This window comes from Theropithecus gelada, chromosome 1 (genome assembly GCF_003255815.1).
Source record: "Theropithecus gelada isolate Dixy chromosome 1, Tgel_1.0, whole genome shotgun sequence".
NCBI classification, from domain to species: Eukaryota; Metazoa; Chordata; class Mammalia; order Primates; family Cercopithecidae; genus Theropithecus; species Theropithecus gelada.
Genome location: NC_037668.1, coordinates 48,130,239 through 48,201,437, shown reverse-complemented (window position 1 = coordinate 48,201,437; position 71,199 = coordinate 48,130,239). Strand labels below are relative to the sequence as shown.

At 47.2% G+C, this 71,199-nt stretch overlaps 1 protein-coding gene and 1 pseudogene across 3 annotated transcripts; both read right to left on the bottom strand.

The window, feature by feature from the left end:
• Positions 1 to 16,505: 16,505 nt before the first annotated feature.
• Positions 16,506 to 45,605, bottom strand: CDA (cytidine deaminase). 3 transcript variants are annotated; one of them, XM_025394888.1, is made up of 5 exons: positions 45,270 to 45,605; positions 41,228 to 41,350; positions 29,557 to 29,668; positions 22,793 to 22,850; positions 16,511 to 16,964 (listed from the first exon to the last, which is right to left on the bottom strand). In XM_025394888.1, exons 1-5 carry the CDS (start codon positions 45,421 to 45,423, stop codon positions 16,848 to 16,850), a joined length of 564 nt encoding a protein of 187 aa, XP_025250673.1. In that variant the 5' UTR covers positions 45,424 to 45,605; the 3' UTR covers positions 16,511 to 16,847. The 3 variants fall into 3 exon arrangements, with proteins under 3 accessions (XP_025250681.1, XP_025250673.1, XP_025250665.1); XM_025394880.1 differs by having other exon boundaries at positions 45,264 to 45,490; XM_025394896.1 differs by lacking the exon at positions 41,228 to 41,350 and having other exon boundaries at positions 16,506 to 16,964; positions 45,270 to 45,602.
• Positions 45,606 to 57,114: 11,509 nt separating this feature from the next.
• LOC112624217 lies at positions 57,115 to 66,524 on the bottom strand (annotated as a pseudogene).
• Between the last annotated feature and the right edge of the window lie 4,675 nt (positions 66,525 to 71,199).

Sequence of the window (71,199 nt, the reverse complement as noted above, 5' to 3'; positions counted from 1 at the left end):
TCCGCCCGTCTCGGCCTCCCAAAGTGCTGGGATTACAGGCTTGACCCACCGCGCCCGGCCACCTCAGGGAATTTTTAATTATAATTTTAAATGCTCCACTGAAGTTGTCATTTGAAGAATGATAAGGGAAAGAAAGTTGGAGAAATCTCACACTCCAGTAACCACAGGCTCACTCATGGAAACTTAGTTGGGGCACAGATGAGTGGAATTTAAAGTTGAAATCCACTCGTCTGAAGCCAGGTTTGCAGTGATTCACTCCAGCACTTGGGGAGGCTGAGGCGGGAGGATTGTTGAGGCCAGGAGTTCAAGACCAGCCTGGGCAACATAGGGAGACCCCGTCATTACAGATAGTAATAATTTAAAAGACCCCAGCAAGGCATGGTGGCATGTGCCTGAGGTCCCAGCTACTTGGGAGTCTGAGGCAGGAGGATTGCTTGAGTCCAGGAGGTTGAGGATGCAGTGGGCTGTGATTGTGCTACTCCACTCTCCGCTCCAGTCTGGGTGACAGAGTGAGACTCTGTCTTAAAAATAAAATAAAATAAATCTCATCTGCTGTGTCTCATTACTGTAAACCAAAAATAAGGTCCTAAGCTCCCCAACGGACTAAATGGACCCCCTCTGGGCCAGAGAAAACCTAAAACTAAATTTCAGGCCATGACAGGAAGGGAGGTTGGACACGCCTCCTTATACCCACTCCCTTTTGGAGTTTAGCCACAACTGACCAGCATTAATATTCTTTTTTTTTTTTTTTTGAGACGGAGTCTCGCTCTGTTGCCCAGGCTGGAGTGCAGTGGCCGGATCTCAGCTCACTGCAAGCTCCGCCTCCCGGGTTTACGCCATTCTCCTGCCTCAGCCTCCCGAGTAGCTGGGACTACAGGCGCCCACCACCTCGCCCGGCTAGTTTTTTGTATTTTTTGTAGTAGAGATGGGGTTTCACCATGTTAGCCAGGATGGTCTCGATCTCCTGACCTTGTGATCCGCCCGTCTCGGCCTCCCAAAGTGCTGGGATTACAGGCTTGAGCCACCGCGCCCGGCTGACCAGCATTAATATTCAATAGTGCACATAAGACTGACAAAACAGACTCTCTAGCAATAAGATACCAAATTCCAACCTGACGCTGGTATTGTAACTGTCCATTGGGGTCTCCTTGTTTGTTGCCTGGACAGAGCTGATTTATCAAGACAGGGGAATTGCAATAGAGAATGGGTTTAATTCTTGCAGAGCCAGCTGTATGGGAAACCAGAGTTTTATTATTACTCAAATCAGTTTCCCTGAAAACTCAAGGATGGTGGTTTTTATGGATAATTCGGTGAGTAGGGGGTCAGAAAGTGGGGAGCGCTGATTGGTTGGGTCAGAGATGAAATCATAGGGAGTTGAAGCCGTCTTCTTGTGCTGAGTCAGCACAAAAACCTTGGCTTCTGCAACCCACCTTATCTTAACTCAAACATTTCTTTCTACTGAGTTCAATTCTTCAGATAAAGTTTAACTCTTTCAACCAACTGCCAGTCAGAAAATCTTTGACTCCATCTAGAACCTATGAGCATCCACTGCTTTGAGATGTTCCACCTTTCCAGGCTGAACCAATGTATACCTTCCATGTATTGATTTATATTTCTGCCTGTCACTTCTGTCTCTCTAAAATGTATAAAACCAAGCTGTAACCCGGCCACCTTGGGCATCCTTTCTCAGGACGTCTTGAGACTGTACTCTGAGCCATGATTGCTCATACTGGCTCAGAATAAACCTCTTTAAATATTTTACACAATTTGGCTTTTTTTTTTTTTTTGTCAGCGTTACCATTATAGCTCCTCTCTTTAATGTTTATAGAGAAGAAACAAGAGGTTCTCTGAGATATTTAATGTTTCAACTACAAGGATTTTCTTTAATCTCCCAGGAATATAACCTTTTAGTATAAGGCTTATGATGACCACACAGCTTATAAGACATTGTATGGGTTGTCTTGAGTTAAAGAGTGCATTTGTCTTAAGCCTTTGCATTTGTTCCCCTGAGCTGCAAATGAACTCACTGGACCTGCGATACGTAATCCATCAGCTGGAAATGAAATCTCCAGACTAATGTTAATTAACCTTCCATTGTAGGCTGGACTTACTCACTTCTGCATCTGCAGAAAAATCTAAGTTGCTTCCGACAGGTCTGAATCAAGCACAGCATGAAGCTTGATTCTTTGGCAGACATCTGTATGGAATGGACAAGTAAGTGGATTTTGGAAGAGAGAGGCTTCCAGCAGGGATTGCAGGGGTTCCACATTCTCACCTCTCAGGTCAGAGATATAGACTTACTGTGGCAGGGGCACAGGCATGCGTTTCCCAGGGATAATGGTCCTGACTCCATTCATCCCTGTCTATCCTTCTAAGACAGAAAAATTCTTTTTATGGTGATGCCATGGATATCAGGTCTCAAGGAATCATCTTGAGATTCTCCCATAACATCTCCCATTTATTTATTTATTTATTTATTTATTTATGAGACAGGGTCTTGCTCTGTCCCCCAGGCTAGAGTGCAGTGGTACGATCATGAGTCATTGCAGTCTTGAATTCATGGGCTCAAGCAACCTTCCTGCCCCAGCTTTCCGAATAGCTGGGACTACAGCTCACACCACCAGGTCCAGCTAATTTAAAAAATGTTTTGCTGGGCACGGTGACTCATGCCTGTAATCCCAGCACTTTGGGAGGCCGAGGCGGTTGGATCACCTGAGGTCGGGAGTTCAAGACCAGCCTGACCAACATGGAGAAACCTCGTGTCTACTAAAAATACAAAAATTAGCCGGGCATGGTGGCACATGCCTGTAAATCCCAGCTACTTGAGAGGCTAAGGCAGGAGAATCACTTGAACCCAGGAGGCGGAGGTTGCAGTGAGCTGATATCGCGCCATTGCACTCCAGCCTGGGCAAAAAGAGCGAAACTCCATCTCAAAAAAAAAAAAAAAAAAAAGTTTTGTAGAAATGGGGTCTTGCTATATTGCCCAGGCTGGTCTCGAACTCTTGACCTCAGGTGATCCTCCCACCACAGCTCTGGGGTTACAGGAATGAGCCACTGCACCTGGCCTCTCATCTCTTTAATGGTATCCCAAAAAGGTTAAATTAGATATATGATTGATATGTTTTGGCTCTGTGTCCCCACCCAAATCTGGTCTTGAATTGTACTCCCATAATTCCCACATGTTGTGGGAGGGACCCAGTGGGAGATCATTTGAATCATGGGGGCAGTTTCCCCTATAATATTCTTGTGGTAGTGAATAAGTCTCATGAGATCTGATGGTTTTATCAGGGGTTTCCACTTTTGCATCTTCCTCATTTTCTCTTGCCGCCACCATGTAAGAAGTGCCTTTTCCCTCCCGCCATGATTCTGAGGCCTCCCCAGCCATGTGGAACTGTAAGTCCAATTAAACCTATTTTTCTTACCAGTCTCAGGTATGTCTTTATCAGCAGCATGAAAACGGACTAATACAATGATAAATCGTTTTTGTTTGGTTGGTTTTTTGTTTTTGTTTTTTTTCTGAGATGGAGTTTCACTCTTGCCCAGGCTGGAGTGCAATGGCACGATCTTGGCTCACCGCAACCTCTGCCTCCTGGGTTCAAGCGATTCTCCTGCCTCAACGTCCCGAGTAGCTGGGATTACAGGCATGTGCCACCACACCTGGCTAATTTTTTGTATTTTTAGTAGAGACGGGGTTTCTCCATGTTGGTCAGGCTGGTCTTGAACTCCCAATCTCAGGTGATCTGCCTACCTCACCCTCCCAAAGTGCTGGGATTACAAGCATGAGCCATTGCACCTGGCCATGTTTGGTTGGTTTTTAAAAAATTTTTTATGAGTACATAGTATTTGTATATATTTATGGGGTATATGATGGAATATGGTTTTCTGCTGAATATCTGTTTCTATTGCAGATTTAATATTCTATATGAAAGTCTCATTCATTCACAGAACATCAACTCTTCACCAGGTAGGCTTTGATATGCTCAGCCACAGAATTAGAGGAGAATGGAGTGGAGGACTTGTTGGAGCACCCACATGATTTTTTTTTTTTGGTCTACATTCTGTTCCATAGGCATCCTTGTATCTTCTGTCAATGAAAAGAGTCAAACTCTGTAAAATATTTGAAGAGGTTTATTCTGAGCCAAATATGAGTGACCCAATGGCCTGTGACATGGCCCTCAGGAGATTCTGAGAAGAGGTGCCCAACGTGGTCAGACTACAACTTGGTTTTATACATTTTAGGGAGACATAAGACATCAATCAATACATGTAAGATGTACATTGGTTTGGTCCAGAAAGGTGGGACAACTGAAATTGAGGGCTTCCAGGTCATAGGTGGATTCAGAGAGTTTCTGATTGGTAATTTGTTGAAAGAGTTATTGTCTAAAGACATGGCATCAGTAGAAAGAATGTCTGATTAGATAAGGGGCTGTGGAGACCATGGTTTTATCATGCAGATGAAGCCTCCAGGTAGCAGGCTTCAGAGATAATAGGTTGTAAATGTTTCTCATCAGACTTACAGCCTGTCAGTCTTAAGGTCTGTATTGATGTTAATGCTGGTCAGCTGGGCCCGAATTTCAAAAGGAAGGAGGGAATAATGAGGCATATCTGAATCCCCCTTCCTATCATGGCCTGAACTAGTTTTTCAGGTTAAGTTTGGAATGCCCTTGGCTGAGAGGGGGAGTCCATTCAGATGGTTGTGGGGTTTAGAATTTTATTTTTGGTTTATATTTCACTGTACCCTTTCCCTCCTGGTGGGCAAGGACTGTGGAGTTTTAGGAAAGTACATGATATTCTTAAGAAACATTATTTAACCTTCCCCCCAGCCAAAGGACATGGGGTTGGGGAAGCTGATTTGAATGTAAAAATGGAAGAAGGCAAGACTTCAACAAAGAGAATGTCGAGGGCTGTTTGACCTTCCCTTTCTGGACAGCATCTTTTGGCATGGTTTCAGTGCTCTTTGTCTCCTGCTGGCAGGAGGCAGACACATTTTCCCAGAGCAGCAACATCCTTTATCCACAGACCATTTCAGAAGTGCTATCTCTAAATTGCATGCAGAGGTGGAAGGAGGTTTTGCTAAAACTGTTGACAGAGCAAAGCTGCAGCCAGATCAAAATCCTGCTACTTGAAACTCCTGGGCTGTAGTTTTTGGAGGTTAGAAGACCAGAGTGGGCAGAAAGTGAGATTTCACTGGAAGGAAGCATCCGTATGTTGTCTGGGCAAGATGGATGAAAACATAGTGATGGTGGATCAGGGAGAGATTGCTCTGTTAAGAAACTCAGGCAATCTGTGGTTCCTTCATCCAATATATTTGCTGTCCTGCAGTGACTGTTCAAATTACAAATATGGCCATGTCACCTACTGTGGATAAAACCTTCATAAGCTCTGGACCCTTGCCCACTGCCCTTGGGATAAAGCCCAGACTCCTTAACCTGGCACACAACATTCCTCACTATTTAGTCCCAGCATCCTTCTTACTGTCCCCCACCCTGCCTTTTATGGTCCAGCATCACTCAATTACTTCCAGTTGTCTCAACCATCATGGTGACTCCTCTGGGTTGATTTACTGCTCTGAAAGAATCCCCATTCATACTTGAGGTCACCTCCTCCAGAAAGCCTTCTTTGACCTTCTCTGGACTGTACTAGATGTCCCTTCTTTGTCTCTCCCACTAAAATGTGAGTTCTGTAAGGACAGGGATTGTGATGTTTAAATCTCATATCCCTCAGCACCTAGCATGGGGCCTGCTGGGTCCCCAGCCCTTGTTTGAGAGACAACTGGGAATTCAGTCCCTCAGTGGGCAGCCTCATGCCCAAGGGGAAGGTGAGAGGAAGGGACTGGGTGACACTTTGAAACTCCCCAATCATGAGTCACTCTTCCTTCCAAGCAGGAGTGAGGGGAGGGGTAGAGAAAGGCTGGAAGGAAACAGGAGTATTAAGCACTCACACCCTCACCCCAACAGAATCAACTACTGCCTTTATGCTTTAGAATGTACACCACATCATTGCCAAATGAATTTCCTTTCCATGGTTTCCTTTTTATCCACTTTCTATCTTTTTGTTTGTTCATTTGTTTTGTTTTTAAGAGCTGGGGTCTCACTATGTTGCTCAGGCTGATCTTGAACTCGTGGGCTCAAGCAATCCGCCTGCCTCGGCCTCCCAAAGTGCTGGGATTACAGGTGTGAGCTCTGCTCTTGTTGTTGTTTTTTAAATTAAGAATTATTTTATTTTATTTTATTTTATTTTATTTTTATTTATTTTTTTTTTTTTGAGACGGAGTCTCGCTCTGTCACCCAGGCTGGAGTACAGTGGCCGGATCTCAGCTCACTGCAAGCTCTGTCTCCCAGGTTTTTATGCCATTCTCCTGCCTCAGCCTCCCGAGTAGCTGGGACTACAGGCGCCCGCCACCTCGCCTGGCTAGTTTTTTTGTATTTTTAGTAGAGACGGGGTTTCACCGTGTTAGCCAGGATGGTCTCGATCTCCTGACCTCGTGATCCGCCCGTCTCGGCCTCCCAAAGTGCTGGGATTACAGGCTTGAGCCACCGCGCCCGGCCAAGAATTATTTTAAATAAAAGCAATATAAATACATGGTTTAAAAAATACTAAGAGTTTATGTAGATCGGCTTATAATGAAAAGCAACAATCTTCTGTCCCAACTCTTTGTAAACCTAATGCCCCAGTCTAGAGACAATGATTTTTTACCTTTTTAGCTATTTTTTTCTGATAGTTTTCTTCATACCTCTACTTTTGCTTCCTCCATCCCTCCCTCCCTCTCTCCCTCCTTCCCTCCCTCCCTCTCTTCCTCCCTTTCTCCCTTCCTCCCTTTCTCACTTTCTTTCTTCCTTCCTTCCTCCTTTCCTTTCTTTCTTCCTCCCTTCCTTTCTTCCTTCCTTCCTCCCTTCCTTTCTTCCTTCCTTTCTTCCTTCCTTCCTTCTTTTCTTCCTTTCTTTCTTCCTTCCTTCCTGCCTTCCCTCCTTCCTCCCTTCCTTCCTTCCTTCCTGCCTTCCTTTTCTTCCAAGACAAAGTCTTGCTTTGTTGCCCAGGCTGGAGTGCAATGGCGAGATCATAGCTCACAGCCTCCAACTCCTGGGTTCAAGCACTCGTCCTGCCTCAGCCTCCCAGGTAGCTAGGACATAAGTGTGAACCACTGAAACCACCTTTGCAAAACTTATAGCAGTGAGAAAATTATGGCAGTGGGAGAGATCTGATATAGCCAACCTCCACACTCTTGCCTTTAGCTTTCAAGTTGCCTTAATTATTCCTGGGCTTAGGCTGAGCTAACTCTGAAAGACATTTAGTTTATGGTTTAAATGATAATAGCCCTTCCCCAAACTCAACTGCCTTTGCAAGGCTAATGAAAGGCCCCCCAGGCTGAGGGAAGAGGAGCCTGAACTCTGCTAAGGTATAGACATAAAATTGTCAGCCATTTTTCTGGAGGTTACAAGATATGCAACTTCCCCAATTCCTCGTGTGAATAACATCACTATTGTAGACTGGCCTTTTGAGATACCTTTTCAAGTTTTTTGCATGTCGGACACCCATGGCTCCACCTGGAGCCCCCAGTCAATAGCTCCACTGCTCCTGTGACCCCACACAGGAGCAACCCAGTGCAAGAAGAGGCTTCAACTCCTTGTGATTTCATCTCTGACCCAACCAATCAGCAGCAAGCACCCATTACCTAGTCAGCCTCAGCCCTTTCCCCAAACTGCCTTTGAAAAACTCCTAACCCAGGAGCTTTTGATGAGATTGACTTGAGTAATGACTTTGCCTCCCAAGTGGCATGGCTGGCCTCATGTCTATTAAACTCTTTCTTCACTGCAATGCCAGGATTTTTGTTTGTGCAGTGGGCAGGAAGAACCCATTGGTGGTTACACCACCACATCCAGCTAATTAAATTTTTTGTAGAGACAGGGTCTCGCCACATTGCCCAGGATGATTTCAAACTCCTGGCCTCAAGCGATCCTCCTGCCTCAGCCTCCCAAAATGCTGGGGTTACAGGTATGAGCCATTGTGCCCAGCCTCTACTATTTCTTGATTTAGCAAACTGAGATATTTAAGGTACACAGCTGACCACATGACCCCCACCTGAAACTGACGGCTGCCCTTTGGAATAAAGTCAGACTCCTTAACAGGGCTAACCAGGCCCGCATCTTATGACCCTTCCACCATGCTTATCTACTTTTTAATTTTATTTTGTTTTCCTTGTTCATGTACATTGTGAATTTTTACATCTTTAGAACACCCACCTCCTGGCATGTGTGCCATATATATTATCCCCTCCTCTGGATTGCGGCTGGATGTGAATGACTTGCTTCTATGGACTAGATTTGTCAAAAGTGATGGAATGTCACTTTCATGACATTCCAAAGACTCTGGTTTCTGTCTTGCTTGCTTGTTCTAAGAGAAGTGAGCTGCCAGGTTGTAGATTGCCCTGTGGAGAGGCCCACATAGCAAGGAATTGAATAGTAACAGCAACAGCCCATAGTGAACTGAATCCTGCCAGAAACTGTAAGTGAGCTTTGAAGTAGATCCACCCCCAGTCAAATCTTTGGATGAGACTGCAGCCCTTCCTGACACATTCATTGCCACTTTGTAAGAGACCTTGAGCCACAGCACCTGGCTCAGCCCAGATTCCTGCCCCACAGAGACTGTGAGATGATAAATATTTGTTGTCCTCAGCCACTAAATGGAGTAATTTGCTATATAGCAATAGATAACTAATGTCACTGTTATGCCATATAGTTTTCTATTCAGTCATAGAGTATTCCTTTTTTTTTTTTTTTTTTTTTGAGATGGAGTCTCACTCTGTCACCCAGACTGGAGTGCAGTGGTGCGATCTCGGTTCACTGCAACTTCCGCCTCCCAGGTTCAAGTGATTCTCCAGTCTCAGCCTCCTGAGTAGCTGGGATTACAGGCGTGTGCCACCACACCCGGCTAATTTTTGTACTTTTTAGTAGAGACGGGGTTTTGCCATGTTGGCCAGGCTGGTCTTGGACTCCTGACTTCAGGTGATCAGTCTGCCTCGGCCTCCTGGAGTATTGGTATTACAGGCATGAGCCACCATGCCCAACCTAAACATTTAATCTTCTTAATGCCTTTTTCCTGTACCCATAAAAAACTGTGTTTACAGATTGGGCATTCCTTCCACATCTGTTCCTGTGCTCATATCACCATATACAAAATATTAAACACAGGCCAGGCATGGTGGCTCACACCTGTAATCCCAGGACTTTGGGAGGCTGAGTCAGGTGGATCATGAGGTCAGGAGATCCAGATCATGCTGGTTAACACGGTGAAACCCTGTCTCTACTAAAAAATACAAACAATTAGCCAGGCGTGGTGGTGGGCACCTGTAGTCCCAGCTACTTGGGAGGCTGAGGCAGGAGAATGGTGTGAACCCAGAAGGAGGAGCCTGCAGTAAGCCGAGATTGCGCCACTGCACTCCAGCCTGGGTGACAGAGCAAGACTCCGTCTCAAAAAAAAAAAAAAAAGGCCGGACGCGGTGGTTCAAGCCTGTAATCCCAGCACTTTGGGAGGCCGAGACGGGCGGATCACAAGGTCAGGAGATCGAGACCATCCTGGCTAACATGGTGAAACCCCGTCTCTACTAAAAATACAAAAAACTAGCTGGGCGAGGTGGCGGGCGCCTGTAGTCCCAGCTACTCGGGAGGCTGAGGCAGGAGAATGGCGTAAACCCGGGAGGCGGAGCTTGCAGTGAGCTGAGATCCAGCCACTGCACTCCAGCCTGGGCGACAGAGCGAGACTCCGTCTCAAAAAAAAAAAAATACATGAGAGACTTATTAGGCCATTCCATTATTTATTTATTTATTTATTTATTTTTCCATTATTTATTCTTGAACAGTGTTCTCTGGCTTGATTTCAGACACAGAGATCCAAAGTACCCCGAATGTCTGTCAATTATAGCTATGCTCTCCTCCCTGCCGAAAGGAAACCCTGAAGAGTCACATGGTTTACATGAGCAATTAGCAGCAGCTGGCCAGAGCAGCAGAAATATACATGCTTCTAATAATTTCCATGGGAATCTGGGACTGTGCTTTAGGGTCCTAAAAAACACAGACAGCGCTGGACAATAGAACACACGCTTGGCTGGGTGCGGTGGCTCATGTCTGTAATCCCAGCACTTTGGGAGGCTGAGGTGGGCAGATCACCTGAGGTTCGGAGTTTGAGATCAGCCTGACCAACATGGAGAAACCCCATCTCTACTAAAAGTACAAAATTAGCCGGGCGTGGTGGCACATGCCTGTAATCCCAGCTACTAGAGAGGCTGAGGCAGGAGAATCTCTTGAACCTGGGAGGCGGAGGTTGCGGTGAGCCAAGATCAGCCATTGCACCCTAGCCTGGGCAACAAGAGCAAAACTCTGTCTCAAAAAACAAACAAACAAACAAAACACATGTGCTCTGAAAACACATGTCCTCAGCACTGCCCTCTGCACAATGGAACTGCAAAGTGAAAATGCTTTTATTGCCTTTCTACAGGCAAATGAGTATTGTTCTTCCAAGAGGCCATTGTTGAAGAATCTCTAGAATTCTTTGAGAATCGCCTTCCATAGACTGTTTCCACAAAGTATAAGGGCACTGGGCTTAGTTCTTTGGTCAGTCTCATATTTTACCCTTCTCCAAACCCCATTCCCTTACTGGATGACACTTCTCTGCTCTGTCTAAAACATCCTCTACTCCAGGTGGTCTTGCATGAAGGCAAGTTTTACTTTTTGTTTTTTCTCTCTTTCTTTTTTTTTTTTTGTTTGAGACAGGGTCTGGCTCTGTCATCCAGACTGGAGTATAGTGGTGCGATCTCGGATCACTGCAACCTTCACCTCACAGGCTGAAGCAATCGTCCCATGTCAGTCTCCTGAGAAGCTGGGATTACACGTGCCTGCCACCACACCCTGCTAATTTTTCTAATTTTTTTTTTGGAGACAGTCTTGCCTTGTCGCTCAGGCTGGACTAGAGTGGCGTGATCTCGGCTCACTGCAACCTCAGCCTCCTAGGTTCAAACGATTCTTTTGCCTCAGCCTCCTGAGTAGCTGGGATTACAAGGCAAGCGCCACCACGCCCGGCTAATTTTTGTAGTTTTAGTAGAGATGGCATTTCACCATGTTGGTCAGGATAGTCTCGCACTCCCGACCTCGTGACCCACCCGCCTCGGCCTCCCAAAGTTCTGGGATTACCGGCGTGAGCCACCATGGCCAGCCTAATTTTTAAAATTTTTTGTAAAGATGGGGTTTCACCATGTTGCCCAGGCTAGTCTTGAACTCTTGGACTCAAGAGGTCTACCTGCTTCAGCCTCCTAAAGTGCTGGAATTACAGTATGAGCCACTGTGCCCAGCCAAGTTCTACTTTTTCTAGTGCTTGCTGCCAGGACTTTATTCACCTTCGGGGCCACTTGTCATGAAGTACTATAATCACGTAGATCTCATTTTCCCGCTGATAAACTAGGAGCTCTGTGAGGGCAAGGACTTTGCCTCGCTTACTGCTGTGTCCCTCGGAACTAACTGGTCTCAGCAGTAAGCACCGATAAATAACTGTGAAAAGAGGCCGGCCGTGGTGGCTCATGCCCGCCTCGGCCTCCCAAAGTGCTGGGATTACAGGCATGAGCCACCGCGCCCAGTCAAGCGTGTGTTCTATTGTCCAGCGCTGTCTGTGTTTTTTAGGACCCTAGAGCACAGTCCCAGTTTCCCATGGAAATTAACAGAAGCATGTATATTTCTGCTGCTCTGGCCAGCTGCTGCTAATTGCTCATGAAAACCACATGTCCTCGGTCAGGAGACCAAGACCATCCTGGCGAACACGGTGAAACCCCGTCTCTACTAAAAATACAAAAAAATTAACCAGGCGTGGTGGTGGGCGCCTGTAGTCCCAGCTTCTAGGGAGGCTGAGGCAGGAGAATGGCGTGAACCCGGGAGGCGGCGGAGCTTGCAGTGAGCGGAGATCGTGCCACTGCACTCCAGCCTGGGTGACAGAGCGAGACTCTGTCTCAAAAAATAACTGAAAAAAAAAAAATGAAAATAATAATAATTTTGAAAAGAACGTATAGGCTGGATACAGTGGGTCACGCCTGTAATCCCAGTACTTTGGCAGGCCGAGGCAGGCAGATCACTTGAGGTCAGGAGTTCGAGACCAGCCTGACCAATATGGTGAAACCCTGTCTCTACTAAAATACAAAAATTAGACAGGCATGGTGGCAGGTGTTTGTAATCCTAGCTACTCGGGAGGCTGAGGCAGGAGAATCGTTTGAACCCTGGAGGCAGAGGCTGCAGTGAGCCGAGATCATGCCACTGCACTCCCCGCTGGGCAACAGAGGGAGACTCTATCTCAAAAAAAAAAAAAAAAAAAAAAAAATGCTGTAAAACACTGCTGCTTGTTTGCAAAAATCAAATCCATCCTTAAAAAAAAATAAAATTTGTCACCCTTGATGAGAGTTAACAGTCAAGATTTACGGATAATTTACTGAGGGTCAAACACTGGGCCTTTATTTTATTTTATTTTATTTTTTTGTGATGGAGCTTCACTTTTGTTGCCCAGGCTGGAGTGCAGTGACGTAATCTCAGCTCACTGCAACTTCTGCCTCCCGGGTTCAAGTGATTCTCCTGCCTCAGCCTCCCGAGTAGCTGGGATTACAGGCGCCCACCACCACGCCCAGCTAATTTTTTGTATTTTTAGTAGAGACAGAGTTTTGCCATGTTGGTCAGGCTGGTCTTGAACTCTTGACCTCAGGTCATCCACCTGCCTTGGCCTCCCAAAGTGCTGGGATTACAGGCGTGAGCAACCATGTCTAGCCAACACTGGGCCTTTAAAATTGCATTTTTTTTTTTTTTTTTTTGAGACGGAGTCTGGCTCTGTCGCCCAGGCTGGAGTGCAGTGGCTGGATCTCAGCTCACTGCAAGCTCCGCCTCCTGGGTTCAGGCCATTCTCCTGCCTCAGCCTCCCGAGTAGCTGGGACTACAGGTGCCTGTCACCTCGCCCGGCTAGTTTTTTGTATTTTTTAGTAGAGAAGGGGTTTCACTGTGTTAGCCAGGATGGTCTCGATCTCCTGACCTAGTGATCTGCCTGTCTCAGCCTCCCAAAGTGCTGGAATTACAGGCTTGAGCCACCGCGCTCGGCCTAAAATTGCATTATTTCAGTCAATCCTTGCCACAATCCTAGGGGCTGGATACTATCATCCCCATTCTGCAGATGAGGAAATTGAGTCTCAGAATAATGAAATAACTTGCCCAAAGTCACAAAGTTTGGAGGCTGTTCAACCCCAAAGTGCAAACCTTTAACCATTATGTTATACCCTTTTTTCTTTCTTTATATATTGTTGTTATTAATTTTTTTAATGTTTTGGAAATTAAAAAACAGATGTGTACAAAGAAGAAAATGTCAATCATTCATATTTCCAACAAGCAGATTAATAACTGATGGCCAGATTTTCCTCCAGCTTCCTCTTTTTTAAAATTTCTCCACCCGACTTTGCTGAGAACATTCAGAGGAGTGTGCTGAAGGCCCCCAAAGCCATTTTTTTTTTTTGTTTTATTTATCTATTTGTTTATTCTGAGATGGAGTCTCACTCTGTCGCCCAGGCTGGCGTACAGTGGTGCGATCTTAGCTCACTGCAACCTCTGCCTCCGGGTTCAAGTGATTTTCCTGCCTCAGCCTCCTGAGTAGCTGGGATTACAGGCACACACCACCACGCCCGGCTGATTTTTTGTATTTTTAGCAGAGACAGCATTTTGCTGTGTTAGAGAGGCTGGTCTCGAATTCCTGACCTCAAGTCAGGAGTGATCTACCTGCCTCGGTGCCCCAAAGTGCTAGGATTATAGGTGTGAGCCACTGCGCCTGACCTGTTGTTGTTTTAGAGACAGGATCTCACTCTGTTGCCCAGGCTGGAGTGCAGTGATGCAATCATGGCTCACTGTGGCCTTGAATTCCTGGCCTCAAGAGATCCGTCTGCTTCAGCCTCCTGAGTAGCTGGGACCACAGGTGAGCACCATAAGGCCAAGCTAATTTAATTTATTTAACTTATTTTATTATTTAATTTAATTTATTTATTTTATTAATTATTTGTTTATTTTAGAGACAGAGTCTCACTATGTTTACTTGGCTGGTCTTGAATTCCTGACCTCAAGAGGTCCTCCTACCTCAGCCTCCCACAGTGTTGGGATTATAGGTGTGAGCCACTGTTCTCGGCCACCAAAGCCATTTCTTTTTTTTTTTTTTTTTTTTTGAGAGGGGGAGTCTTGCTCTGTCGCCCAGGCGGGAGTGCAGTGGCCGGATCTCAGCTCACTGCAAGCTCCGCCCCCCGGGTTTACACCATTCTCCTGCCTCAGCCTCCCGAGTAGCTGGGACTACAGGCGTCCGCCACCTCGCCTGGCTAGTTTTTTGTATTTTTTAGTAGAGACGGGGTTTCACCGTGTTAGCCAGGCTGGTCTCGATCTCCTGACCTCGTGATCCGCCCGTCTCGGCCTCCCAAAGTGCTGGGATTACAGGCTTGAGCCACCGCGCCCGGCCCACCAAAGCCATTTCTAAAGAAAGTCAGGCCAGGCATGGTGGCTCACGCCTGTAATCCTAGCACTTTGGGAGGCCGAGGCAGGTGGATCACAAGGTGAGGCATTCAAGACCAGCCTGGCCAAGATGGTAAAACCCTGTCTCTGCTAAAACTACAAAAATTGCAGGCGCCTGTAATCCCAGCTACTCGGGAGGCTCAGGCAGGAGAATCACTTGACCCCGGGCAGCAGAGGTTGCAGCGAGCTGAGATCGCACCACTACACTTCAGCCTGGGTGACAGAGTGAGACTCCGTCTCAAAAAAAAAAAAAAAACAAAAACGGCAGAATGGATTTGTGCGTCAAACGGCCATGCTGGAATGGCTGGGATGCTCCCAAGATGCCAGCAGATAAGTCTGAGTATGTTGTGGCAAAGCCATTCTCATCAGGCGGCAACACTGGATCAGGGTGGAAAGGGTTTCCAGGGAACGGGTGATGGTACTTGGTTGCCTCTAGGTACTTGCTTGCCCTGGGAACAGGAAACCTAAGCTGTATTCTTACCCCACCCAATGAGCCAGCCCCAAGGCCATCTCCTCCTGGGAGGGCTCCCGGAGCTGTCATCCGCCTCCAGAGGACCCACCCTGGCTCCTTCCTTATTCAGTCCTGACCTTCCTAATGTGCGTGTGTGTATGTTGTGTGTGTGAGAACCAATGAGCCCATGAAAGAAACAGTCCCTCCCTGTCCTCACACTCCAGACAGCAGCGGGCTCCCCGACACACGCACCTGACACTTGGCTCTGCCTGGATCACAGTGTGCACTCCTGTGCGTTAGACCCGTGTACACCTCACTCTCTCAATCCGTCGGGCTGGGAACTCCTCAAGGGCAGAGGCTGTTTTTTTTCTGCACTATTTGGCATATTTGACATATAAAAGATCATCAGTAAATTGAGACATCAGCTATGGGGGAATGGAAAAAAAATGCTTGGAATAAGACAGACGTAGTTTGTTGTTGTTGTTTTGAGACGGAGTCTCACTCTGTCACCCAGGCTGGAGGGCAGTGGCACGATCTCAGCTCACTGCAACCTCTACCTCCTGGGTTCAAAAGATTCTCCTGCCTCAGCCTCCTGAATAGTGGGGATTACAGGCACCTGCCACCACGCTTGGCTAATTTTTGTATTTTTTAGTAGAGACGGGGTTTCATTATGTTGGCCAGGCTGGTCTCGAACTCCTGACCTCAGGTGATCTGCCCTCCTCGGCCTCCCAAAGTGCTGGGATTACAGGCATGAGCCACCGCCCCTGGCCCAGACAGACCTAGTTCTGATTCCCGTTCTGCCACATTAGCTGCTGTGTGACTTTGGGTGAGCAACTCAATCACTCTGAGCTTCGAGTTGCTTATTGCTAAATTGAGAACACTATAATCAACCTTTGAGTTTGATAAATGACGACCGAACGGGTCCAGGTATGTCACACACCTCAGCATAGTGCCTGCCAAAAAGCATGCAATGTTTCTGGACCACAGTGGGGGTTAAGGGGCCTGGATTCTGTTCTGAGCTTTGCCTTTGTCCTGGAACAGGGTATTCAACTTCTCCAAAGCCCAGTGCTCTCATCTGTGAGAAGGGGGCATCTCCACACCCACTTCACAGAACTGTGGAGCACTTTCAACTTAAAATGATACACAGGAAAGTACCTGACACACAGTAGCTACTGAAAGAAACCTTTGTTACATCGTCTAGACAAACCGTGCCTGACCCTTTATACTCTGGAATCTCCCAGTGCTCAGGTCTATAACGAGACAAAAACACACTCTAGGATAGTTATTGGCAGTTAGGTCCAGCCAGGGGAGCTTCCCATTTAGAGAACACGGGGGCAAGTTGCCAAAAACCTCAGCTCTCCACATCACAAGGTCCACGGTTCCAAGGTACCCATTTCCTTTCCCAGCAGAAAGAGTCCAGGTCTTCCTATAAAGACAAATCATGCCGTCCCTCGTAAGAGCTGCAAGCAAGGATAGAGACAGAGCAAGACACACGCTTTGATTCAGGATGTTCTGTGATGTTTATAATTAGAAAAGTTGCTCGGAACAGGACAGAACCTTGGGGAGGCTGATGGGGAAGCAGTCCAGACTAGGCTGGACTTTGAAAGAGGACCCACAGGAAGGAAAGGCAAGGTGGCTGGGGGTGCGGGGTGGGGTTCTAAGTCCCAAGGTAGGTTGCTAGGAGGGGTGCTGGCCTGGGCTGGAGTGTAATTTGGAAACATCATCTTTGCCTAGCCTCTGTAGGGCTGGGGCCCACTGGGCAGGTGTCCCCAGGGCTGTGAGACATCTTTATGAAGTTCTCCAGGTGGCTGTCACAGGTGGTGGGCATTCTCTGGCTATCACTGGGTCTTCTGCAGGTCCTCAGGCCCAAAGGAGGAGGGCAGCAGCTCCTGGACCGTCATGACAACATAGGTACCATCCGGCTTGGTCATGTACACGGGCCAGTTGGTGCCAAACTGGAAAAGAGGCAAAGCTGGCGTGAGAGATGCAGCGTGGCTGAGGGTCCTGAGACAGACTGGGTTTGAGTCTGACTCTGCCACTCACTGGCTAATGTTCCTCTCTTTGCCTTGATTTTCTCATCTGTAAAATGGGAATGACCATAATTGTTCCTGGATCATAGCGCTGTAGGGAGGAGAAAATGAAAAAATGCTGTGAAACTGAACAGTGCATGGCACATGGTGAACAGGCACCATTCAGGACTCACCCAGGGCTTCATAAGAACAACAGCCGACTGGGCGCAGTGGCTCACGCCTGTAATCCCAGCACTTTGGGAGGCTGAGGCTGGCGGATCACAAGGTCAGAAGATCGAGACCATCCTGGCTAACACAGTGAAACCCCGTCTCTACTAAAACATACAAAAAAATTAGCCGGGTGTGGTGGCGGGTGCCTGTAGTCCCAGCTACTTGGGAGGCTGAGGCAGGAGAATGGCATGAACCTGGGAGGCGGAGCTTGCAGTGAACTGAGATCACGCCACTGCACTCCAGCCTGGGTGACAGAGCAAGACTCCGTCTCAAAAAAAAAAAAAAAAAAAAAAGGCGACAGCTAACCCCTGGAACCAGACTTCCTTCTGCTGTGACAAATGACAACTAACACCTGCTTCCCTTACAGTATCCCCTTTACACTTCACACCAGGAGAAGTCGCCTGCCACATACACTCAGTGTATTAGTCTGTTTTCAAGCTGCTAATAAAGACATACCCGAGACTGGGTAATTTATAAAGAAAAGAGGTTTAGGCCAGGCATGGTGGCTCATGCCTGTACTCCCAGCACTTTGGGAGGCTGAGGCAGGAGGATCTCCTGAGGTCAGGAGTTCGAGACCACCTGGCCAACATGGTGAAACCCCATCTCTACTAAAAATACAAAAATTAGCCAGGCGTGGTGGTGAGCACCTGTAATCCCAGCTACTCAGAAGGCTGAGGCAGGAGAATCTCTGGAACACGTGAGGCAGAAGTTGCAGTGAGCCAAGATCACGCCACTGCACTCCAGCCTGGGCCATAGAGCAAGACTCTGTCTCAAAAAAAAAAAAAAAAAAAAAAAAAAAAAAAAGCCTGGGCACAGTGGCTCATGCCTGTACTCCCAGCACTTTGGGAGGCCGAGGTGGGCGGATCACGAGGATAGGAGATGGAGACCATCCTGGGTGAACATGGTGAAACCCCATCTCTACTAAAAATACAAAAAAATTAGCCACGCACAGTGGCAGGAGCCTGTAGTCCCAGCTACTCAGGAGGCTGAGGCAGGAGAATCGCTTGAACCCGGGAGGCAGAGCTTATAGTGAGCCGAGATGGCGCCACTGCACTCCAGCCTGGGCGACAGAGCAAGACTTCATCTCAAAAAAAAAAAAAGACAAGAAAAGAGGTTTAATGGACTCACAGTTTCACATGGCTAGGGAAGCCTCACAACCATGGCAGAAGACGAAGGAAGAGCAAAGGGATGTCTTACCTGGCAGCAGGCAAGAGAGGACTTGTGTGAGGGAACTCCCGTTCCCTCATGAGACTTATTCACTATCACGAGAACAGCATGGGAAAGACCTGCCCCCACGATTCAATTGCCTCCCACCAGGTCCCTCCCATGACACGTGGGAATTATGGGAGCTACAATTCAAGATGAGATTTGGGTGGGGACACAGCCAACACCATACCACATAGATACTGCACATGCATGGTTTCATTATCTACCCTGTGAGGTAGGTGCTATTATGATGCCCATTTTACTGATGAGGAAACGGAGGCTTAGCAGGGTAAAGTCAGCAAAGAAAAATTTGTCTCTTGAGTTTTCTCCTATGCTATGAGGAGCACTGTTTGTTTGCTGTGTGACCTTGGGAAAATGATAACTTTCTGGGGCTCACTCAGTGTCTTGGTCCATAGAATGGTTTTAGGGATGGGCGAATGCAGGGTAGTAGGCAAGAGGTTAATCAGCAGTGGCATCATGACAAGAGCCCTGGAGGTGGGGTCAACAGACCCAAGCTCTTCCTAGCCAGGTATTGTGAGATGCAGAGATGATTCATGTAAAGCGTCTCTACGCACATGGTAGGTGCTCAATTAATAGATGTCATTCTTATGGATTATGTTGGTAACCAGTGACTACTTAGGTCTGCAGCCTTCTGTTCTTCCACACTTCTCTCTGAATCACCAAGTTATTGCCAGGCACACTCAATCTTCTGGCTTTCTTAGAATTAATGTTTTAAGGAAGGAAATTTTTCTGCTTAACTGGCTCTGCCTGAGGGTAGGTATGGACGAAAGTTGAGCGGAGGGCGAGTTTACGTGCCAGGTCCCTGGCCCCAACGCCTCATCTCTTATTATTTGCATTTTGGTTTCAGTTTCGCCCCTGCCTCCTTCAGCTTTTTCATTTGCCTTCTGTCGTTTGCCAACATCCAATCTGTTTGGAGAAAACAGCACCGAGCAATTGGATCACGTCGGGGCCTTGGGAGCCAGGGACTTGGCGCCGTCTGTCGTGGTTTCCTCATATGACCTTCGACATTTTCACTGTGCAGGCCAGCTATTTCTGACCCTCTTAAGTGAGATAAATTCCGCAGTGTAAATTCACTGCTTTCCCGGTGGTATGTTTTAGGATTTGGGAAAAGTGTCTGATTTGCACTCCTGGCAGGAAACAGGAGGAAGATGGAAGCGTCTGCGTCCCCGGATGCTTTGAAACCCCACGGCACAAAAACAAAGCTAAAACAACCCCCTTTCTCCCAAAACACAACTCCAAAAGCAGAAACTCCCACGGTACAAGCAGCATTCACATGCCAAAGTAACAGTATGTTTCCTCCATGGCTGAAAATAATTTTGTCCAACTTACGGAATCACAAAGACAGAGAGGCAGCCGTGAGGAGCATGGGCTTCAGAGTCAGCCTCATGGGCCATGGATACCCGTGTGTCACCGCCTGGCAGGGGGCCCCTTCAGTAAGTCATTTTACTCCTCTGAGCCTCAGAGTAGTCACTGGGCAATGGGAATAATGACATGCACTTCCCTCAGTCTTGGGGAGGGGATTAAACAAGATGCTGTAGGTATGTATTTATTTTTGAGACAGGATCTCGCTCTGTCGCCCAGGCAGGAGTACAGTGGCTTGATCACGGCTCACTGCAGCCTTGACCTCCCAGGCTCTAGTGATACTCTTACCTCAGCCTCTGGAGCAGCTAGGACCACAGGCATGTACCACCATGCCTTGCTAATTTTTAAATTGTTTGAAGGGACCGGGTTTTACTATGTGGCTCAGGCTGGTTTTGAATTCCTGGGCTAAAGTGATCCTCCTGCCTCGGTCTCCCAAAGTGCAGGGCTTACAGGTGTGAGCACCATGCCCACAAGATGCTGTGTTTCCAGGGGCTGACGGTACTATGCTGGAGCTCAGGGCCTGTGGGATTCTCTAATCTTTTGGGACTCTAGAGGACACACATCTCTGTGATAATCCACAATAGTTACTAACATTCCCCATTCCCCAAATGTACACATAAACATGAAAACCTCCCCTTGAGCCTGGATTAAGAACCCATGATCTAAACTATCCCTTCATTTTCATTTTTTTGTTTTGTTTTATTCTTTTTTTTTTTTTTTTTTTTTTTTTTGTGTGTGTGGAGAACAAGGTCTTGCTATGTTGCCCAGGCAGGTCTTGAACTCCTGGGCTCAAGCAATCTTCCTGCCTCTGCCTCTGCCTCCCTAACTGCTGGGACTACAGGCTGAGCCACCACACCTGGCCTACCCTTTTGGGTTTGTTTGTTTGTTTGTTTGTTTGTTTGTTTTGGAGATGGAGTCTCGCTCTGTCGCCCAGGCTGGAGTGCAGTGGTGCGATCTCGGCTCATTGCAAGCTCCGCCTCCTGGGTTCACACCATTCTCCTGCCTCAGCCTCCCGAGTAGCTGGGACTACAGGCACCCGCCACCACACCCAGCTAATTTTTTTGTATTTTTAGTAGAGACGGGATTTCACTGTGTGTGTCAGGATGGTCTCGATCTCCTGACCTCGTGATCCGCCCGTCTTATCCTCCCAAAGTGCTGGCATTACAGGCTGAGCCACCACACCTGGCCTACCCTTTTGTTTTTAGAGTTGAAGAAATTGCAGCCTTCCATCAAGAGGACTTTTATAAAAAGTACTTCAGATCCCTCAAGTCTCTTCTTGAAAATACCCAATGGCTTACCAATGTATTTAATGCGATAAAATATATATAACGTAAGATTTGCCATTTTAACCATGTTTAAGTGTACACTTCGGGCTGGGCGCGGTGGCTCACACCTGTAATCCCAGCACTTTGGGAGGCCAAGGTGGGCGGATCATAAAGTCAGGGGTTCGAGACCATCCTGGCCAACATGGTGAAACCCAGTCTCTACTAAAAATACAAAAATTAGCCAGGCGTGGTGGCACGTGCCTGTAGTACCAGTTACTCGGGAGGCTGAGGCAGAAGAATCGCTTGAACCCAGGAGGCGGAGGTTGCAGTGAGCCGAGACTGTGCCACTGCACTCCAGCCTGGGCGACAGAGTGAGACTCTGTCTCAAAAAAAAAAAAAAACAAAAAAACAGGCCAGGTGCGGTGGCTCAAGCCTGTAATCCCAGCACTTTGGGAGGCCGAGACGGGCGGATCACGAGGTCAGGAGATCGAGACCATCCTGGCTAACATGGTGAAACCCCGTCTCTAATAAAAAATACAAAAAAACTAGCCGGGCGAGGTGGCGGGCGCCTGTAGTCCCGGCTACTCGGGAGGCTGAGGCAGGAGAATGGCATAAACCTGGGAGGCGGAGCTTGCAGTGAGCTGAGATCCGGCCACTGCACTCCAGCCTGGGTGACAGAGCGAGACTCCATCTCAAAAAAAAAAAAAAAAAAAAAAGTGTACACTTCAGTTTCCTTTATTCTTGGAATAAAATGTACCCTTTATCCCATGGCCAGGCCCCATGTGATCTGGCCCCTGCCTACCCTTCTGACTTCAATCCCATTGCTTTCCTTTCACTTACCAGACCCTAGCCCTCTTGGTGCCTTCTTGCCTCTTCTCAAATTCACCAAGAGTCTGAGCGCAAAACTTGCTGCTTATGCTGTCTCAGAATCTCCTTTTCTAGACCTTTGTTCCTCTCATTTTTTTCTCATTATTTATATTTCTGTCAAATGTCATGCTCAAAAAGAGGCCCTTCCTGGATATCTAAAGCAGGGGTTGGCAAACCTTTTTCTGTCAAGGACCAGACAGTAAATATCTTAGGTTTAGAGGCCATGTGGCCTTTGTCGTAACGGCTCACCTCTGCTGTTGTCAGGGCAAAGTGGCTATGGACAATAGGTGAGTGAATGGCCATGGCTGTGTACCAATAAAACTTTATTTACAAATATAAGCAGCAGGCTGGATTTGGCCCATGGGCTGTTGTTCGCTGACCCCAGTCTGCAGTGTCCCCTGCTTGCCCCTTTGTCACTAAACTCCTTTTTTTTTTTCTGCATTTTTTTCCCCTCTATAGCCCTCTTGACTCTCAGAAACGCCACTGTTTGTTTATTTATTTTGCTCCTTGTTTATCATCTGTCTTCTGCATTAGCTTATGAGCTCTGTGAGGGCAGGGCCTGGCCCGTCTTTTCCCTGCTGCCTCCCCAGAGCTACCTCAGTGCCTGGCACAGAGCAGACACTCGCTCAGTAAGTATTTGTTAAATGAAGGAATAATTTCCAGTGACTCATGCAAGTGTAGGGAGGCCTTAGAAGTCAGCCAACCGAGCAAACGGGCCAATAGATGTGTCTCCACGCCTGCCACGCCTGCAGCTTGGCGTGGCTCCCATAGCCTGCGACAGGGAAGAGATTTGCATTCCAGAAAGCAAGAGAAGCTGCTTACCTCTCTCATGACTTGCCTGCAGGCCCCACATGGAGAGATAAAATCATCTTGCATGTCACTGGGGAAGCAAAGAACCAAACTCAAATTAGTCTCTCCCAAGGCCTGAGGACAATTGCTAAGATTTAGGCCCTGAGTCTCCGCCTCGTTCCTGATTTGGGTCATACCCCATCAGGCAGCTCCTGATTCACAGATCCGCTGTGTCCTGAAGGCTGAGACGGCCTTGTGGTGGCTTTCCACACTGCCACAAGGCAGGGCCACGAGCAGGACTTTCGTTAGTGCCGTCCATAAACGTTTAGTGAGCACTTACCGTCACCCACACCCAGGGGATACAAAGGTCAAAGAGAATCTGTCTCTGGGCTTTGGGAGATTGTTCAGCCCAGTGGGTGATGTAAAAAACCAGCTGAGTTATCATTTTAAACAAAATGCAGCTGGGTGCGGTGGCTCACACCTGTAATCCCAGCACACACCCAGGGAATACAAAGGTCAAAGAGAATTTGTCTCTGGTCTTCAGGAGATTGTTCAGCCCAGTGGGTGATGCGAAAAACCAGCTGAGTTATCATTTTAAACAAAATGCAGCTGGGCGCGGTGGCTCACACCTGTAATCCCAGCACTTTGAGAGGCCGACGTGGGTGGATCACCTGAGGTCAGGAGTTTGAGACCAGCCTGGCCAACATGGTGAAACCACATCTCTACTAAAAATACAAAAAATTAGCCAGGTGTGGTGGTGCAGGCCTGTAGTCCCAGCTACTCGGGAGGCTGAGCCGGGAGGATCACTTGAGCTTGGGAGGTGGAGGCTGCAGTGAACTGCCACCTGGCTGACAGAGACCCTGTCTCAAAAAACAACAACCAAACAAACAAAAACACGGTATGTACAAAGGCCCTGAGGCATGAAAGAATAAAGTGCGTGTGACTCAGAGAGAAAAATGGGTTCCTTGCACTGGAGAAAGCCTGGAGAAGAGAAGCTCACCAGCCAGGGATTGCCTGTGAGAGTTTAGGCTCCTACAGGCAGAACTCTAGCTCTGAGCAGGACAAGGATTGGTCCCTAAAACAGGTGGCTTTGGCCAGGCGCGGTGGCTCACGCCTATAATCCCAGCACTTTTGGAGGCCGAGGCGGGTGGCTCATGAGGTCAAGAGACCGAGACCATCCTGGCCAACAGGGTGAGACCCCATTGCTGCTAAAAATATAAAAATTAGCTGGGCGTGGTGGTACATGCCTGTAGTCCCAGCTACTCGGGAGGCTGAAGCAGGAGAATTGCTTGAACCCGGGAGGTGGAGGTTGCAGGGAGCCGAGATGGCACCACTGCACTCCAGCCTGGGCGACACAGCGAGACTCTGCCTCAAAACAAAACAAAACAAAACAAAACAAACAAGTGCCTTTGGTGGTGGAAAATTCCAAGCCTGCTGGAGCACCACAGGTGAAGTCAGCAGCCACCATCCTCCTTATTCTTCTGGATACACAGCTTTGTGATATCTCTGGAAGAACATAGGATTTTTATTTATTTATTTATTTATTTATTTATTTATTTATTTATTTGAGACAGGGTCTTGTTCTGTTGTCTAGGCTATAGTGCGGTGGCACAATCATGGCTCACTGCAGCCTCTGCCTCCTGGCCTCAAAGGATCCTCTTACCTCAGCCTCCTGAGTAGCTGGGACTGCAGGCACACACCACCACACTCAGATAATTTTTTGATTTTTGTAGAAATAGGGTCTCACTATATTCCCAGGCTGGTCTTGAACTCCTGGGCTCAAGAGATCTTTGTACCTTGGCCTCCCAAAGTACTGGGATTACAGACATGAGCCACTGTGCCTGGCAGAACACAGGATTTAAATTTTGGTTCTTAGTTGGCTCTTCCTTTTGCTATGGGTGACTTTGACTAAGTCATTTTAGCTCATCCAAGGCTCATTTATTTGCTGTAAAATGTGGATGCTTTGTAAGAGTCTGCTTTGTAAGAATGCTAGAAGATAAAATGAGATAAGGTGTATGGAAGACTTTGTAAACTTTAGAATGTTATATACATATTGTTACTGCCTGTTCTAAGTGCTGGATATTTAATTTCCTTACTGTGTAAGCTTTGTCATAATTTTAGTACATTATCACATACAGTTTTATTATATGCTATGTGTTTTATGTACTATTTAATAATTCATCTTATTATATCTTAACAACAATTGTTATTAAGATAGTGTGTGCCTATGCCTGTAATCCTAGCACTTTGGGAGGCCGAGGTGGGTGGATCACAAAGTCAGGAGTTCAAGACCAGCCTGGCCAACATGGTGAAATCCCATCTCCACTAAAAATACAAAAATTAGCCGGGCATGGTGGCAGATGCCTGTAATCCCAGCTACTCGGGAGGCTGAGGCAGAGAATTGCTTGAACCTGGGAGGCAGAGGTTGCGGTGAGCCGAGATCACGCCACTGCACTCCAGTCTGGGCGCCACAGCAAGACTCCGTCTCAAAAAAAAAAAAAAGAAAAAAAAAGATAATGTGTGCCTAGAATGTGCCAGGCATTCTGCAAAGCGTTTTATATGCATCGTCTCATTTCAACCAACAAATATTTACTGAGCACCTACTATGTGCTGGGCACTGTCGTTGGTGCTAGGAGTGCAGCAGTGAACAAAACAGACAAAATTCACTATGCTCAGGAGTTTATAGACTAGTGAGGGGAGCTAGGCAACTGATTAACCAACCAACCATGTGGAGACAGGGATAGATACTATGATTAAAATAAAGCAGCTGAGGTGCTATTTTCTTTAATTCTCACCATAACTACCTTTTATATGTGGGGGTCCAGTCAATGAAGGGTTCTGTTCCATGGGAACATGGGGTTCTCTCTGAGCACGCTTCCAGCTTCAGAAGAAAAACCCATGGGTACATGAGAGGGTGGCGACTCCTGCCCAGGACGCTGAGTGAACTCTTGCAATTACTGGATAACAGCTGTTGCAGCCAGGGCCCCTCTTAAGCTTTTTGGGGGTTATTTTTCACTTCATTCCACACATGTCGACCAAAACCCTTCTCTATGCCAGGCAGGCATGGGAAAGGAGCGACAAAGACCAATCAGACAATCCCTGGAGCTTACCCTCCGGAGGGGTAGATACAATTTCACAGAAATGCGGTAACAAAGGCATGGTTAGGGCCATGGGTTAGGGCCATGGGAGAGTTGCTCTGAATGAAATTCAGCCTTCCTTCCATGGCCTGTAAGGCCCTGTGTAATCTGACCCCTGCTGAGCTCACCACTTCCTTTCTGAATCTTTTTTTTGAGACGGAGTCTCTCTCTGTCGCCCAGGCTGGAGTGCGGTGGCGTAATCTCGGCTCACTGCAACCTCTGCCTCCCAGGTTCATGCCATTCTCCTGCCTCAGCCTCCCAAGGAGCTGGCACAACAGGTGCCCGCCACCATGCCCAGCTAATTTTTTTTTGTATTTTTAGTAGAGACGAGGTTTCACCGTGTTAGGCAGGATGGTCTCGATCTCCTGACCTCATGATCCACCCACCTCGGCCTTCCAAAGTGCTGGGATTACAGGCGTGAGCCACCACGTCCGGCCTCCTTTCTGAATCTTGTGGCATCTGTGGCCCACTACCCAATGGCTAGCTCCCTGGACAAGGTGATCTGCATCAGGGATTTCGAGGTAAGCGTGCATTCCACTGGGAAGGTAGATTTGGTGTAGGCTTCAACAGCCAAGTCACAGGATGGTGTTTCCAGGCAGCCTAGCACTGAGGATGTAGAGACAGCCTGTTAACATTAATGGCTTACCCGTACATAGTGGTTCTGTGTGCCCGCCTCTGTGCTAAGGACCTTAAGTGAATTAGTTCAGTTAATCCCCCAACAACCCTGTAAGGGCGGGGGTATGCAGGCCCTCTTATCACCTGCATGCTGTAGATCACGAAAGGCGAAACGGCTTGCCCAAGGACACAAAGTTAGTAAAGTGGCAGAATCAGGATTTGAACCCCAAATCTACACACTCTGCCTTTGGTAGTTTTGCGGCTTGCAGAATAAAGAACGATAACTTTAAAACAATGTAATAGTTTGAGGCTGAATGTGGTCACTCACACCTATAATCCCAGCACTTTGGGAGGCCGAGGTGGGCGGATCACTTGAGGCCAGAAGTTCGAGACCAGCTTGGTCAACATGGTGAAACCCCCATCTCTACTAAAAACTCAAAAATTAGCCAGGCATGGTGGCAGGCACCTGTAGTCTCAGCTACTCAGGAGGCTGAAGCATGAGAACCGCTTGAACCTGGGAGGCAGAGGTTGCAGTGAGCCGAGATCTTGCCATGGCACGCCAGCCTGGGCGGCACAGCAAGACTTGTTCTCAAAGAAAAACAACAAAACCAAACCCCCCCCTCCAAAAAAAAAAAAGCAACTATATAATAGTGTGAATGTATTACATACTCTGTGTCAGGAACTGTATAAAAATCGTTTCATGAGACCCTGTAACAAACCAGTCTCCTCCATTTCACAGATGAGAAGCCAGGCTCAGGGTCTAAGCAGCATGCCTAAGGTCCATAATGCGGCTGGATTTGGAAACAGGTTTCATTGACGCTGAAGCCTGGGCTTCTAACTTACTCAACGTTCCTGCCAAGAGAGAGACTCAAGACTGAGTGAGCACTTGCTGGCTGCCTCAGGATGTTTCTTCACCACTTCACCGCTTCCCCCTTTCTCCCTCTCCCCTGCCCTTCACTCTGTCCTGCCTTTTGCTGGCTATTTACGGTTTTCTGTCGTTTGTGCTCACCTTGGTCACACACTGAGGCCATGGTTATCAGACTCGATGGGCTGGAAACCTACTGACTCTGATCATTACAGCTGGGACCCAGTGGGGCAAACTCATCTGTCAGTGAGCAGTAAGACACACGGACCTTTCCTGAGTGTGGTCTCCATCCTTAGAGACCTCAGAGGCGTTCTTCCTGAGGCTGCTCAGACCCATCTGATGTTAAGGAGGGAGTTGGGACTTCTCATTCATCCTCTAAATCCACAAACGCTCTCAATTTTACAAATCATGAGTGTGATAATGAGTGTATTTTGGGCTCAGGGACACTGATGCAGGCTGAATACCCAGAGTACAGCAGTTGGGGGCTGGAAAAATGGCAGGTTTTGTGTAAATAATGACATTTGCTAATCATTGCTAGTGACATTTCGTTGTGTTTGAAAGTAGATAATGACCAAGAGAAAAAGCCTCTCATTTGGAAAATTCTAAACAGAGCAAGGCATCATTATCCTTTGGTTGACTTTGGCCTCTTTTTCCCTAGAATAGCATTATTTTCTTGGATCAGCTTTGAAATTGAGTTATTTCCCTCCTTTTTTTTTTTTTTTTTTTTCCATAAAGTGCAATTCACATCCTGATCTCGGCCTATCTGCACAAAATGTTCTCAGCACAGCGTCACTTATTCCTCTGGAAGCCTTAAGGAAGCCAGGACACACCTCGGTCACAGGGAAGGCTCTCGGATACTGGGGCCCTTCTCCTTAAGTGCACCTTGGGCTTTACTTACTCAGAAACAAACCTTGAATAAGCCGGGTCACCTCGGGGCCAGACTGAGGCAAAGTTGAGGATCTTATAAAAGGCACGTGGGCTTGATTCTGTACAGTCCCCACTGACCTTGCACTAAACCCCTGCATTTCTGCATTTTAGCCAGAAAGGTGCTAAAAGGTGTAGCTCTTTTTCTGCATTTTAGCCGGAAAGGTGCTGTAGCTCTGCCACAGGAATTAATTCCACTATGAGTGAAGAGGTAATTCCCTCATGGAATGTGACCTATGCACCCAGATGTTCCTAAAGACCAACAAGCATGCAGCCTCCTTCTGGGTGGGATAAGCATTTCCCATGTCATTTTTCTTGCATCAATAACTTGTTAAGAAAACTGAACTGTCATACACAATGCAAAGGTGCACACTGGAGCGATTCACCATTAAGTCATTAAATAATGGAGTCCAGTAAAAGGGCTAATTTACATGCTTGGATCCTGAAACCACTGAGTCTAGGGCCAGAGCCAACAAAAATTCAACGTGCTCCCATGGAGAGGAAGCCATGCCAACTAGGATATTTATGTTTGGGACATAGAGGAGCATTGATTGGGGCTCTTGTTCAGCCAGAACCTGGGCCGGACTCTGATTAGTTGGAACCATAACTAGTGTTTACCTGGCTGATTTTGTATCCTGGTTCTTGAACCTTGAGGCGAGTGTCGCCAAATGAAGGAGTGAGCAGTGCTGAGTGGCTCATTCAGGATCCTAGCATCAGTTTGCAGAGAGCAGGGAAAAGTGTTCATCTCCTAGCACAGCATGACACAGTGGAATGAGCCCTGCAGTGAGACTCCGGAACCTGGGTTTTATCCCAGCACTGGCACTAACTCCCAGGAAAGTTGCTCAACTTATCTGGGCCTCAGTTTCATCAGCTATAAAATGGGGGTGGTGGCAAGGGAGTCTGTAGCAGGTGATTTTTGGGTCCTCCCCACTTTGTGTTTCAAGGCTGCCTTTCTGTGGTATCTTGTAGGAAAGGAGTCTGTATCACTTTGTGTTGCTGGAACAGGGGCATACCGGCCCTTGTATGAGAGTTGCCTTGCTTATTCACCTGCCTTGCAGGCTCACTGAGGGCAGACTCCATTTCTTATTTGTCTCCTTATCCTCAGCACTCATCCCGGGGCCCTATACAGTGCCTGGCACATAGGAAGTCCACAACAAACATATGACAGATGAATGAATGAATGAATAATATGTGTAAGGAAGATGTTGGCTAAAGAGATGAATGAATATTGTTGCAACCTGGGCTTTCCCACTCACCTGGCGATAGCAATTGCCTTGAAATCCTTGTACCCTTCTGAGACGGCCTTCTGGATAGCGGTCCGTTCAGCACAGATGCCCAGAGGGTAGCAGGCATTTTCTATGTTGCACCCTGAGAAGAGAGCAGAGTCCAGTGGTAAGTCTAGCAGAAACACTTCCTGCTGCGTGTGTTGAGTAAGAGGCTTGCCCCATTCCAAAGCAGGAAGGAACTGGTTACTCCAAACAAGATGGGGAGAAGGAAAGGGCAATTCGACTTGGGGCACCAGTAGATTCTTTGGTCCATGGTAGTGGCCCTTCCCAAGAACCTGGCACTGTCTTAATTTACCCAGTGCCTCCATGATGAAGCATGGCTTGGGAGCAGGGCAGCACAACAGGCAGATTAGGCAGCTGCATCACCCCTGCAGAGGTCAAGGCCAGGGGAGATGCTGAAGCTTACAAAAACAAGTAGAGCCCCCATACCTGCATCTAAGAGCCCCACGGTATGAATGTGTTCCCATCAAATTCATATGTTGAAATCCTAGCCCCCAAGGTGATGGTATTAGGAAGTGGGGCCTTTGGAGGAACGATTAGATAATGAGAACAGAATGAAAGGGACTAAGCCTAGGAATGGGAGTCATACACTTATAAAACCAGAGAACTGCCTTGCCCCTTCTGCAGCATGAGGACATAGTGAAGAGTCACCGTCTATGAGTAAGCAGGCCCTCACTGAATCTGCCAGTGCCTTGACCTTGGACTTTCTGGTTTCCAGAACTGTGAGCAATACACTTCTGTTGTTTACAAGCTACCCAGTCTATGGTGTTCTGTTATAGCAGCCTGAATGGACTAAGACAGATCCTGATTCCAAGTTTGAGCCTGGACAAAATTTTGGGGATTAGGTACTGGCTGTCAGAGTTCAGCCAGGGTTCTATTTCAGCTGTGTTGCAAAACAAACTGTCAAAACTAACTAACAAGAAATCAACTAACAAACAAACAAAAAAAACCCCATGCTTTGTGCAAGTTGCCTGTGATTACACAAGCCTTAAAACACTCCTTGGGCCTCCAGTGGGATGTGGGCTTCTAAAATGGCCCAGCTCTCAGTAAGGGAGTCCTTCCTATTGGCTCTCTCAGGGTAGTTCCTGGGGTACAATAAGCCAGGGCTGCTCCCAGGAGACAAGATGTTTGCATAACCAGATTGGCTAAGAAAGTCCCCATATTCAGGGAAGTGAGTCTACGAACAAATCACCATGGAACCTGGGTTTTCCCTTGACCAACAAGATGTGGTATTTGGTCTGTACCACTGTTTGTAAATTGCCTTTTTCCCTGAGGCAGAGATAGGAATTGTTCCCCAGTATTCATTTCCTATTTCTTCCTTTAAGTAATACAAGTGCCTCCCATTCCAGCATGGCCACTTAGCTAGGGACTGTAATTCCCAGACTCCCTTGCAGCACAGTGTGGCCACATGATGCAGTTCTGGCCAATGGGATGTGGCCCAAAATGATGTGGGAAATTTCTGGATCATACTTTTGGTAAGGAGGTTGCTTGCCTATTACTTCTGTTCTTTTCTCCTTCTACAGGCTGGAAGGTGGAGGTGATGGAGTGGGACACTTTTGACCTTGTGGCCATGGGAATGGAGGAGCAGCAAGGAGAGAGAAGGAATTTGGAAACCTGGTCAACTCATGGGGCAGAGTTGCCTGTTTGCCTGGGGCCTACTCGGAATTGTTGTGTGAGAGAAAAACAGAATTCTATCATGTTTGCGTCACTGCATCTTGGAATCTGTTTGCTATAGTAGCGTAACCTATAGCTAATGCAGACATTTGTGCTGAAGGTGAGATGCAACTTGAACAAAAAAAAAATCTAAATATGTGACATTGGCTTAGTGGCTGAGCAACGCAAAGGAGAAAACACAGATGAGGGACGATGGCCAGACGGTGACTCCTCCTAGTCTGTTATTTGGTAAAGCTCCACCTGCAATTACCGGGAAGGCAGGCCGTTGTACCTACCACTGAAATTTCTCTTCCTGGCAATCGGAATCATCCCTGTGGCAAAGATGTGATGTGTCATCTGCCCACCCAGCCTGTTGTTTCAGTCACCACAATAGCCAGCATTAAGATGGGGCAGCAGGGATGGGCCAGGCATGGGAGCTAGTTAGGAAAATGTGAGAGTTGGCAGGCTTCAGAACCATGTCCAGAAGGGATCTTTGGGTGTGGCATTTCTGTATGGAAATAATTGGAAGCAAATAGATCAGGATGTTTCTAACTTTTTGATAGAATTAGATCACCAAAGAAGCCACAAGTCTGGCCTATAAAAACCCATGATGAGGCTGGGTGCGGTGGCTCACGCCTGTAATCCCAGCACTTTGGGAGGCCGAGGCAGACGGATCACAAGGTCAGGAGGTTGAGACTAGCCTAGCCAATATGGTGAAACCCTGTCTACTAAAAATACAAAAATTAGCCTGGCATGGTGGCAGGCGCCTGTAGTCCCAGCTACTCAGGAGCCTGAGGCAGGAGAATCTCTTGAACCTGGGAGGCAGAGGTTGCAGTGAGCCGAGATCATGCCACAGTTGCACTCCAGCCTGGGCGACAGAATGAGACTCCATCTCAAAACACAACAACAAAAAAAACCATGATGTAGGTGTGATGATGTGTGTCAGTTTGAACATGCAGATGAGGACATAACTCTAGGGATGGTGGGACACCTAGTCAGAAGGAATCTGATTTCCAGGACAACTTTGCAGGACAGAGAAAAGCATCTCCTATGCTGTGGACTCCAGCCCACGCCTGGTCTGTTAGATGAGGGAAATAAGCCACCATCTTGTTTGAGTCACTGTATTCTTATTTATTTAATCAACTTAGCCTCCCCTCCCCTCCCCTTCCCTTCCCTTCCCTTCTCCCCCACCTCCCCTGTCCTTTATTTTTGACAGGATCTTACTCTGTTGTCCAGGCTGGTGTGCAGTGGCATGATCAGAGCTCACTGTAACCTCAAACTCCTGGGCTCCACTGACCCTCTCATCCTAACCTCCCGAGTAGTTGGGACCACAGGTGTACACCACCACACTCGGCTAATTTTTTGTATTTTTTGTAGAGATGGGGTTGCCCAGGCCAGTCTCAAACTCTTGGGCTCAAGTGATCCACCTACCTTGGCCTCTCAAGGTGCTGGGATTATAGGCGTGAGCCACAGTGCCCAGCCTACACCTCCTTTTCTAAGTCCAAGTCTTCATTGTGATTATGCAGTATTTTGTTCTGTGTTGATCACATTTGGGAATTATTTGGTCATTATCTTCTTGTATATTTTTCCTCACATATTTTCTGGTCCCTTCATTATTTACATTGGCATGTTAGGAGTGATTAGTCATTTAGCTCATTGTTCTCAGGATCACAGGCATTCATGTCCAGAGTTGACGGATGTCATTAGACACCACTGGGTGCCACAGCTGCAGGTCCCTTGTCGGGGTGAGGGTGAATGTGGTCACAGTGGTGCATGAGATGGCTATATGGTGTTAGGTGGGGGCTGGTTCGGAGTTCTACTTTGGGGAAGAAAACAGGCGTGTATACTGAGCACCAAAGGGTAGACTACAGTGAGCATCTACTGTTTTGACAGCTTAGCACCTCTTACTTTTTTTCCCCTGAGGAATGACCCTTACTTTATTCCCCAGCATGTAGTTCAAATGGGAGCTGCCATCTTGTCTCCTATGACCTTGCTATGGGCTTAAAGATGAGCAGCTGACTCAAACTGGCCAATCAGAGTTCATCTCAGCGTGGGAACTTCAGTTTCTCTCTGAGACACTGAGTGTGGGCCGCCATGTTTCCATTCATTATGGAAGAGACCAATGAGGGAGGCTGAAATGGACACTCAGAAGAATGGATGAGAGATGACAGATGGAAAGAAAGGAGTCTGGCCGGTGCCAGTTGGCCCTGAGGTCTGACTACACTCCAGCTCTTCCCATGGTTTAGTTATAGGAACCGATACATCCTCCTTTTGTCTAAAATAGTTCATGTGTATTTTTATCATTTGAAGCTGTACAGAGATCAGTTAATACAGTTGGAATATGGGGCAGGGAACAATCAGGAAGTTGCAACCCTGAGAGCTTTTGTTTATTTAAATGTTAGTTATTATAGCTGAGATAACTGGCCCCTTATTGCTCAGTCTGTCTGCTGAGTCAATGAAAGTTGAATGAATAAATGAATGAGTGTCTCTTGCTCCCCACCTTGTCTCCCCAGCCAGGTTCCTGATCCTCACCTGAAATGACTTTCTTTTTCTTTTCTTTTTATTTAATTTAATTAATTAATTTATTTATCTGTGGCCCAGGCTGGAGTGTAGTGGCACAATCTCAGCTCACGGCAATCTCCACCTCCTGGGTTCAAGTGATTCTCATCTCAGCCTCCCTAGTAGCTGGGATTAGAGGCGTGCATCACCATGTCTGCCTAACTTTTTAATTTTTAGTGAAGACGAGGTTTCACCATGTTGGCCAGGCTGGTCTTGAACTCCTGGCCTCAAGTGATCCGCACAGCTCGGCCTCCCAAAATGCTGGGATTACAGGTGTGAACCATGATGTCCAGCCCCTGAAAATGACTTTCTTTAAACACCACTCTCACCTACTGTATCTGCTCACCACTCCCACCTTCACTGACATCCCTACACTTGGTTTCTGCCTCTCTCCCAGATTACGGTCCCTGCCAGCCTCACTGCAAGTCTAGTGACTCTCCCAGTCCTGCCCTTCCAGCTTCCCTGCCCCATCCCTGACTAAAGGCTAACACTTTTCGCATCAAAAGTGATGTACGCAGATCTTGGGTTTTGCTGATGTGCCATTAAAGCACATTTCCATACTTGCAGAAGACCCAGTCTCTCAGCACAGTCACATGTGTCTGCACTGGAAGTTCAGACAGGCCTCAGAGAGAGAAATCTTCCTTTACTGTGTGTAAAACATGTCAATAGGCCAGTTAATGACAGAGAAAGATGGTTGTGGCAGGGGGCACACTCACACACCCCACTACTCAAACAGCACCCTGTAGAAAGAGGTTCCATGAGGTTTCATTCTGCCCTGGGACTCTTTGACCTACTGGCTCTGAGAGCTGGGGAAAGGGACTGAACCTCTTTGAGACTCACTGGCTCATTTGTAAAATGCTAATGATAGAATCTCTCTCATAGTCCACTTGTGAGAATAAATTGAGATCCCTCATGTAAAGCACTTAACACAAAGCCTGGCACAGAGGAAATGGTCAGCAGCTGTTAGCTGCTGCTGTTATCAATTGCATAAAAATAAAGGCTTTGGTGACGGTAGGGCTATGTGACCCTCTGCGCCTTCTCGACAAGGTATGACAGTGGTCCTGTCCTTGTCTTTCAGGCACTTTGGAATCCTTTATTTTTATTTTATTTTAGTTTAGTTTATTTTTGAGATGGAGTCTTGCTCTGTCACCCAGGCTGGAGTGCAGTGGCATAATCTCGGCTCACTGCAACCTCCTCCTCCCAGGTTCAAGTGATTCTCCTGCCTCAGCCTCCCGAGTAGCTAGGACTACAGGAGTGTGCTACCACGCCTGGCTAATTTTTGTATTTTTGGTAGAGATGGGGTTTCACCATATTGGTCAGGTTGGTCTTGAACTCCTGACCTTGTGATCCACCCGCCTCAGTCTCCCAAACTGCTGGGATTACAGGCGTGAACCACCGTGCCTGGCCTGAAATCCTTTCTGTGACTACAAGGTCATACGTGATCTGGTGCCAAGGTCATATGTGATCTGGTACTGAGGTCACAAGTGATCTGGTGCTACCTCTTGGCCCTCATCTCCTTTTGTTCTCTAGACCTGCTGCCCTTCCAGGTGCTCCCCCAGGGTACCAAGTATGCTGCTGCCACAGGGTCTTTGCACTGGTTGTTCCTACTGCCTGGAACTCTCTTTCCCTTTTGTGCACTATTCACCCTACTCAGGGCTCTGCTCACATGTCACTTTCTCCGAGACGCTTTCTCCGATCACCTATCTAAAATGGCTTCACCACTGCCTCCAACCCTCTCTATCCATTTCTCCTGCTTTAATTTTCTTCATAGCACTTAAGACTCTCCTGAAATGAATGTCTTCATTATCTAATTCCTCCTATTTATATTACAAACTTTCTAAGGGCAGAGATTTTGTCTCTAGCATGCTTTGTGGTATGTCCTGGGCCTGGAACAGTGAAGCCGGGGGGCTCTCAGTTTTCCTTACGGATTAAATGTTTGTGTTTTCCTAAAATTCTTCTGTTGAAGCCCTAACCCTCAATGTGATACTATTAGGAGGCGGGGCATTTGGGAGATAACCGGGTTTAGATGAGGTGGTGAGGGGGCAGCCCCCATGATAGGATTAGTGCTATTATAAGAAGAGGAAGAGACTCTTGAACTCTCTTGCTCCATCATGTCAGGGCATAGTGAGAAAATGGCCAAGTCGGAAAGAGGGCCCTCGCCAAGAACTGAATCTTGGACTTCCCGGCCTCCAGAACTGTGAGAAATAAATGTCTGCTGTTTAAATCACTACTCTGTGGTATTTTGTTATAGCAGCCTGTTTTAGTCTGTTTTGTGCTGCTGTAATGTAATATCCCAGACTGGGTAATTTATAAAGGACAGAAATGTATTTGTCATGATTCTGAAGGCTTGGGAATCCAAGGTCAAGCTGCTGGCAGGTTGGTGTCTAGTGAGGAGCTAGTCCATGCTTCCAAGATGGCGCCTTGAACATTGCATCCTCCGGAGGGGAGGAGCACTATTCCTCATGTGGCAGGAGAGTGAAAGAGAGAGAAGCCACCCTATAAGCCCTTTTTATAGCGGTATTAATCCATTCACGGGGACAGAGCCTTCATGATCTAAATACCTCTTATTAGGCCCCACCTCCCAACACTGTGGCATTGGCAATTAAACATAGTGAGACCCTGTCTCAAAAAATGTATATAAATAAATAAATTTGAAAAGAGAAGCCCTCCAAAGTATGCTTGTGCATTTTGGACAGGCAAACCTTCAAACCACAGCATGATCTGAGCTGAGATGGCTAACCATTATTGAAAGAGTGGAATTTTCCACTTCAGTGCCAGCTGCTTAAGATGCAGAGGAATAACTGTATTTGGAGCCTCTAACAAATTCACGTAATTTCCTTGAATTTTCTAGCTAAAAAAAAAAAAAAAAAAAAAAAAAAAAGGAAGGAAGACTTTGTCCACGTACTGCATCCTGAAATGCTGCGCAATTTTATTTTGCTTCTCTAAGCCCAGAAAGCCGGCGTCATCTGACCAGGCAAACCAATTCTGCTTCTGCTATTGCCTTCACTTACTTCAAAACACACATGAGAGAGATTGGGATGGTGCTAAGTTAGAAATCCATGATGATAAGATTGGACGAAATAACACTACGATCATAGTGCCAGTATTACTAATTGCTTTCTTTTACTGGGTACTCACCTACCAGGCACTCTGTGGAGCGCTTTACCTGCATAATGTCAGTTAACCCTTTTAACTGTGGGGTAAGGTAAATACTATTAGAACACCATTTTACAGAAGGTAAAAGTGGAGGCTGCTGGCAGGAGGCCAAAACATGTATCCTGGCCTGTGAGATACGATGGACTCTTCTTCTTCTCTATGGCCTTGCAGGAAGGAAGGCCATGTTTTGAGGTGGTTTGGTGCTTAAGGCAGGGCTGGGGTCAGATGTTATTAAGGCATCAGCAAGACTGGGTGTGGTGGCTCACGCCTGTAATCCCAGTACTTTTGGAGGCTGAGGTGGGTGGATTGTTTGAGTCCAGGAGTTCGAGACTAGCCTGGGCAACATGTCAAAACCCCGTCTCTACAAAAAATTTTAAAAATTAGCTAGGCATGGTGGTGCACACCTGTGATTCCAGCTACTTGGGAGGATAAGGTGGGAGGATCGCCTGAGCCGGGGAGGTCGAGGCTGCAGTGAGCTGAGATTGTGCCACTGAACTCCAGACTGGGCAACAGAGTGAGACCCTGTTTCAACAAAACAAAACAAAACAAAAGAAAACATCAACAAGGAAGGAAGCTCACAATGAAGCAATCTGGGCCCAGCCACCCAGAGAAAACAATAATGCCAGAGAGCACTACACCCGCTCTCTTTTCTGAGGGATCTTGAACAACACTCTCTTTAATCCGAGGGATTAAAGCAGTATTTCTCACACTCAAGCAAGTGGGCATCAGAATGTTTTGGAGGGCTTCTCTTTTTAAATTTATTCATTGACATATTTTTTAGAGACAGGGTCTTGTTATGTTTCCCAGCTGGAATTTGAACCCTAGACTCAAGCAATCCTCCTGCCTTAGTCTCCTGAGTAGAGGGCTTCTTAAAACACACTTCTAAGCCTCTTTCCTGGAGTTTCTGATTCAATAGGTCTGGGCTGGGTTGGAGCTCAAAAATTTGAAATTTTCACAAGTTCCCAGGAGCTGCTGAGGCTGCAGGTCTGGGACCACGTTTGAGAATCACATGAGGGGCCAGGCATGGTGGCTCACACCTGTAATCCCAGCACTTTGGGAGGCCGCAGCGGGCGTATCATGAGGTCAGGAGTTCGAGATTGGCCTGACCAACATGATGAAACCCCGTTTCTACTAAAAGTACAAAACTTAGTCGGGCGTGGTGACACGCGCCTGTAGTCCCAGCTACTCAGGAGGCTGAGGCAGGAGAATCGCTTGAACCAGGGAGGCGGAAGTTGCAGTGAGCCGAGATCATGCCACTGCGCTCCAGCCTGGGTGACAGAGTGAGACTCCGTCTCAAAAAAAAAAAAGAATCACATGAGGAATGTTCTGTCCATATACTTGAAGAAATACGATACTCTCTCCATGTTCCTAACCTCCTCCCACTGCAAATGCAACATTTCTGGTATTAATTATGTTTGAACTCATCCATAGAGTCGAGGGACTGTAGTGAAGTTCGCCTTTGTAATAAGCCACTTTTTTTTTTTTTTGAGATGGAGTTTCACTCTTATTACCCAGGCTGGAGTGCAATGGTGTGATCTCGGCTCGCTGCAACCTCCGCCTCCCAGGTTCAAGTGATTCTCCTGCCTCAGCCTCCTTAACAGCTGGGATTACAGGCGCCCACCACCACGCCTGGCTAATTTTTGTATTTTTAATAGAGATGGGGTTTCATCATATTAGCCAGGCTGGTCTTGAACTCCTGACCTCAGGTGATCCACCCGCCTCATCCTCCCAAAGTGCTGAGTGAGATTACAGGTATAAGCCACCATCCCTGGCCTTTTTTTTTGAGAGAGAGTCTTGCTCTGTTGCCCGGGCTGGGCTGGAGTGCAGTGGCATGATCACGACTCACTGCAACGTCCACCACCAGGGCTCAAGCCATCCTTCTGCCTCAGCCTCCAGAGTAGCTGGGACTCTAGGCATGTTCCACCACACCCGGCTAATTTCTGTATTTTTTGTAGAGATGGGGTTTCACCCTGTTGCCCAGGCTGGTCACAAAATGAGCTACTTTTGAGTGATAGTGGAGAGGACTAACTGAAGTTCCTTGGCAGGGGGAAACAGCAGGAAACAGGGCGTGAGTGGAGCTGGGCTGTAAGCTGAAGACCCAGGTTAGAGAAGCTTCCTCTTACCTAGACGGGAGGTGCTGTGGTGTTGGGGGGATGGGGTCTGGGGTCCATCAGCTGCTGAAGAGAGGGGCTGGTGTCAGGCACCAAGAAATGCTTCCAGGAAAATGCATCCAGGCAGAGGAAGGGAGCCGAGGGACAGAATCAGAAGAGCGGGGACTGGTTTGAGGGAAAATGGAAGACTCAGATTTAAGAGTTAAGCCAAGGTAAGCTGGATTCAGTGGTTAATTAACCAAGACATCCTCAAGTGTCTTCTAAAATGTGGTGTGTTTTTCTCAGAATTCACCCCAGCTGTCCAGTAAAGTGGCTTTTTCCCTAAATGGCAGACACAAAGGGAAGGAGGAGGAAAGAGGGAGTAAGACCACTGTCCCAAGGTCATGAGCTGAAGAAGATAAACCCTCCCATCCCTTGGGTTGTGCCAGCAGAGTTGGCAGAAACTACAGCCAAGAAGTCTTGTGTCGGCACCATCCTGGGACCCTTTCTGGCCCTCTCGCGGTCTCATCACCAGGTGCCTACTCCCTATGAGCCCAGGGACACCTCGCGCAGTGCCCGTACGGTTACAGGTGCTCCTTCTCTTCCCTGCCCATCACCTACCACGTGCTGCACGAACACTGGCTGAGCCTCCGCCATGTGCAAGGCCCAGAGTTGACTGTTTCCCTGGCCCATTTTCTTTGCTTTCTTTTCTTTTTTTCTTTTTCTTTTTCTTTTTTTTGAGATGGTGTCTCGCTCTGTCACCCAGGCTGGCGTGCAGTGGTGTGATCTCGGCTCACTGCAACCTCCACCTCCTAGGTTCAAGCGATTCTCCTGCTTCAGCCTCCTGAGTAGCTGGAATTACAGGTACCTGCCACCATGCCTGGCTAATTTTTTTTGTATTTTTAGTAGAGACGGGGGTTTCACCATGTTGGCCAGGCTGGTCTTGAACTCCTGACCTCAGATGATCCGCCCAGCTCGGCCTCCCAAAGCGCTGGGATTGCAGACATGAGCCACCGCGCCTGGCCCATTTTCTTTGCTTTCTCAATCCTCCTTCTGTGCCATCTCCACTCTCCTCTTTGTGTCCTCTTTGTGCAGCTCTTTCCTCACCAGTGAGCTCCTCTTTCTGTACCTCTCCCTCGGCTCTCCCCACAAGCAGTCACGAATGTCACCAGCCCGAGGTGCATCATGAAAACCTAATCACCATCCCGGGTGGCCCATCTGTGAGGGGCACAAGGTCCTGGCCAGGGTTGGGAGTAACAGAGAGAAAATGATGATTATTATAAAGTCGTGATAGCAAGGCTGTCTTTGCAGCCAGGCCTGCTTTTGAATTGGGTGGGACACCAGCTCCCTGGGAGGGGGAAGCCTTCATCGGTGCTGGTCTTGTGTTCAGCTGGAGGAAGTCACAGACCTGGGCAGACCTGTTCTGCCATAAGCTGTAAACTCACAATGTCTAAACTCAGCTGTGCCGTTTCTGCCTCCTGATCAGCTCTGTTTCACCCCATGATGCCACACCAGGCTTCCTCTGGGTGTCCAGGTGCCCCCTGCTCCAAGCCCCAACTTACAGCATCCACCCCCTATTCTGCACCTGGCTTCACTTCCTACTTCAGTAAGGAGATCCAGGGATTCTGATAAACACCTTCCATTTGTCCCCCTTCCTTTTCAGCACAAATCTCTCTGCTCCCTTCCCTATCCCCACCCTGCAGCAAGGGGTGGCAGAAAGAGCACGAATCAGATAAAACAGCCTCAGGTATCCCCAGGCTTTGATAAAATGTGAGTGCATTGGTTATTGGTTTGGTCTGCTCAGCTCTTCCCACCCCTTCTTGTGGTAACAGACCCACCCATTCCCCACGGAGGGGATATTTTGAGTTAAGTGGCCAATCACACTACATGACCACAGTGATTGGCCCAGGGATGTGCCTGCAATTGGAGATGGACCAATTGGACTTCTTTTTTGGAATTTTTCCATGTAGAATTGGTGGGGAAGAGTTCTGTCCTCTCTGGTTTTGAGGCTATATGAATGATAAACAAGCCAGGTGCAGTGGCTCATGCCTGTAATCCCAGTACTTTGGGAGGTCAAGGTGGGAGGATCATTTGAGGCCAGGAGTTCAAGACCAACCTGGGCAATGTAGCAAGATCTCATCTCCATAAAAATTAAAAAATTAGCTGGGCATGGTGGTACCTACCTGTAGTCCCAGCTACTTGGGAGGCTAAGACAGAAGGATCGCTTGAACTCAGGGGTTTGAGACTGCAGTGAGCTAGGCTTGTGCCACTGCACTTCCAGTCTGGGCGGCAGAGAGAGACCCTGCCTCTAAAACAAAATCAGAAACAAAAGAATGGAAACCAGAGACTGCTTGCACTCATGTTCCCTGATGCCCAGAAAAAGCCTACCTGCAGGACAAGAGAAAGAGAGCAGCTCCCAGAAGGATAAAGAAGGACATGGTGATGTCTGCGTTCCTGGGTCCAGCTGCCCTGAGACAAGCGCTACCCTTGCCCACTCTGGTTCTGGTTGCTTTCTGACATTGACCATAGGAAGTACTCTGCTTAATGCGTGTGAAACTCACCCCCATCATGAGTTGGCTGTGAGATTACGGAAGGTCATCGAAATGAAGTCCTTAGTGAGCTCACTCCATTGTAGCTTCTAATACTGCTGCTGGTCCCTGCCCAGCACATCCCCAGCACACAGTCCAGCCATGCCTTCAGTGCCTCACCTCAGTCAGTGCCTCATCATTCACCTGGGCCACCTGGCTGGAAATCCTAAAGCTATGTGCCTTTACTTTATTTAGTATTTTATTTTTTATTTTTTGAGACACGGTCTCATTCTGTTGCCCAGCTGATATACAGTGGTATGATTACAGCTCACTGCAGCCTCGAACTCCTAGGGCTCAAGTGATCCCTCCACCTCAGTTTCCCAAAGTATCTGGGACCACAGGTGCATGCCACCACATCCAGCTCATTTTTGTACTTTTTGTAGACACGAAGTCTTACCATGTTGTCTAGGCTGGTCTCGAACTCCTGGACTCAAGGGATCCTTCAGCCTCGTCCTCCCAAAGGATTGGGATTACTGGTGTGAGCCACCGCACCCAGCCTTTTTTTGTAACACTGCCCATGCCAGGCCCGGTCCATGTGTCCCACACAACATCTCTCGGATCATTCCTTTCTCTTCATTCTACCTGTCCCACTCCTAGTAAAAGCCTTTCATTCATGTGTTCGACAAACCTTACAGAGTCCCAGTGATAGGCCAGGAAATGTGCTGACACTGCGGACAGGTCAGTGAGCAGAGCAGATACTGTCCCCTGACACTGTTCCTCTGTCCCTGCCCTTGCTGAGCACCTGTCACACTAAATGTCATCACACACCACTTTTATGTTACTCTTCTTCTTAATAACATTCCCTGGCTCCCTACTTCCTACCTCTTCAAATCTTAGTGTCTCTGTTTGGCCTCCAAAAGTCCTCCACAATCTGCCTCCAGATAATAAGAATAATGATAGCATTAATAGTGGTAGCAGAAGCAGCTATCATTTGTGACATTTTTATTACGAGGCAGAAAATGTGCTGAATGCTTTATAGGCATTTACTCATTTAAAGCCTCACAACCAGGGGTGAAATTCAACATATTCAGCACAGGCACCAACCGATCAGAGTGGATGCTGCCTGCCATGCCGTGCCATGCGAGGCATACCAGCTGAATCTGGTTCTGTTCACAGTCATCCTGAAAGGTGGGTTTTATAATCCCTGGCTTAAAATGTGTGAGCTGGCCGGGCGCGGTGGCTCATGCCTGTAATCCCAGCACTTTGGGAGACTGAGGCGGGTGAATCACCTCAGAGTTCAAGATCAGATTAGCCAACATGACAAAACCCCATCTCTGCTAAAAATACAAAAATTAGCCGGTGTGTAGCGGGTGCCTGTAATCCCAGCTACTATGAGACTGAGGCAAGAGAATCGCTTGAACCTGGGTGGCAGAGATTGCAGTGAGCTGAGATTGCGCCACTGCACTCCAGCCTGGGCGACAGAGTAAGATTCCGACTCAAAAAAAAAAAAAAAAAAAAAAAGATAAATAAAATGTGTGAGCTGACACTCCGAAGGGTGAAGGGTCTCACCCAGAGTCACACAGTTGATAAACACCAGCCTTCCAACCCAGGACCTTCTGACTCCAAAGCCTCCATTTCACTCTCTAAGTCCCCCTCACACAACCCTTTCTCCGGTGACACCAGGTCTTTCCCTGCAATGCACGTGGGCCACAGTCCTGTTAATCTCCTCCATTCATTCCTTCCACAACCATTGGATGAGGCTTCCACCTTCAGTCATCACCTGTGCAAGATGAGGGGACTGCCATGGGGGCAGGGACTATGTCATCCTGTTCACTGTGATATCCCCAGCACCTGGCACCTTACCTGGCACAGAGCTGATCTTCAGCAAATACCTGTTGAATGATCAGTATGAGGGTGACAAAGGCATGGACTTCACTGGAAGTAGCTCCCAGGTGGCACTTACGAGTGAAAGTGTGCCTCCTTTATTGTGGGTTTTAAAACAAGAAAGGACCAGAGCATTCTGACATGGGGGCCCCCTGGCTCTGGAGGCACGATGAGGCTGTCTGACCTCTTGCTGGTCCAAGCAGAACGCCAGTCCCAGAGCTGGAAAGCATGGATGGAAGGCAGCCACGCTGGCCCCACAGGCCAGGAAATGCCATGGCCCAACATGCTGAGTCCCCATCACCACCACCTGCCCTGCCATCCCTCTTCCTTCTGCTTCTCCAAACGTACTCATCTCATTCATTCATCCAGTCGGTCGCTCAACAGTTATCGAGTGCCTGTTCTGGGCCAGGCAGGTGCTGGGTCACAGCACGAGAAAGTCAATGGTACAAAGATTCAAGACACAGCCCCTGCCCTCTGCAGCACAAAGTCCCAAGAGAGAGGCAGATACGTAAGTGGACAGTGATAAGCATGGCAGGAGGCGTCAGTGCGGGTGCAGGGGAATTGTAGGAGGGCCCTTTCTGTGCCATTTGGAAAGGATATGGAGGTTTTCCTAAGAATCAAGGGCTGATTCCACATTCAAGACTCTGTAATGTTGCAAGTTGCAACGGTGTTTGCAGTGGTGGTTAATGTTTGTTGTTTGTGGTGGTGGTTAATGTTTAATATTCATCTCAGCCACCAAAACAGGTCTGAATTTCAACACGGTACTCAGAGATCCTTCACTCCCCACAGAGCAACAGCTTTTGGAATCGGGGGAACTCTGGGTTCCAGTCCCAGCTCTGTGATTTTGAGCACTGAAACTTTTCTGAACCTGTTTCCTTCTCTGCCTTTCGGGGTTGCAGGGCTTAAACGGATAGCATTAATCACCTTCCTTTCACAGGCTGTTCGCACTCAATCAAACCTGCTTCTCCCGCTCAAAGATGTTTAAGACCCAGGCAAGTCACAGAACCTCAACAGAAAAGGAATAACATCAAGGGGCACCTCCACATCATGTCCCCCACTGCCCTGAAGGAGAACGCCTCTAAGCTTAGCAAAAACAAGTTTGAATTTTTGTTCACGTGAACTTTTCTACAAAAGCAATAAATCAAAGAAAAAAGTTTAGGAACAGATTACAGCAGACTCAGATGGGCTCAGTTTCCCTTACCCGCCCCCGCCCCGCAGGGCGCTGCTCGCTGCTGGACTCAGAAATCCAGCTGGCTTTTCACCTCCAAGATTCTCCAAGGACCACACCCGACAAACACGTCACCACCCTGGCCAGCACAGAGCACAGTGGGTGGAAGGAAGACAGCAGGGCTTTGGGGAACCTCCCGCCCAGGATTTCACTACCAGCGCCCCACGTGACCTTGGGCAAGTCATGTCACCTCTCGGGGACCTCGGTAGTTTCATCTAAAGACGAGCATTAACACCTAGGTCCAAGGTGCCAGACACGTCTGAGGCTGGGAAAGCACGAACCCTGTCCCCGCCAGCACCCCAGGACTGTTGATGTTTTTGATTTATGGCCTCCCCTTCCTGCCTCCTTTCCAACTTCCTTCCTCATCCCAGTCCTCCAAGCACTGACAGCCCATGGATTTAAGCCACATTTGAGCGCGGTCTGGGGCAGTCGGCAGGGTAGGAACATTTCAGCGTAGGCTGGGGGAAAAACAGACAGAGTCGCGCTCTTGCCACTGCCTGTGCCTCTGCGCCTCTTCCTGTACATCCTCCTCTGACCCGCCACCCAGGCTGCTGGGCTGGGGGACCCTGGGGTGCCCGCCTTTACCTTTGAAGATTCTCCCCTCCTGGGTGAGCAGGGCAGCCCCCACGGGAAAGTGACTGTAGGGGCAGTAGGCTGACTTCTTGGCCTCCTGGGAGCAAACCAGCAGCTGCTGGACACACTCGGGCTGCAGGGTGCAGGCGGGAGGCTTCTGGGCCATGTTGGTACCCCAGGCAGGCAGCAGAGCTGTGGAAACAGGAGCTCCAGTCAGCCTGGGCTGGGGCCCCAGACACGATTGCAGCTCCTCCCCCGGGGGTGTGTCCCTGCAACCAGATGGCAGGCTGTTAGGTACGCGGCTTTCAGGATGCAGAGTCTAGGAGAGGAGCCTCCCATGGTTTGGACGCAGCAGGTGTGGTGTAAGAAGGTGCCTGCGTGTGCTTCACACTCTCCCTTGGGAACCACTCGCACTATGGGACACACTGAGGGGTGGGTCAGAAGGTGGTGCCACGCTACTAGAAGGGGAAGCTACTGGGTGGGTCAGTGTGGGATCTCAGAGGTGCAAGCTCCAAGGGCTGACAGCCCTCAGTTTTTTTTTTTTTTTTTTGAGACGGAGTCTCACTCTGCTGCCCAGGCTGGAGTGCAGTGGCCGGATCTCAGCTCACTGCAAGCTCTGCCTCCCGGGTTTACGCCATTCTCCTGCCTCAGCCTCCCGAGTAGCTGGGACTACAGGCGCCCGCCACCTCGCCCGGCTAGTTTTTTGTATTTTTTTAGTAGAGACGGGGTTTCACCGTGTTAGCCAGGATGGTCTCGATCTCCCGACCTCGTGATCCACCCGTCTCGGCCTCCCAAAGTGCTGGGATTACAGGCTTGAGCCACCGCGCCCGGCCCGCCCTCAGTTTGTTAAATCACTTTTTCTCTCCTCCACTGAGGGAAGGACTGAGGCTGAAAGGGCGGGGCTGGGGCAGCCAGTGTGGCATCCCTGAGACAGGAGGCATGAACAAGCTGCAGTACGACTGAGAGCTTCTTTATTTTCACCCATTTTCCTTCTGACTTCTCTTTGCCCCAGCCCAGAATTAAAAAGTATCTCAGCTTCTGGGTGCAGTGGCTCACTTTGGGAGGCTGAGGCAGGAGGATTGCTTGAGCCCAGGAGTTTGAGAACAGTCTTGGCAAATGGCAAAACCCTGTCTCTACAAAAAATACAAAAATTAACTGGGCATGGTGGCATATGCCTGTAGTCCTAGCTGCTTGGGAAGCTGAGGTGGGAGGATGGCTTGAACCTAGGAGGCAAAGGCTGCAGTGAGCTCAGATTGCACCACTGCATTTCAGCCTGGGTGACAGAGAGCCAGATCCTGTCTCAAAAAAAAAAAAAAAAAAAATTTGGAGAATGGAGGGAACCATTGAGATTATTTACTTGGGCCCCCTCATTGTTTTGTTGCAAAATAGATATTGGTGTTGGTGGTAAACAAATGTGTTTGCATCCTGGTTCTACTCCTTTCCATGTGTACAAGCTTTGGCAGGTCACTTGACCTCCCTGAGCCACAGTTTCATGTCAACAGCAGGGATAGTAATAATCCCTGTTCTAGATCCTGAGACTATAGAAGAGCTCCAGCTTTGGAGTTTAGTAAACCATGATTTGAATTCCATTCCTGCCATTTATTAGCCATATGATGTTGGGAGGGTCACACACAATCTCTCTAAGCCTCGGTGTCCTCATCTGCAAAATGGGCACACTAACATGATTTCACTTCCAGAGTTGTCATGAGGATTGAATGAGATAATGCGTGTACAATGGGTGTGGCTGGAGAGTCTGGTGACATCATGATGTGAACACCCTTTATGACTCCACACAAACTGAGTTATTGTCATTAAGTGACACAGCCAAGATCACATGGGGCAGAACTCCAGCTTGAGTGGCCAAAGACATCCAACTGTTTCCACACCCCTGCCTAGCAGGAGAGTTTGGATGGGGAATGGGGAAGGGGCAGGGGGAAAGGCAGGGGAAAGGAGGAGAATACAAGGCAGCATCTCGTGTCCTGCATGCTGGCATATCTGTGTCCCAGACTTGGAGCTCTCAACTGTATGTGGACACTGCAGACGCCCAGGTGGGCCGCTGAAGAGTTGGGTAAAGTTTGCTTCCTTTCCTCCATGCCTCCCCTCCCTTCAGATCCCCTCCCCTCCCACTGCATCCAGCCCTCAGAGAGGCAGCCTATTCCCTCCTGCTGGGGCTGAGGGCCCCTCTACCCATGCACTTTTCTCCTGTCTCTATACCTTTGGCATCTAGAGCAGTTTCCTGGCTCTCAGACGGCCACAGATGTCTCAGGACACCGTGTGCCCACTCGACGTGGGAACAATTCTAAGGCTTTTTGGGGTTAAGTATAATTACAACTGGGAAAAGAATTGTAGTGCCCTGCTGGCCTGACAGGCCTGTCAGAGACCTCAATAAGTCGTCCCGTTTCTGTCCCCTGCCCTGTCTCAGTTTACCCCACCCAGCCCTGCCCAGGCCTGGGACTGGACTTCAGGACTCCTTGACTCCACAGTGCTAGGAGAACCTAGATGACCTCCTGAGCTAATTATAGCCCTTGGCACCTTCAAAGCTCTTTACCTGCACGTGGTCGTACGTGAGGACAGCGCTCATTCCAAACCCAGCTGTATGGAGCGTGGGTGCCAGTGGTGGCTCTAGAATTCCTTTTTCTTTTTTGAGACAGAGTCTCACTCTGTTGCCCAGGCTGGAGTGCAGTGGCACGATCTCAGCTCACTTCAACCTCCGCCTCCTGGGTTCAAGCAATTCTTGTGCCTCAGCCTCCCAAGGAGCTGGGATTACAGGTGTGTGCCACCATGCCCAGGTAATTTTTTGTAGTTTTACTAGAGATGGGGTTTTGCTGTGTTGGCCAGGCTGGGCTCAAACTCCTGGCCTCATGTGATCTGCCCGCTTCAGCCTTCCAAAGTCCTGGGATAACAGGCATGAGCCACTGCACCTGGCCTAGAATTCCTAATGGAAGGGGCTTGGGGTGGTCATCCGGTTGGAGGGAGAAAGTGGGCTTGGAAATTTGCTTAGAGCTAAGTCACAGATCAATAATATGAACAGTACTTTCTAACACGCTTTTCTTTTCACTTTATGTAAAATTAAGAAAAGTTGGCTGGTTGCAGTGGCTCACACATGTAATCCCAGTGCTTTGGGATGCCAGGGTGGGAGGATCACTTGAGGTCAGGAGTTTGAGACCAGCCTGAACAACATAGAAAGACTCTATCTTAACAACAAAAGAAATCTGCTGGGCATGCTGGTGTGCACCTGTCATCCTAACTACTCAGGAAACTGAGGCAGGAGGATCACCTGAGCCTAGGTGTTTGAGGCTGCAGCGAGCTATGATTGCATCACTGTACCCCAGCTCGAGTAACATTATGTTATGAGACCCTGTCTCAAAAGAAAAAAAAAGAGAGAAAGAAAAATGAAGAAAAGTTAATTGCCCAGCTCAAAGAATAGAAAATCCATGGAGAGTGTTTTGAGTCGTAGTGGAGATTTTCAAGGGTCCAAGGTCCTCCCTAAACCCTGCTCCCAGGCCTTCACACTGTGAGATGAACTACCAGAGTCTTCATGTTAGAGTCTAGGTACCATGCATTCACTTACTCATTCAATGAGCAGTTATTGATAATAGGAGCAAACATTAATTTAGCTCTTTTTATGTGCCAGGCCCTATGCTAAATACATTATTTGAATGATTTCATTTAATCCTCACCACAAGATAGAGATACTGTTATCACCCATCTTCGACTGATGAGGACACTTGAACTCATAGAGATCACAGCCTCAAAAATGGATCTCAGGCTGGGTGCGGTGGCTCACACCTGTAATCCCAGTGCTTTGGGAGGCTGAGGCTGGAGGAGGATCGCTTGAGGCCAGGAGTTTGACACCACCCTGTGCAACATACTAAGACCCCATCTCTACAAAAAAAAAAAAAAAAAATTAGGTATGGTGGCACATGCCTTTAGTCTCAGCTACTCATGAGGCTGAGGTGGGAGGGTGGCTTGAACCCAGGAGTTTCAGGCTACAGTGAACTATGATATTGCCATTCATTCCTGGGTGACAGAGCAAGATCCTGTCTAATAATAATAATAGATTTTTTTTTTTTTTTTTTTTTGAGACGGAGTCTCGCTCTGTCGCCCAGGCTGGAGTGCAGTGGCCAGATCTCAGCTCACTGCAAGCTCCACCTCCCGGGTTCACGCCATTCTCCTGCCTCAGCCTCCCGAGTAGCTGGGACTACAGGCGCCCGCCACCTCGCCCGGCTAGTTTTTTGTATTTTTTAGTAGAGACGGGGTTTCACCGTGTTAGCCAGGATGGTCTCGATCCTGTGACCTCGTGATCCGCCCGTCTCGGCCTCCCAAAGTGCTGGGATTACAGGCTTGAGCCACTGCGCCCGGCCCAATAATAGATCTTAAACCTGAGTTTGTCTGCCTTCAGAATCCTGGGCTCTCATCCATCCCAGAATTCATGGGAGGAGCCAGTATAATGGACCGACAAGGGGTGCAGGACTTGGCATCAGACCCATCCGTTTAAATATCACCAGTGGTATCCCCAGGCAAGTGATCTGTGCCTCTTTCCTCATTTATACAATGGGACAACATAAGGACCCATCTCTGGTGGATCATGGTTTTATCTTGCTCAGGAAGGCTTCCCATCTCTTTTGTTTTATTTTGATTCTTTTAGGTGAGACCTCTTGGTGGACTGCCAATCATTGTGCTTCCACTCCGTGAGCAGGTACAAGCAGTTGACACAGGATACGCCAATCAGAGACTTCGCTTTTCTGCTGAGTCAGTGGGAATGTTGGTTTTTCCCATTGTGGCTGCTAAGCTAGGAAGATGCAACGGTTGCTGGCAGCTAGCTTCCCCCTCTTGGTAGAGAGAGCTTCCTTGCAGAATGAAGCCTGATGGAGAGAAACAGAGCTGAGAGATGGAGGAAAAGAACCCCAATTGCTTGCTGATTGTCTGGATCCAGCCACGCCTGAAGGCATGCTTCTAGAATTTCCTTTAATTGAGCCAATGAAATTCACTTCTATCTTAAACTTGTTTGAGTTTTGTTTCTGTCAATCCTGTGACATCTAGTGGAACATATTACTTCCTAGGATGTTTGTAAAAATCAAGTGAGATAATATACATAGAGATTTTAGCATGGCGAATGGCATGTGGTAAGTGCTCAAAAAGTGTTAACACATGGTATAGCAAATACTGTGTGCCAGGCCCTGTGTTCGGTACTAGAGAATCAGAGGTGGATGAGACTTGGTACCTGTCTTGAGGATCTCACACTAGTGAAGGAGACAGATAAGCCAACAGACAGGTATAAAACACTATAAAACAAGATTAGGTACTGGGTCTCATAGCAATACAGAAAAACTATTGTTTGGAAGGAGTGGTGGGGTAGGTAGGTTAGGGAAAGCTTCCCAGGTAACAAGAGGATAAAAGGAGTCTTTTTTATTTTATTTATTTATTTATTTATTTATTTATTTATTTATTTATTTATTTTTTGAGATGGAGTCTTGCTCTGTCACCCAGGCCGGAGTGCAGTGGCACCATCTTGGCTCACTGCAACCACCGCCTCCTGGGTTCAAGCAATTTTCCTGCCTCAGCCTCCCAAACAGTTGGGATTACAGGTGGGTGCCACCACACCTCACTAATTTTTTGTATTTTTTTTTAGTAGAGACGAGGTTTCACCATGTTACCAGGATGGTCTCAATCTCCTAACCTTGTGATCCGCCCCCCGTCTCAGCCTCCCAAAGTGCTGGGATTACAGTTGTGAGCCATTGCACCCAGCCCAAAAGGAGTGTTAAATGATGGGTGGCTGTTCATATTGGACAATGTGGGTATAGCAAATACTGTCGGAGCCTCACCCACACCTCCTTAGCCATCCCAGATGTCACCTCCAGCTTTAATGGATAGTTCCTAAACATACCCACGGCTTCTTACCTTAAGCATTCCCTGGGCATATGAGTCTGCTCAGCCCATGCATAGGGTAGGCCAGAAATGCCAGGGAGTTAACACTCCCTGGAAGGATTATGATCCATAATATATCAATAAATCTTTTTTTTGTTTTTGAGACAGAGTCTTGCTCTGTCACCCAGGCTGGAATGCAGTGGCGTGATCTCCACTTCCTGCAAGCTCCGCCTCCTGGATTCTCGCCAGTCTCCTGCCTCAGCCTCCCGAGTAGCTGGGACTACAGGTGCCCGTCACCATGCCCAGCTAATTTTTTTGTATTTTTAGTAGAGACGGGGTTTCACCATGTTAGCCAGGGTGGTCTTGATCTCCTGACCTCGTGATTCACCCACCTCGGCCTCCCAAAGTGCTGGGATTACAGGCATGAGCCACTGCCCCTGGCAATATATCAAGAATTCTTAAAACCAGTAAGAAAAAGACAAACATCCCAATAGAAAAGTAAGCAAAAGACTTGAACAGATATTTTACAGAAGAGATGGTGATGGAAAAAACTTCTCTACAAACTTTCAAGTCTTCAAACTTGGCTACATAAAAATTAAGGAGTTTTATTCGATGAAGGACTTCATGGACAAAGTCAGTAGAAAGTTGAAAAAAACAGGAAACAAAGATCTTTTCGGCTGGGCTCAGGGGCTTACACCTGTAATCCCAGCACTTTGGGAGTCCGAGGTGGGAGGATCACTAGAGGCCAGGAGTTCCAGACCAGCCTGGGCAACATGCCGAAACCCCATCTCTACTGAGTAGTAGTCCCAGCTACTCAGGAAGCTGAGGTGAGAGGATGGTTTGAGCCCAGGGAGGCTGAGGTTGCAGTGAGCCATGACTGAGCCACCGCACTCTAACCTGGGTGACAGAGTTGAGACTCCGTCAAACAAAACAAAACAAAACAAAAAAACAAAAACTCTTTTCGATGGCTGAAATGATTGTGAATAATTAATATAGTGACTATGTAAGGGACGCATGACAAACCAACAAGAAAAAGACAAGGAACTCTATAGGGAGATGGGCAAAAGATATGGATGGGCAATTTACAGAAAGGGAAGTATTTGTACAACATTTTAAAGTATTCACAGAGATGAAATTAAGACAGTGAGATGTCACTTTACACTCATCAGAATGGCAAAAAAAAAAAAAAAAAGTTGGATAATGATAAGGGTTGGCAAAGATGAGGAGGGACTTGAGTCCTCCTGCACTGCTGCTGGGATTTTCAACTGGTACAACCTTCTGGAGAGCAACTCAGCAGGGCTCAGTAAAATTAGGTATGCGCTTACCTTGAGATTCAGTGATTCCAGCCTTAGGTCAACAGAGACACTCTTACCTGTATCCATAAGAAGATCGGAATGAAGATATATTTTGAAAAGTTTTATTTATTATTATTATTATTATTTTTTTTTTTTTGAGACAAAGTCTCACTTACTCTGTTGTCCAGGCTGGAGTGGTGTGGTGCAGTCTCAACTCACTGCAACCTCTGCCTCTCCGGCTCAGGCGATTCTCCTGCCTCAGCCTCCCAAGTAGCTGGGACTACAGGCACGTGCCACCATGCCCGGCTGATTTTTTGCATTTTTGGTAGAGACAGGGTTTTGCCATATTGGCCAAGCTGGTCTCAAACTCCTGACTTCAGGTGATCCACCCACCTCGGCCTCCCAAAGTGCTGGGATTAGAGGCGTGAGCCACCGCTATCAAAAGTTTTAAAGTTTTACTTTTCGCTTTTAAGTCTTTCATTCATCTGGAATTAATTTTTATTAATTCCGGTATAAGGCAGGGATCCAATTTAATTTTTTCCATATGGATATCCAATTATCTCAGCACTATTAATTGAATACTCCCTCCTTTCCCCAGAGATCTACAATGCCAGCTGTGTTAAGTTTCAAATTTCTATTTGAAATTCTATTTGAGTGAGAATGATTTTGGACTCTCCATTCTGTTCCACTGGTGAATTTGTTCATTCCTACATGTATACCATACCTATCTTTATTATTACAGTTTAACAATAAGTCTTGATTTCTGGAGATTTATCTCCCCGTTGGGCTTTTGCTCTTCTATATAAATTTTGGAATCGATTTTTCAATTTTCTTTGAAAACGATCTTATCTTGCCTCTGGAGGAGTTTGCTGGAATAGTTCATTCCTTGACATTTTGGTATGATCTTTCTGTAAAACCATCTGAGTATGGTGTTTTTGTTTAAGAAAAAAAAGCTAAACTATTGGCTGGGTGCAATGACTCACACCCGTAATCTCAGCTTTTTGGGAGGCTGAGGTGGGAGGTGGGAGGATCCCTTGAGGCCTTAGAACTTATTAACTATGCTCTTCAAAAAACGATTATCTCCCTTATTTCCATCTAACTGATCTATCAGTTTCTGGAAGAGGTTTGTTAAAATCTGCAACTACAACTGTTCATTTATATATATTTTCCATGTATTCCTATCAGTTGTTGCTTTATATCTTTTGAAGCTATATTGTTAGGTACATATATATATACACACACATATATATATGTATTTGTTAACATTATATCTTCTTGATTGTCTCTTTTATTTGTATATAATGTCCCTCTCTATTTCTCATGCTTTTTACTAAAATCTTATATCCTTTTCTTTCTGATGTTAATGTTAATAGTTTACGAATCCCTTTAAGAGTTCTTAACCTATATTTTACTATAGACTGTGTTGGCAACCTGGTGAGGCCTAAGAGTCCCCTTTTTTTTTTGTTTTGTTTTTGTTTTGTTTTTGAGACAGACTTTCGCTCTGTGGCTCAGGCTGGATGGAGTGCAGTGGCATGATCTTGGCTCACTGCAACCTCTGCCTCTCCGGTTCATGTGATTCTCCTGCCTCAGCCTTCTGAATAGCTGGGACTACAGGCGCGTGACACCATGCCTGGCCAATTTTTGTATTTTTAGTAGAGACTGGGATTTCACCACGTTGGCCAGGCTGCTCTCGACCTCCTGATCTTGTGATCTGCCCACCTTGGCCTCTCAAAGTGCTGGGATTACAGCACTTTGGGAGGAGTGAGCCACAGCACCTGGCCCTATGAGTCTCTTTTTAAAATAATGGTTTTAGGCCGGGCGCGGTGGCTCACGCTTGTAATCCCTGCACTTTGGGAGGCCGAGGCGGGCGGATCACGAGGTCAGGAGATCGAGACCATCCTGGCTAACACGGTGAAACCCCGTCTCTACTAAAACACAAAAAATTAGCCGGGCGAGGTGGCGGGCGCCTGTAGTCCCAGCTACTCGGGAGGCTGAGGCAGGAGAATGGCGCGAACCCGGGAGGCGGAGCTTGCAGTGAGCCGAGATGGCGCCACTGCACTCCAGCCTGGGCGACAGAGTGAAGACTCCGCCTCAAAAAAAAAATAAATTAAAAAAAAAAATAATAATAATGGTTTTATTTCATTTTATTTCACTTTTTTGAGATGGAGTCTCACTCTGTCACCCAGGCTGTAGTGCAGAGGCACGATCTCTGCTCACTGTAACCTTCGCCTCCCGGGTGCAAGCGCTTCTTCTGCCTCAGCCTACTGAGTAGCTGGAATTATAGGCACGCGCCACCACGCCCGGGTAATTTTTGCATTTTTAGTAGAGACAGGGTTTCACTATGTTGGCCAGGCTGGTCTCAAACTCCTGACCTCAGGTGATCCACCCGCCTTGGCCTCCCAAAGTGTTGGAATTACAGGTGTGAGCCATCACACCTAGCCAAAATAACAGTTTTTTTGTTTGTTTGTTTTTGTCTTTTATTTTATTTTTTTTAACATTCTTATTTATTTTATTTTTACTTCAAAGGCTACATACATGCAAAAGTTGAACATGTCATCACACATGCTTTAAATAAAGTTCAAAAAATAAAAATACTTCAAAATCCATTTATTTATGGAAATATATATGACAATTATAGTGAAGTCAATGATATCCTTTTTTCTAATCTATCAGAAAAATATTTATATTATAAAAAAGAGTTTTAATTCGTGTCCAGAATAATTTTTAAAAATTCTTGAGTCATAATTTTAAAACAAGTTGAATGTTAGCACAATGTTTGGAGAAACAAGTCCCAGGCTTTTGCTAATGGAATCTGATATTCTCATACTTCATTTTGAAATCACTAAGGAAACTCAAGTTTAGGGGGGAAAAAAAGCATTTAAAAAAACCTTGGCCGGGCGCAGTGGCTCAAGCCTGTAATCCCAGCACTTTGGGAGGCCGAAACGGGCGGATCACGAGGTCAGGAGATCGAGACCATCCTGGCTAACACAATGAAACCCCGTCTCTACTAAAAATACAAAAAAAATTAGCCGGGCGTGGTGGCGGCGCCTGTAGTCCCAGCTACTCGGGAGGCTGAGGCAGGAGAATGGCGGGAACCCGGGAGGCGGAGCTTGCAGTGAGCCGAGATCGGGCCACTGTACTCCAGCCTGGGCGACAGAGCGAGACTCCGCCTCAAAAAAAAAAAAAAAACAAAAAACACACAAAAAAACCTATGACGATAAGGATTCTGGCTGAGGTGGTTACTAACCAAGTGAAGGGCACGACGTCTATAAACAGATAATGTTCAAAGTCCTTTAAAATGTTTGAATGGAGATTTTTATCTACAAGCACATAGTGAAGGCTTAAAGTAGCCTTGAGTCTCTCTGCTGGTCAACACTGCAAGAGGAATTAAAAATCCCAGGTACAGTGAAGTTCTGAGTGCACCGCCCTTTTGAAAAATGTGTGAGCAGACACTAGCTCCCGTGACTCCAAAAACAAGCCAACTAGGGGAAGTGTCTCTGAATGGCCCTGCCCTTTATCAGGCAAAAGCAGCAAAAGGCTTGGCAAAGTCAGGAGAGGGAAATCGGCGTATTCTGAGCAAGTCTCCGTGGTCCAGAGGATGACCATTTCCTTCTAATAAAACCAATATTTCTTTGGTAGCATAATACAATGTATATCAACAATCCCAATAACTAATATGAGCAGAATGCACTCAAAGTTCAACTTTGTAAATGTTCACATGCATCCTGGAAATGAGATGTAACTTCCTGCACCTACATGAAAAAGGGTGGGGACAGCTGCCCAGGCTGGAGGACTGCTGATGATGAGAAATGACACACAATGTGAGCAGGGAAAGTGATCATTTAACAAAATGTGTTAGCGTTGACTGGGAAAGCCCTGAGTGGATAAACACACCTGAACTTTGCAAGGAGCTTAATCCAAACAATTAAAATATCACTTTCTCTTTAAATCAGAAACATCAGGTTTCCTATTGGGAGAAATCCCTTGCTACTACTCTAAGCCTTTGGTTGAAAAGGCCAAATTAAAATTCTGATTAGAAATGTTTTTACAAAGGGTCCAAAGACTTAGAGTTTGATTTATATCCTGATACTGAATTGTGATTATAGTTTTCATGTTAGGCAATCCAACTATTATTTTCCTTTTATCCAACTATTATTTTCCTTTTATCGCTAAAAAAAAGTTTTAAAAAGGAAAATTAAAGATTTGAGTGCAACCAGTGTAAAATCAGATTAAGTATGGTTTTTCTTTTTCCTGGGACAGAAAAAAACAATGCCCAGCTCACAGTATATAGGAATATGTCACAACAAATAATCAGAAGACAGGTTTCTCCAAGCTAGTATTCCTCCTTGTACAGTGTGGTATTCAAAAGCAGTATTGTCACGATTATGCATATTCTCATTAACTAGGTACAGCAGAACTACTTAAAGGGAAACCGATTTCTCATGCCTCAATGAAAGGGGAGTGTAGAAAACAATAATTAGGCTGAATAAGGAATTTTAAAGGGCACAAAAAAAAATTCAGAGTGAAAAGAACAGAGAATTTAGAAAGCCAAAAAAAAGGTTTTTATTTTATTTTTTTTGTTGTTTTTAAAAAAGCAAGTAATGTGACGGTAGAAACCCACACAATCTCCCTCAATCCCACCTGCCACTTTGAGTCCTAATTGCCCATCTGCAAGGACAGAAACCCACTCTAAATTGACCAGCATCGGCTTCGGCAAGTCTTCTCTTCACTCTCCCTCCTATTAAGACCGATTCCAAAACCAATCAGCAAAGGACAAAGAATTCTTTACAGAGTGCAATTAGTGTTTTCCACGTCCACCTTCAAAAGCATGATGCTCTTCATGGGGTTTATAAAATACTGCTTTAAAAGTTACGTGGGCCCAGCACTTTCGGAGGCCGAGACGGGCGGATCACGAGGTCAGGAGATCGAGACCATCCTGGCTAACACGGTGAAATCCTGTCTCTACTAAAAAATACAAAAAACTAGCCGGGCGAGGTGGCCGGAGCCTGTAGTCCCAGCTACTCGGGAGGCTGAGGCAGGAGAATGGCGTAAACCCGGGAGGCGGAGCTTGCACTGAGCTGAGATCTGGCCACTGCACTCCAGCCTGGGCGACAGAGCGAGACTCCGTCTCAAAAAAAAAAAAAAAAGAAAAAAAAAGTTATGTGGGGCAGAAGTTCATAGATGTTTTCTAAAACAGTCGCTTCACCCACTAAAGAGGCATTTACATTCCAGAGTTGGACAACTGTCTTCTCGGTCCCGAACACTGACACTAACTCCTATTACTTCGTCATCTGCTGCAGCACAGTCTGTGAACTGTTTCTCGATGGTTGCTAACGGCAACACTTTCCAAACTGTGGACGTGCTGTCCTTGGGGACTTTCATCGTCCATACGCCGCCCTTTGCATTACTCTCCTCTTCCCAAAGTGGTCGCCTCTCTCCTCTCATTAAATGATAACTGCATCTCAAAGGCAGGCTAGTCACAGGAGGGATATTATTGTATACACTCCAGAATATCTGTACTGTCTGTATTGTGTAGATTTTCTTCAGATTTCATGCGCACTCAGCTGCTGTGGCACCAGGGAGGGATCTGTCGAGCCAGAAGGTCCAGGGCGAGTGCAGCGGGACCACGCCCGGTTTGGGGTGCAGCGCCCACAGCTGCTGCAGGCCGAGAGGCAGCTCGGGGGTGGTGGCCACCTTTTTGCTTTGTTTTTTGTTCGTGTAAAACGGAATCTCACTCTGTTGCCCAGGCTGGAGTACAATGGTGTAATCTCGGCTCACTGCAACCTCTGCCTCCTGAGTTCAAGTGATTCTCCTGCCTCAGCCTCCCAAGTAGCTGAGATTACAGGCGCCTGACACCGTGCCCGGCTAATTTTTGTATTTTTAGTAGAGACAGTGTTTCACCATATTAGTCAAGCTGTTCTCGAACTCCTGACCTTGTGATCTGCCTGCCTCGCCTCCCAAAGTACTGGGATTACAGGCATGAGCCACCGCACCCTGCCAAAATAACAGTTTTAAATGCACATAATTATAAAGCAAAACAATTGTATTGAAATAGCTATCAGAATAGTTAAAATATTTGTGATATTATATTGCATGTACTTATTTTTTTTAATTTTTTTATTTTTTGAGACAATCTTGCTTTGTTGCCCAGACTGAAGTGCAGTGGTGTGATCTTGGCCCACTGCAACCTCTGCCTCACGCATTCAAGCGATTCTTGTGCCTCAGCCTCCTGAGTAGCTGGGATTACAGGGATTTGCCACCATGCCCGGGTAATTTTTGCATTTTTAGTAGAGATGAGGTTTTGCCATGTTGGCCAGGCTGGTCTTGAACTCCTGGCCTCAAGTGGTCCGCCCGCCTCGGCCACCGAAATTGCTGGGATTATAGGCGTGAGTCATCATGCCTGGCCTGTCATACGTATATTTATTGATGGTTATAATTATTCCCTTTCTTCCTCTACCATTTTGAATAACGTGATTTGTTGGTAGTAAAGTTTACAATTTAATGTATAGATTATAGGATATCAGGATGGGATTGTGACTAAACCAGAGAAGAAGTGAACATCACCCAAGTTCCCGGCAGTGGGAGATGGAAGCAGTAACTGCTGGGGCTTTGGATGTCCCTGTCTGAGCAAAGAATACGAGTGTTTCTTGTTTGATTGAAGTACGTTTACATTACTGTGGGTGGTAACATGTTGTGGTTGTTTCATGGAAGTTTAAGAAGGGAATGCAGGTTGGAAATGGAAGTTGAGTGACCAAGAGTGAGTGGACTGCGGCAAGGTCCGAAGACCGACCCCACTCAGCCCCTCTCCAAACCTCTTTCTTTCCATCATGACTTCTTGAACTTTAGAGCCGGGACGGTTAGAGAGGACATTTCCAGACTCTCATGCAGCTGGGATTTCCACAGGTCACCTGGCTTCTGCCAGGAAAATGCAAACAAACCAGAAAGGGAAGGCACTGGGAGGAAGTGGCCACACAGCTCTTCTGGCTGCATCGTGGTGGAAGCATTTCGGTTCTTCTGAGGCGGCTGCAGCAGAGGCCCTAGTTCCAGATCAACTCCTGGCTTCAGGGTGCTAAGCAGGTGTCAGCAGCTTTGTGACTTGGAGCCTCCTGTACCGCAACATGGGTAGCGAGGGTCTTGAGTCAGCAGCAGTGGTAGAAGCTCTCCAGCTAGGCTCATTTTACAGTGAGATTCAGGGGATATTCCTGGAAGTTCAGCCTAGAGTTGGCCTCTCAACCCTTCCAACGTGTCTGAAACCAACCAGATCACCCTCGTCAGCCCATTCTGGTTAGGCCTGCTGGGTGGACACTGTTGTCTGCAGTGGAACACTGACCAATCACTATATTTTATTTTTGTTTCTCCCTCATCCCCTCTTTTTCTGCCTTTTATTACATTGACACTTTTCCTTCTACTCATTTGAAAATTATTCCTTTTCTTTTTCTTTCTTTAATGGTTAGCCATAATTATTGTTTGTATTTATGTTAATTTCCCCTGTCAATTTCTGAAGTTTATCGACATACATAACTTCCTTTTCAACAAGACAGCACCTTAGCATATTCTCACTTCCTCTGGCCACTGCCACTCTACTACTAAATAGGTTTTCTGTGGTGCTCCCAGGGAAAGGGCTGAGGAGGAGGGGAGGGAGGGAGGCAGCAACCTTGCTGGTTGCGATATTGTCAAGAACTGGAAGTGTATCATTCCTAACTCATACTTTTACCTCTTTAAAAAAATTGTGCTGGTCAGGCATGGTGGCTCATGCCTATAATCCTAGCACTCTGGGAGGCCAAGGCAGGAGAATCACTTGAGTGCAAGAGTTCAAGACTGGCCTGGGCAACACAGGGAGATACTGTCTCTACAGGCAAACATTCCTGCCATCAAGCTTACCATCTTTTATTTTTTATTTTTTATTTTTGAGAAGGAGTCTCACTCTGTCACCCAGGCTGGAATGTAGTGGCGAGATCTTAGCTCACTGCGGCCTCCACCTCCTGGGTTCAAGCTATTCTCCTGCCTCAGCCTCCCAAGTAACTGGGATTACAGGCACATGCCACTACACCTGGCTAATTTTTGTATTTTTGTAGAGGTGGGGTTTCACCATGTTGGCCAGGCTGGTCTTGAACTCCTGACCTCAGGTGATCCACCTGCCTCGGCCTCCCAAAGTGCTGGGATTACAGGCTTGAGCTACCGCACCCAGCCAAGCTTACTTTCTAACGGGGGAGAAAAGTCATAAAATGAGCATAATAAATACGTACGTTATAGAGTGTGTAAGGAGGTGATAAGTTCCATGGAAAAAAGGGACAAGCAGGCAGGGTTGGGGGACAGGTAATGCTGGCGGAGAGGAGCAGATCATGGTATTCAGTCAAGTAGTCAGTGTGGGCCTCATTGAGAAGAAAACACTTGAAGCAGGTGAGGGGGTGAGCCGAGCAGATATCTAGGGAAAGGTGCTCCCAGCAGAGGGGACAGCCACAGCAAGGCTCCAAGTCTTACATCCTGGAGCAAGCCTGGTGCATTTTATCTTATTTTAAATATGCTATTGAGAAGCACTCTCTCTTTTTTTGTCTGGAATCCAGGACCTCAAATATCTGCTTCTGGCCGGGCGCAGTGACTCACGCCTATAATCCCAGCACTTTGGGAGGTCGAGGCAGGTAGATCATTTGAGGTGAGGAGGTCAAGACCAGCCTGGCCAACATGGTGAAACTCCGTCTCTACTAAAAATACAAAAATTAGCTGGGTGTGGTAGTGTGCGCCTGTAATCCCAGCTACTCAGGAGGCTGAGACAGGAGAATTGCTTGAACCTGAGAGGCAGAGGTTGCAGTAAGCCAAAATTGCACCACTGCATTCCAGCCTGGGTGACAGAGCAAGCTTCCGTCTAAAAAAAAAAAAAAAATCTGTTTTTCAAAACTATACAAGCAAGTATATATTACATATTATACACTGGTTACTAGGCTTAATTAAACACCAAGCAAGTGTTGGCCATTACATTTTAAAGTATGTTTCTAGCACTAATGGGCTAGATACTGTCCATTGGCACCTGACCTTCATTCTGACCCCTCCTATGGTCTGACCTCTATTGCAGAGGCTAAATGACTAAAAACTGCCTTTTCTGGACTCCCTTGCTGCTAGGGTCTGGAAGAGATGTAGTTCTTGCCAATGAGACTCACTCATATGATATATGGAAGCTTCACATGAGACTGAGGCTATCTCCTTTGATAATGATAGCTGGTAAGCTGCTGCTTCTTCTTTTCCTTTCCTTTTTTTTTTTTTTTTTTTTTTTTTTTAAGAGATGGGGTCTTGCTCTGTCATCCAGGCTGGAGTGCAGTGGTGCAATCACCGGGCTCACTGCAGCCTCGAACGCCTGGGCTTGAGTTATCCTTCCACCTCAGCCTCCAGAGTAGCTGGGATTACAGCATGTGCCACTACGCTTGGTTTTTTTTTTCTCTTTTTCTTTTTTTAATAGGCTGCATCTATGTTACCTAAGCTGGTCTCGAACTCCTGGCTTCAAGACATCCTTTGGCTTCTGCCTCCCGAAGTGCTAGGACTACAGGTGTGAGCCACCATGCCCAGCCTCTTTTCTTTATAAATTATCCAGTCTGTGATATTTTGTTGTAGCAATACAAAACAGACTTAGATAACTTCTTTTAAATTTCTGAATCAGAAAAAATAGAGAATATCCTTAAAAAGCAAGCAAACTGTTCACAAATAATAGCTTTAGTAGATGCTTTTCTATGAGAATGAGGATTTCCTTGATACCAGCCATTTATACAAAACACAGGCATCAAATGGATGCTTGAAGTGGCAATAACATTGAAGTAGCCTCTATGACCTCCAAATAAAAAAAAAAAAAAGCACTCAGCCTCATTATTCTCAATGACTGACTTTAGAATAAATAAGTTTATAAAATTTAACCAAAAAGACATGTGCATTAATAACATATTGCTCTTTTCTGTTTTATATATTGGGATTACCCATAATTTTAATTTTATTTGAAAAAAGTGTTCTTTTTTTTTTCTTTTTTTTTCGGGGGGGATGGACTTTCAAGCCCAGGCTAGAGTGCAGTGGCATGATCTCAACTCACCGCAACCTCCGCCACCTAGGCTCAAGTGATTCTCCTGCCTCAGCCTCCCGAGTAGCTGGGATTACAGGCATGCGCCACCAGGCCCAAATAATTTTTTATTTTTAGTAGAGACAGAGTTTCTCTATGTTGGTCAGGCTGGTCTCAAACTCCTGACCTCAGGTGATCTGCCCGCCTCAGCCTCCCAAAGTGTTGGGATTACAGGTGTGAGCCACCGCGTCCAGCCAAGAGATACTTCTTGAATAGTTTTATTCTATATCTACTTGGAATGTAAGTGAACTTTTTATTTCTTTGGAATGTTTTTCTTGGGAATATTTTTTCATCTTTGGCTTTTAGCTTAGAAGTTATGACTGCACATTACAAAGGAGAGTGTTCAAACCTTTATCAATAAGTCAAACATCTTTTGAGTTATTGTTCCTGTAATGTTTTGCGTTATTTACAAGAGTAAAACTCAATGTAACATCACAAGTTTCTTTTCCCATACAATTATTTACATTTCTTTATTATCCCTTCACGTTCATCTTTATATGTTCAAGTATTCTAAGTTTTTAAAAAAGGCTGGGAGCCACAGTCCTAATTTTTTTTTTGTGATGGAGTCTCACTCTGTCACCCAGGCTGGATTGCAGTGTTGCTGTCTCGGCTCATTGCAGCCTCCACCTTCCGGGTTCAAGCAATTCCCTTGCCTCAGCCTCCTGAGTATCTGGGATTATAGGCACCCAGCATCACCGCTGGTTAATTTTTGTATTTTTAGTAGAGGCAGGGTTTCGCCATATTGGCCTGGCTGGTCTTGAACTCCTGATCTTGGCCTTCCAAAGTACTGGGATTACAGGCATGAGCCACCACCCCCGGTCATGAAAAAAGTGTTCATTGTTAAAGCATATGGGGCCGGGCACAGTGGCTCACACCTATAATCCCAGCATTTTGGGAGGCCAAGGTGGATGGATCACCTGAGGTCAGGAGTTCAAGACCAGCTGGACCAACATGGTGAAAACCCGTCTCTACTAAGTACAAAAAATTAGCTGGGCATGGTGGCGTATGCTTGTAATCCCAGCTACTTGGGAGGCTGAGGCAAGAGAATTGCTTGAAAACGGGAGGCGGAGGTTACAGTGAGCCGAGATTGTTTCATTGCACTCCAGCCTGGGGAACAAAAGTGAAACTCTGTCTCATAAAAAAGCACATGGGGACCAGTGGACTGGCTGCACGACTGCATGGTCTTGGACATTACCTACCTTCCCTCTGAGCCTCATTTTTCTCATCTGCAAAGTGGGGGTGACCTCACAGCACCTCTTTTGCAAGGTTGTTGTGAAGGTTATAGGAGATCAAGCATGTGGGGTGCTTAGCATAAGGGTTAGCTACTATTATTGTTGTTGGTGGTGATGATGATATTATGATAATTATGAACCTTGGGATTTTGGGTACCTGCTTGGCTGGGCCATGTCTTCCTGTCCCATCCACTTCTTCCTAGCCCCAGGGCCCAGCCCCCCTGCTTCAAACATCCCCCAGACTCAAAGCTTCTAAGTTAGTCCCTCCCCTTCTCAGGCACAGAGGAGTAGGGCAGAGCTGGTAATGGAGGGAGAATGGGGGTTGGGGGGGTCACTGACAATTTCTTCTGGAACTCTCTGCAGTGTGACCTGCCCTGGGCATCATCAAGCACTTGCAGATTTATTGTTAAAATGGCTCATGGAGTCTAAAGGTATGAACTCCAGCCTTGAGAGTCTGGGAATGGGATCCTATTCCCTCCCAGGGGTCCCTGGAGGGAGTAAAGTCCGGCCTCTGGAGGAGGCCACAGGGAAGCAGAAGACAAAGGTGCACCCCCTGTGGTTACCCTCTGTGCACTTCAGACCAACTTGAGCCAGGAGTTGTCTCTTCAGTGCCCCTCCCCTCATAGGCCATGGCTACAAGGAGGAGACAGGAGAGAAGGAGGAGGAGGATTCTGTCTGCCTGGGGAGGGGGCAGCAGGAAAAGCCCCAGAGAGGAGGTGCAATTGCAGCTGGATCCTGAAGGATGACTAGTTCCCCAGGAGTTCAGTAGGGAAGGGCATGGTAAGAAGAGGAAACAGCTTGAACAATGGCTCAAGGCACTGCCCACCCTATTTCCCCACAGATATTAATGATGGAATCTTTAAAATGTCAAAAGTATGTTGTCTTGTTCTGGAACCTGCAGAGGAGGATGCTGGGGAGAGTCCCAGGCTATGACAAGTCCCAGGGAAAAGACATCCCAAGTGATTGCCTGAATTGGGAAGCTATGAGAGGGGGAACAACAGAGTTTCATACAGGTGCCCACCATGTGCCCATGAGCTGGGCACTGTGACACATCTGCCACCTTGCAGCCACCTTGCAAGGTAGGTGTGCTGCTCATCGCATAGATGAAGAAACCAAGGTTCTGAGAGGTGAAATCTCTTGCACATGTTCCCTCAGAAAGCAAGAGAGTGGCAAGATTTGACTCTAGAGTCTGTGACCCTAACTACCAATAAGGGAGAGCACAGAAGGTTCAACAGTGTATTAGTCCATTTGCACGCTGCTGATAAAGACATACCCAAGACTGGGTAATTTATAAAGAAAAAGAGGTTTAATGAACTCACAGTTCCACGTGGCTGGGGAGACTTCACAATCATGGCAGAAGGTGAAAGGCATGTTTTACATGGCAACAGGCAAGAGAGAGAATAAGAACCAAGTGAAAGGGGTTTCCCCTTATAAAACCATCAGCTCTCAGGAGACGTATTCACTACCACGAGAACAGTATGGGGAGAACCACCTCCATGATTCAATAATCTCCAACCGGGTCCCTCCTACAACACGTGGGAATTATGGGAGCTACAATTCAAGATAAGATTTGGGTGGGGACACAGCCAAACCATATCAAGCAGAAAATATATCTTTATTTGGGGTCTCCTTTAGGGACCCCAAAACATAAGACAAAAATAGGCAGCTGCACTTTCCTCCTAAGCATGAGCAACTCAGTAGAAACTGGGCCACTCCTGGGTGCCTGTAGTCCCAGCTACTCGGGAGGCTGAGGCAGGAGAATGGCGAACCTGGGAGGCGGAGCTTGCAGTGAGCCGACATGGCGCCACTGCACTCCAGCCTGGGCGACAGAGCGAGACTCCGTCTCAGAAAAAAAAAGAAAGAAAGAAAGAAACTGGGCCACTCCTGGAGCAAGCCCTTATCCTTTATTATTATCATTATTATTTTTTGAGACAGAGTCTCACTCCGTCCCCCAACCCGGAGTGCAGTGGCACAATCTTGTCTCACTACAACCTCTGCCTCCTGGGTTCAAGCAGTTCTCCTGCCTCAGCCTCCCAAGTAGCTGGGATTACAGTCGTGCACTACCACACCCGACTAATTTTTGTATTTTTAACAGAGACGGGGTTTCACCGTGTTGGCCAGGCTGGTCTCGAACTCCTGACCTCAGGTGATTCCCCCACCTCGGCCTCCCAAAGTGCTGGGATTACAGGCATGAGCCACCGTGCCAGGCCAAGCCCTTGTCCTTTAAAGACAGGGGCTTCCTACTCCGTGTGGGGTGAGGTTGTGGGGCATGGGTTGGGGATGTGTGCAGAGAGTCCCTTTGCCACACCAGCTGTGGGGACAGGCAGGCAGGCCACGCCCTTGTAGGGCCCAGGACATGACATGCCCTCCTTTCCCAGCCTCCATGCTCAGGGACTTGCCGGGGGGAGAACAGTGAATGGGAGAGACGAACTTTAAGAGGACCCCTGGGTAGGGGCTCATCCCAGGGTGAGGAACAGCGATCTGTTAGGGGCCCCTCCTGCCAGCAAGGATTCAAAAATGGGTGCCTACACGGACCAGGTTCTGCCCGCAATGAAGCCCATCCATGGATGAGAATCTCCCCTGGAATGGAGAATGAGGAGATTGAAAAGTGTCCAGAGGGTGCCAATGAATAGGACCAAGACCCATACACAGCAGGCCTGCTCTGCCCTCGCCTCCCTGAGAGAAAGGCCTGGTCCCTCTTCTCTTCTTCTACCCACTCCCGCCCAGCTGAGCGGTCCCCGGTCACTTCCTCCCCATTGGTCTTTGTAAACCACATTCACCCAGATAGGGTGAGTGCGCCCCCTACTGGACCCCGGGGCCGCTCAGGGATGGAGGGTGTGAGCTGCGGAAAGGAGCTAGGCTTTCTGCCGGGTGTTGGCTTTGAGACCGTGCAGACTGCGGGGACAGGGCTCTCTCATCCGGACCCCTGTTCCCTCCCCCAGTCTTCTTCCCTCGACGTTCCACACCCCATTTCTTTCAAATGTCCCTGCACAAGCTGTGGCTCCCAAACCATCACTATCCAGATCACTTCTCCAGATCCGCTGAAAGCCTTGCTGCCTCAGGCCCTTGTGCTTGCTGTTCCTGGAGCCAGGGAGGCTCTTCCCTGAAACACTTTCCTTCAGGGCTCACGTCAAATGTCAGCTCCTCAGGAGGCCTTCTCTGACCACCCAGGCTGGGTCAGGGCCCCCATAGGTTGTTCTTTGGACACTCGGGTTTTTTCCTTTAAGGCCAAGTCATGACTTCAATTACAAATGAAGGAGGTAACAAGTAATTCAGAGTCAGTCTCCCCAGAGAGGCCTCTCCAACTTCATAAACGTAAACTGGATCTTGAAGGATGAGTCGTTTGGCAGGAGTTGAGCAGAGAAGAGCATGCCAAGAAGAGGGAGCAGCTTGAACGATGGCTCAGAGGTTCTGTCAACTCTCTTTCCCTGTAACTATGAATGAGAAAATACCCTATAGATAAGATGGTCGAAGGTATGTGGTCTTGTTCCAGGACTCATGAAGGAGGATGCTGGGAAGAGCATCTTAGGGATTACAGGGACTAGCACAGGGGTTCCACTTTAGGTAGGAAGAATGAAGAAAGCCTTTCGGCCTGAGGAGGTGACAGTCGCGTGCTCCACTGTGCCTGCAGCTTCTCCCATGGTGCCTGCCTTTTCTAGTGTTTAATAGACCATGTGCTGGAACAGGGACGAGAGACCGACTAAAGATGGTTCCCTTGACCTCAATCTCCCTCCAGCCTCCACCTCTTTTAGCTGCTCACAGTGAAATCCCCTCTCTCTGTCTCTGTTTCCTGTTTCCTTTCCTTTCTTTAATGTGCTCCTGCTAAGGCTTTGATCCCCAGCAAGATGCTGAGATGGCTGTTGCTAAGATCTGACACCATCATTTGCAACTTTGAAGATTATCTGATGTGTTAACTCCTTGTTTCTTGTTGTCTTTTCACTTTCTTTCCTTCCTTTCTTTCTTCCTTCCTTCCTCCTTCCCCTCTCCTCCCCTCACCCCTCCCCTTCCCTTCCCTTTTCTTCCCTTACCTTCTCTTCTCCTCCTCCCCTTCCCTCCCTTCCCCTCCTCTCCTTGCTTTCTTCCTTTCTTTCTTTGATAGGGTCTTGCTCTGTTGCCCAGACTGGAGTGCAGTGGCAAGATCATAGCTCAAAGTTACTTCAAACTGCTGGGCTCAAGTATCTTCCAGCCTCAGCCTCCTGATGTTTTCTTTACTGGGCTTCTAGGATGCCATGTTCTCCTGGTTTTCCTCCTACTTCTCTGCCTTCTCCATCCTTGCCTACCTTCTTTTCTGCTCATCTACCAAACAGGGCAGCATCTCATAGTTCAGTCTTAAGGTCTCTTGGCCTCTGTCTACATTTGCTCCTTCTCTCCGAGGTGATCTAATCCACAGTTATAGCTTGAGATGCCATTTTAGAATAATCGTTCCCATACCTGTGTGCCTTGCTCTTGAAGGCTCTTGCATGGATCCAACTGTCCACTTGACCTCTGCACTTGGATGTCTAATTAGCCTCTCAATGCAGGAAGGTCTAAAGCAACTTCTGTTTCTCTTTTCACTCAACCCTGAACCTGTTCCCACCCCACCCCAGTCTATGCTTCAGGTTAAAGTCACCCAGTTACTTGGGCTAGAAGTCCAGAAGTGCCCCTGAATGCCTTGTTTCCCTCACCCCCACATTCGATCTATCTCCATGACCTGGCTCTACCTTCAAAACCTGTTTTGACCCATCAGTCAACGAGTGGATAAAGATAATGGGTTATATATATACATATATATATATGAAAATGTGATATATATACATATATATGAAAATGTGATATATATATATATCTGATGTGTGATATATATATATATCACACACCATGGAATACTACTCAGCCATAAAAAGGAATGAAATAATGGCATTTGCAGCAACCTGGATGAAGTCAGAGACCATTATTCTAAGTGAATAACTAAAGAATGGAAAGTCAAACATCTTATGTTCTCACTTCAAAGTGGGAGCTAAGCTATGAGGACACAAAGGCATGATGCAATGGGGACTTGGGGGGAAGGGTGGGAGGGGGTGAGGAACAAAAGACTACACATTGGGTACGGTGTGCACTGCTTGGATGATGGGTGCACCAAAATCTCAGAAATCACCACTAAAGAACTTATTCATGTAACCAAACATCACCTGTTTCCCCAAAACTATTGAAATAAACAACAATAAAAAACAAACCTGTTTTGAATCCGCCCACTTGTCACCATCTTCAATGTTAGAACCCTGGTCCAAGATACCACCATTTTTCACCTGGACCCTCTCAGGGGCTTGCTGACTGGTTCTCCTGCTTCCTCTTCTACTGCTTTTTCCACTATGGCATCCTCCTCCCAATCCTATCCTTTAAAGAGTGGCCTGAGTGCACTTTTCAAAACATAAATATCCCAGAGGTATTCTGACGCCTAGACTGGAACCCCAAACCTTCATCATAGCCTGGCCCTGCCCGCCTCCATGGTCCCATCCCCTGCCAGTTTCCCACTGTCCACCAACCACATCTAGTCCCAAGGAGGTTTTAGACATATCAAGGTGAGTCTCATTATAGGATCTTTGCATAAGCTGCTCTCACTACCTGGATGTCTCTTCCTTGGGATCTTCAAATAATACCACCTTCAAGAGGCCCTCCTTGACTGCATACTCCATCATTCATCACTGTTCCATTACCTGGCTCAATTTTCTTCAAGCACTTATTGCTGTCTGGTAACATTAATTATGGGCTTACTGTCTGTTTGTAATGATAGATGAATGTCTATCTTATATCCTGCTTTGTCTGGGCAGCTAGATCTGTGTCTGGCACACAATAGAGGTTCAAAAAACATACACAGAAAGAAGGGAGAGAGGAAACCCCCAAAGTGTAGTTTAGGGCAATCTCTGGGGCTCCATAAGAGACCAAAAAGCCCATACTATAGGTGCCAATCTTGGTTCCTTGATCTTAAATGACTCCTGGTGGGAGTGATGATTCACTATATGAAATTCTTCTCTTCTCCCTACTCTTTTCTTCTTCATACTTAAGAGTAGTCAGACTAATGTCCACCCAAGGCAACTGTTGACCTCCCAAACCCACAGCCACTATAGACAGATTTAGGGTGACCCCACAGAATTCTCCAGTATCTATCATTTTATACTTGAGTAATTACAGAGGTAAACAGAGTTCTAAAAATGAAGAAACTTGGCTCTAAATGATATAGTGACAATAATAGCTATATTTTGGGGCTATTGTTTTGTGCCAAAAAAGATTTTATATGCTTTCGGTGCATTTCCTCATTCAATCCTCAGAAATGCTCCTTGAAGTTGTCCAATCAATTATCTGTTACTGCATACCAAGGCACCTTAAAACTTAGTGGCTTAAAAGAACAACTATTTTTTTTGGCCCATAATTCTGTAGGCCAGCAATTTGGATTGGGCTCAGCTGGGTGGTTCATTTGCTGGTCTCTCTGGGGTTGCTCATGTGCAATCATCCAGCAGCACAACTGGGGCTAAGATGGCCTCACTCATGTGTCTAGTGGCTGCTGCTGACTGTCAGCTGGGACGCATGTCTCCAGCAGGCCAGCCTGGGCTTCTTTCACATGATGGCAGAGCTCCACAATAGCAAGCCTTATGGCATTTTTCAAGCTGTTGCTTGAGTTGTGTTTGTTGATGTCCCATTACCAAATGAAGTCACAGCCAAGCCCAGAGTCAATGTGAAAGGAGACCACACAAGGGAAAACTTGTTTATTGGGGCCATTACCAAGAAATCTACCACAGAGGTTAGAACTTTATTTTATTTATTTATTTATTTATTTATTTATTTATTTATTTTGAGATGGAGTCTCGCTCCGTTGCCCAGGCTGGAGTGCAGTGGCAAGATCTTGGCTCACTGCAAGCTCTGCCTCCCAGGTTCACACTATTCTCCTGCCTCAGCCTCCTGAGTAGCTAAGACTACAGGCGCCCGCCACCATGCCTGGCTAATTTTTTGTATTTTTAGTAGAGACCGGCTTTCACTGTGTTAGCCAGGATGGTCTCGATCTCCTGACCTCATGATCTGCCTGCCTCAGCCTCCCAAAGTACTGGGATTACAGGCGTGAACCACTGCGCCTGGCCAGAGGTTAGAACTTTATTATCTATGTTTTACCGGTGAGGAAACTGAGCTTCGGAAAGGGCAAGAAATCTGCTCTATGACCCAGAGCTACTAAAGGCAGAGGGGAACAGAAATCCTTTGCTCGTAGCCTCAGTATCTCCACTGCCTTCCAAAGGCAATTAAGTCCTCACCTGGAGGAACCAAGACACCACCTTGTGAAATGGCAAGATATCAAGTTCATCTTTGAGCTCTCAGCTGCACTTCTTTTATTATAGTTAGCCAAAATTATATTAGCTTAAGTCACCTAACCCATTTGTTCTGCAGATTTCTCATCTATAAAGTGGGTTTGTAACAACAGTCTTATT

Coding starts and splice junctions, on each gene's coding strand:
- CDA (XM_025394880.1), bottom strand. CDS start 45,423: ATGGCCCAGAAGCCTCCCGCCTGCACCCTGCAGCCCGAGTGTGTCCAG. Junction 41,351..45,263: donor GAGAATCTTCAAAGGTAAAG/GCGGGCACCCCA, acceptor TTTGTTTTAGAG/GCAGGGTCTCTCTCTGCCGC. Junction 22,851..29,556: donor AAGGCAATTGCTATCGCCAG/GTGAGTGGGAAA, acceptor TTGCTTCCCCAG/TGACATGCAAGATGATTTTA.